This window comes from Cervus elaphus, chromosome 24, assembly GCF_910594005.1.
Source record: "Cervus elaphus chromosome 24, mCerEla1.1, whole genome shotgun sequence".
Classification (NCBI taxonomy): domain Eukaryota; kingdom Metazoa; phylum Chordata; class Mammalia; order Artiodactyla; family Cervidae; genus Cervus; species Cervus elaphus.
Genome location: NC_057838.1, coordinates 25903432 through 25975520, shown reverse-complemented (window position 1 = coordinate 25975520; position 72089 = coordinate 25903432). Strand labels below are relative to the sequence as shown.

Here is a 72089-nt window from a genome sequence, read left to right as displayed (position 1 = left end):
GAGGGAGAGGCACTTCCCGAATGGACTCCTCATCTTTCCCGAGCTTCCTGGTAGGAGATCTGGTTCCTGAGCAATAGGAACTTGTCGTCCAGCTGCTTCTGCGCACACAAGTGTTCACCCAGGTGGCATCCACATGGTCAACAACCGCTTGTTCCTCCAAGGCAACAGCCAGCTCTCGGGGGCTAAAGAACCTCTGGCTGGGTGGCCGCCCTCATTCCTACTTCCCACAGCCATCCAGCCTCCTCCTGGCCTTCCAGCCCTGAGCGCCTGTTTCTTCCCTTCCCAGGCATCACCAGCGGCAGGCTGGCATGGGAGGAGGACAACGTTTGCTTCCAACCACCAGTGGTTGGTCCCGGGGCCCGCCCCGAGCCGTGGATTTTGGGCTCAGCCCTCTCTTCTGAAAGGTGGTGGTTTGACTTGGATGGAGATGTGTAGGCACCTGCCAAGTTCAACACACAGTGGAGACAAACACAGCTCTATCCCTGAGAGCCTCCACCTAAGGCCAGGCACAGACAGGGCAGTTCATCTGGGGAACAAGGCGAGGGGTGGAGGCAGGGTGGGGGGGATGTTGGGGGGGTGCCAGGCTCCAGGGCAGCCAGATGGACAGCGGAGAGGGGAGCTGGAGGGTTGCACCCCCGGGGCTCTGGGGGAGGAGCGGCGGGTTGATCTTTCCACCACTGCCCACCTCCTTCTTCCATCTAGACACTTTTCCTCTGGCTGTAAGATCATCCCATAAGGTCTGACTAATGTCTTTGGTTGTTGTTTTAACCGGTCCTCCTCAGAGAGGGTTTTCAGCCTGTCCAGGAGCTGGTGCAGCCTCAGAGCAAAGCAGGCTCTCCCACACCCACTCCCTTCTTCCCCAAGCCTCGGGGGCCCCCCACCCCACCCCTGGGGTTACAAACCTCCTCCCCCGCACCCGGCTCCAGCCCCTGCTCTGTCACCATTGCACCCAGGGAGAAAATGCACCACGTGTAAAACAGATTCAGACCAAACCAGTGACAGCCCTGGAATGTAGAAGAAAGCCTTGCTAGGATGACCAACAGCTCTGTGTTATGTGTCCTGGGCAGAGAGGAAGGACAGGGCAGACCGCAGACACACCACTTCTGGAAGGTTCCCACCTCCTTCCTATAATCAACTGCTTTGGCCTCCTTGAAAAGTTCTTTAAAAGTCTCCACATTAGCTGATTTGAGTTTTAGTTGTTTTCCAATGGAAATGAATTTTTTAAAAAGGGTAACCACCCACCTGAACAGCAGGCACCCAGATAACAGAGAGAGTCTGTAAGTTTCCAGATTGAGCTGACCCTGATCCGACACACTAAGTGACTTCATAGTTGCAGCTGAACCTCACTCAGTATTACAAAATTACTAGTTACACCAGTCCTCCCACTTCTGATAGCAACTTAGTGGTTGTTTGTTAAACATTCCCCAATTATGCCCCAGGACTGGAAAAGGTCAGTTTTCATTCCAATCCCAAAGAAAGGCAATGCCAAAGAATGCTCAAACTACCACACAATTGCACTCATCTCACACACTAGTAAAGTAATGCTCAAAATTCTCCAAGCCAGGCTTCAGCAACACATGAACTGTGAACTTCCAGATGTTCAAGCTGGTTTTAGAAAAGGCAGAGATCAAATTGCCAACATTCGCTGGATCATCGAAAAAGCAAGAGAGTTCCAGAAAAACATCTATTTCTGCTTTATTGACTATGCCAAAGCCTTTGACTGTGTGGATCACAATAAACTGTGGAAAATTCTGAAAGAGATGGAAATACCAGACCACCTGACCTGCCTCTTGAGAAACCTGTATGCAGGTCAGGAAGCAACAGTTAGAACTGGACATGGAACAACAGACTGGTTCCCATTAGGAAAAGGAGTACATCAAGCCTGTATATTGTCACCCTGCTTATTTAACTTATATGCAGAGTACATCATGAGAAATGCTGGGCTGGAGGAAGCACAAGCTGGAATCAAGATTGCTGGGAGAAATATCAATAACCTCAGATATGCAGATGATACCACCCTTATGGCAGAAGGTGAAGAAGAACTGAAGAGCCTCTTGATGAAAGTGAAAGAGGAGAATGAAAAACTTGGCTTAAAGCTCAACATTCAGAAAACTAAGATCACGGCATCTGGCCCCACCACTTCATGGCAAATAGATGGGGAAATAGTGGAAACAGTGGCAGACTTTAGTTTTGGGGGGCTCCAAAATCACTGCAGATGGTGATTGCAGTCATGAAATTAAAAGACGTTAATTCCTTGGAAGGTAAGTCATGACCAACCTAGACAGCATATTAAAAAGCAGAGACATTACTTTGCCAACAAAGGTCCGTCTAATCAAGGCCACGGTTTTTCCAATGGTCATGTACGGATGTGAGAGTTGGACTATAAAGAAAACTGAGTGCCAAAAAATTGATGCTTTTGAACTGTGGTGTTGGAGCAGACTCTTGAGAGTCCCTTGGACTGCAAGGAGATCCAACCAGTCCATCCTAAAGGAGATCAGTCCTGGGTATTCATTGGAAGGACTGATGTTGAAGCCGAAACTCCAATACTTTGGCCATCTGATGCGAAGAGCTGACTCATTTGAAAAGACCCTGATGCTGGGAAAGATTGAGGGCAGGAGGAGAAGGGGACGACAGAGGATGAGATGGTTGGATAGCATCACCGACTCAATGGATGTGAGTTTGGGTGAACTCCAGGAGTTGGTGATGGACAGGGAGGCCTGGCGTGCTGCAGTTCATGTCTGCACAAAGGGGTCATAAAGAGTCGGACATGACTGAGTGACTGAACTGAACTGAACTGAATTATGGCTGCTTAGCACATCAAAGCACTTGGGAAAATACCCCCCAGATAACCTTGGGAAGAAAGACTGACCCAAGTATAATGGGCTTAACACAGACCTCAGGAAAACAGCAAGAAAGAAGGTGAAAGTCATCCTTTAAAAAAACAAACCATGAATGGAAAAGTGTTAATATACATACGCAGGAGCCTGATGTACAATATTCAACAACTCCCTACCTCTTTTAAGTAATTTAAAATACAGTGATGTGTTCTACACTTGGACTCAGCATGATATAATTCCCACTGTGGTGACATATAGAACTCTCATAGGTACATACTGTATATAAACACAAACCTTGGAACCTCTGGGCAAGTTAAGTGATTCTAATCCCTCATATTCGCCCAGCTTGATGTCCACCTTATGCTGTCTCTAGACTTTCACAGCTGAGTGGGATCCCCCTGTGCTACCAGCAATACCTGCATTGAGATTTTTCTGCACATCAGGCACTTCCCATATTCATTTAATTTAACCCTTAGAACAGCTCTTAGGTTTTGCTATCATTCTCATTTTACACATGAGGCACTGAGGTTCAGAATGACTTATGTTAAAACTAAAAAGTGCAAGCTGAGATATAATCAATGATTAGCAAATTCCAGAACCCCAAGCTTAATCACTATGCCATACTTCCCTCGCTTGATACTAATTCATCAACTGTTACCTTACAGTCTTATTAAAGGGGGTAGGGATCACTGGGGTACCCCTTCTCCCTTGTTCAATAAATCTTTGCCTTTGTATTAATTTCCTATTGCTTCCATAACAAATTGCCACTGACTTAGTGACTTAAGACATCACGTACTGGGTTTCCCTGATGGCTCAGTGGTAAAGTATCCACCTGCCAATGCAGAAGACACGGGTTTGATCCTTGGTCTGGGAAGATTCCCACACACCACAGAACAACTAAGCCCATGTGCCACAACTATTGAACCTGTGCTCTAGAGCCTAGGAGCCACAACTACTGAAGCCGGAGCACCCAAGAGTCCAGGCTCCACAATAAGAGAAACCACCTCAATGAGAAGCCCAAACACGCAACCAGAGAAGAGCCCCCACTCTCTGCAACTAGAGAAATCCCACACAGTACAAAGACCCAGCGCAGCCAAAAATAAATAAATAAGACAAAAACATCATGTACTTATTATCTTGCAGTTCTAGAAATCAGAAATATAAAATAGGTCTCACGGGGCTAAAATCAACGTCACATGGTTATAGTCCTTTGGGAGATACTAGAAGAGAATCCATCTACCTTTCTAACTTTTAGAGGCTGACTGCATTCCTTGGCTTGCAGCCCTATCTGCAAAGCCAGCAAAGGCATCATTCTAATCTCACTTCTGTCATCACAACTCCTCTGACTCTCCTGCCTCCCTCTTCCACTTCCAAGGATCCTGGTGGTTATACTGGGCCCACCTGCATAATCCAGCATAATCTCTCCAGCTCAAGATCCTTAATTCAATCACATCTGCAAAGTCCCTTGTGTCATCTAAGATAAAGCACTCATATTTTCTGGGGATTAGGATGTGGATATCTTGTGGGGAGGGGCATCATTCTGCCCACCACTGCCTCTGATGACTGTGACTCTTCCAAGGACTTCCTTTGGGTTACTGGGGTCACTCTTCCTGCAAGTAGAGAGAGCTGGAAGTGTCTGTTAGTGCTGCCAACTATCCTTGCCCCAGCTGAAGGGTTTCCTGGGAAAGAGACTTCTCATGCTAAAACCAGGATAGTCCTGAATCAACTAGGCTGGTTGGTGGCCTCATCCCAGGACAGACCTTAGCCCATGGGATTATAAAAACCCAACTCTGTTGCCTCAAGTTTGGACAAACTCTGAGGAACCGTTAACCCTCCAGGGTTTGCCTAAAGGAGTAGGCAGAGGCTGTTATTAATTAATTTTGCCTAAAATTATATTCTTGCCTCACTTCTCCCCCCTTCCTGTCCCACTTTTCCCTCTTTTAGTGAATTCTAGGAGGAGCAGTTCTTTAACAAACCATACTTTGAGGTGACAAGCCTAAGAAAGAAAGGTTACGGTAGCTTTGTTTATATCCATTCAACAAACACTGAGTTCCTCTAATGTCTCAGGATGAAAAGCTAACAGAAGCCAGCCCCCGCCCTCAGGAAGCTCACTGGAAAGAGAAGAGACAGCTGCATAGAACCAATGCAGTGTAATAAGCATTGAGAGAGGCATTCAAAGCACCTCTTTCCAGGAACTAAGATCCCACAGGCTGTAGAGCAACTAAGCTCAAGCCCACAGGCCACAGTTAGAGAGTCTGCGTTCTGCAGTGAGAGATCCCACAGGCCACAACTAAGACCCGACACAACCAAATAAATAAATATTTTTGAAAAAAGCAAAAACAAAGACATCATGGAAAAGCAAAGGAAGGGTGCAGACCTTGAGGGAAAAGCTACAGGCAGAGTCGAGCATTAAAGCAGCTCAGAGTATATTTTGAAAGCTACACAACGCCATTAAAGAAGACACACATTTCAACCAATTTGTGTGGGTCAAGGTCAAGTCTCTCTGGAGGTACAACAGGGAAACGTCCTCACCAACACTTGTTAGTTGTTGTTTTGATAACAGCCATTCTAACAGGTGTGACAGGCTATCTCACTGTGGTTTTGATTCAAAGCTTTTTTGATTAAAAAAAATGCAGAATAGTTAAGTGTAGACTTGTATTTTATATTTTCAACTAAACATATATATAGAGTACTTTGATAAAAAATCAAAATCATTTTTTAAAAGATCACTCTGGCAGAATGGGAGATTTGATGAATGAGAGCACACCAGGGGGAAAGACTGCAATAAGAGACTGAGGAAAAGGTTAATACTATAGTGAAGTGACCAGATTTAAGGACCTGGAGTAAGACAGCAATGAGGAGAGAGAAAGAGATGAATTTGAGAGATATTGTCAATGCACCATATGAGAGAGCTAAGCTCAAATTCTTGCTTTGAGAAAGTGAGTGGGTGGAGGTGCCATTAATAGAATGAAGAACACCAAAGGGAAGGCCTTTGAAGGGCAAAGAGACAGGGAGAATTGGGCCTGTGGGATTTTCTTTGGGAGATGTTTAAGAGGCATTCAAAAACATTTGGTTAATACCGATTTTTACATACAAGTGACAAGGTCCCTAGGGGGAAGGAGCAGGGAGGACAAAGCAGGGACAGGATTTAAGCACCCAGCTTTCCCTGTTTTTTCTCTTCTTCTCAATCAAGTTTTGTCCTGGAGGAGGCGGAGGCGGGTGGTGACCAAGTCCTCAAGTTGGTACACTAAGTTCCCATCCCCCAAACCTGGGAGGCAGCTAACACAGCTGCAGATGCCCCTGGGTGTCCTCTCATAAGAAAAGGAAATCACCTCCCAGAAAAGCCAATTCTAGGTTCAGTTAATAGCTAAAGTGTTCACAGACGACTCCCTTTGATAAGAGAAGCTGAAAATAATTCACTTTCTCCTATCTCCACAGATCAAACTGGGGAAATTGTCAGCAACTACTCCACAAAAAAAGTGACAGTTTTAAACTGTTTCAGGAATAAGTTGTTTCAAAATCAAACCTCATATGCTATTTGGAGCGGGGTGGGGGTGGGCAGGGGGTGGGGACCTTGCCTTATGGCTCAGCAGGTCAAGGATCCACGTGCAGTACAGGAGACACAAACACCCAGATTCGATCCCTGGGCTGGGAAGGTTCCCTGGAGAAGGGAATGGCAACCCACCCCAGTATTCTTGCCTGGAGAATCCCGTGGACAGAGGAGCCTGGCAGACTACCGTCCATGGGGTGACAAAGAGTCAGATACCACTGAGCAACTGAGCACACACATAGCACGTGCTATTTAGGACACTCCAGAGAAAAAGGAAAGGAAGAAAATGTCTTCATTCTGTTAAAGACACTGACATTGTGCTCATAGCAGAATTCGTCCATGATATTTTTTTTTTAAAAAATCACTCCAATATTTATAAATAAATATATATATATATATATATACACACACATACATGAAAAGTCAGAATATAATAGCAATAGACTCTTAGGATATTTTAGAAATTAACTCAAGTGGGATTTATTCCAGGAAGGTAAGCACAATACAAAATTAGGAAATCTAATATTGTATCTCTTCATATTAATGAATCACAGGAAATCATGTGATAATCCTGAGAGGTTTCCAAAAAGCACAACATCCAAATTTTTTTAGAAGTTCAATAGAATTAATGACATATATATACACAAAGCCAATAACTTATATCCTGCTTAATAGTGAAATAAGTATCTGATAAAAGGTCTTGAACAGATAAACATACTAAACAATAAAAAAAAAGCATTAATATTCTAAATGAGAAAGCACCTTTCCCACTATTTGTATAATTGTCACTGCATTCCTCAAAAAACACAAAAAAATCAATTGAAAAACTTTTGGAAATAACAAGCAAATCCAATAAAGCGATTGACTATAAAATATGTGCAGAAAATCAGTGAGCTTCTTTTTCACCAAGAAAAAAATTCACTTAGAAATCACAAATATAAAAACAGATCCCATCACATTAATGTAAAGTACATATGAGTAAATCCCAAAAACCAGTACATGACCTATCAGATTAAAACTATAAAATTGTATTAAAGGATCTTAAAAAAAAAACATAGAAATATGGAGAGGGATGTTATGTTCTTCTATAGGAAGATTAAAAGATTTTAAATGTTACTTCTCCACATCTATAATTGAACTACTGCTCAATGAAAATTCCTAAATAACTTTTCTAGACACTTGATTAAAATGATTATAAAGTTCATCTGGAAAAACAAAGGTGTCAGGATAGCCAGAATATTCCCAAAATGATAATAATGAAGGGGATTAATTCCATCATATTAAATGTGATATATAAATCTACAGTTATTAAAACAATGATGAATGGAAACAAAGCATTAGTTATATATTTAAAGGATGGAATTTCAAATCAGTGAGGCACTGAGGAAAATAAATATATATAATTGCATCTCTTCTTACATAAAAACAATCTTTCCTAAGTCTGCTCCCTAATAAATCATTTCACATAAATCCTCAACCCAGAGTCTGCTACTGGAGAATTCAATCGAACCTGCATCACCTTATTTAATTCTCAAATACAAACATATGAAGCAGGTTTTATTCTATTTTACAAATAAAGAAAACTTAAACTTAGAATGTTAAGAAACATGGCCAAGTTAAGTAGAAGACCTAGGAATAAAAGCCAGGTCAGGGAAGTTCCAAAGCTTATTTCTTCAGCCATTTTAAAGGCCCATTCCCATCCCAGTCTCTCACCAGCCCCACAAGGTCAAGGTCTGGAATACCCCTTCTGAAGGCTGACCCCAGTGAGTAAGGCTGGTGTGTCATGGACAAAGACAAGTCATTGCCTAACCATTGCTCCAAGAGTCACAAAGAGTATAAAAATACCTGAAATATTCACAAGTTCTGCTCACTATAAGGCAGTCTATCACCACATCACACCATTTTCAAAGAGCACCACCTATAAAATTCTCTCTGATTACACATTCTACACCTGAGAATGTCAGGTGTATTCAACTGAAAATATTTCTATTTGTCCTCTCTGCCTACCCCCACTCACCCAGTGACTCACCACTGAGCAAATGGGACAAGTTCAGAGTTCTTGATTCCACCCAAGAGCCCCAGCAGATGAGTTACCTTCCAAGAAATCTTTAAAGATTATACCACCAAGCCCTATCATATGTACACACCCCGTAACAGTGTACTAGTCACCCTAATGTCTAAGGGTCTTTCTCCCTGTTTACGTATGGACTTTCTGAAAACAGAAACTCATTCATATCCTTAAAACCTACAAAGGTGCCTGACATTTAGTACATATTTAATGTTCATTTCATGAATGAATGATGGATGCATGATGAATGATGATTGACAGGTGGATAAAGGCATTCCCCTTCAGACTAGATCAGAACAAATCTCAGAGAGGACACTGATGGTCTGACTGTGTGTGTGGCCACTTGTCTAAGGTACTTTTTTGTTCATAGAGGAGTTCTGGGGATCTTGATTAAACTGATTGAAAAGGGGGCTGCCATGGTGGATCTGGCCCAGGTAACATGTTGTTTAGTCGCTAAGTCATGTTTGACTCTTTGCAACCCTATGTACTGCAGCCTGCCAAGCCCCAGTATCCATGGGATTTCTCAAGCAAGAATACTCCTGGAGTGGGTTGCCATTTTTTCCTCCAGGGGATCTTCCCAACCCAGGAATCAAACCTGCGTCTCCTGCATTAGTAGGTGGGCTCTTTACTCAGAACATACTCAAAATATAATTTGTGTCCCATTGGTCATTGCAGTCAACAAAGGAAATAATGCTGTGCTGAAAGGAAAAACAAATTAAAAGGAAACAAAGCTTAAGCATGCAACCTAGCTGCAAGCCAAGAATACTTCCTTCTTAAACAGGAAGCTGGAGCAATAGGCATGACCCCAAACTTCGGAGGCTGCAGATGCTATATCAGAGTGGCCATCTGGAAGGAGAGTTCTTCATTTCAAACTCAGCTGTCAGTCAGAGGAGGCCAGAGAGTTCAACCAGAAGCTGGGAGACAATTATTATTGAGCCTCTAGGAGAAATTCAACATTGTAATTATAGTAACTATTGCTATTATTTAATCTTAAGAGGTCTAACACTGTCCTAGGTCATTTTTAGTCCTTTGAGAAACACAGTCTTCCTTTGTTAATAATAACCTAAGACATTTGTGGAATTTATATGTAGTTATATTCTATTCACATTTTTCTTTATCTGCATAAAATTCCCCAAGAAATTCATTAACCAGAATTTTTTATTATAACAAACTAACCCATATTTTAAAAAAAATAAACCCAAGGAAAGGTTACCCCTAGACTTTTCTCTGTAACCTGGGAAGCAGGTAACAACTTAAGACAGTCTCAAGAAATCCTTGTTCATAAATAATTTAAATCCCTTGTATCAGATAGAAAGTCCTTTGGAACAAATTCAACCCCAAACTACCAGAGTCCACTCACTTCATCTGCAGTAGTAATGAAGATGAGTCTGCACCCAAATCAGTGTCAACATGACTTGATATGTATAAGGCTATTTGTGTGAATAAACACACACAGACACACTTTTTCTATCACCATAATATTATCAATTTGCTCTAAAGGTTTTTTCTTCTAATACCTACTACTACTGGATCTTTTAACATTTTATAGGTATTTTTCAATTCACTGATCAGCATAAATCTCCCCTAAACCAATAACAAGTTCTCCTTAAACCTATAACTACAAAACCTGACACTGAATAATACCCAAACCATTTGCTACGGCAACAAATACAAAGGGAGAGGCAAGATCACTGGATATTTACCAACTCAGGATTTTTATCAATACTTTGAAAACATGTTAAATATTTACTCATACCGACCATCAGCTCTAAGTGTCTCCTCCCCAGGGCATGAGATATCACCATAAATGAAATCGTGTCTTAATTTCTTGTCTAATATGAGCGCTGACTCTTTTTCCCTACTAGTACTTTCACTGAACAATTTGGGATCCATCTTTCTTCGCCAAGATATATAAAAATGAGTAAGATGTTGACTTTGCACTACAGAAGTCAAAGAGGGAGAAGTAAAGTGAAGTGAAAGTCACTCAGTCATGTCCGACTCATTGCAACCCCGTCGACTATACAGTCCATGGACTTCTCCAGGCCAGAATACTAGAGTGGGTAGCCTTTCTCTGCTCCAGAGGATCTTCCCAACCCAGGGATCGAACCCAGGTCTCCCGCATTGCAGGCGGATTCTTTACCAGCTGAGCTACAAGGTAAGCCCCAAAGGAGGGGGAGAACTGACACGCAAATAAAGATTAAATGCTGTAGGATGAGAAGCAACAATTACCATCAGTATTTACCATATGCTGGTCATGAAGCTAAACGTATCTCCTACAGTCTTCTGCCACAGTCCTACAATGCAGACCCTAGGATTATTCCCACCTCACAGATGAGGGGCTGAGGCTCAGAGACACCAATCACATACTCAGAGCCCTGCAACTACACAGTGGGAAGACAGAAGAGAAGAGGCAGCTCAGGCTTGGCAATGCACATCAGACTTCAAGGAGCAGGAAGTCCCCAGGTTGAGTCTTTTATGTTTTGTCCTACCTCCTTTCGAAGACGATGGGCTGCTTTTCTGGGCACCTGATGTCCTCAGGTAGCGATCAGAAGTTGTTTTGTGACGTTTGCTCAGCGTTCAGATGTTCTTTCGATGGATTTGTAGGGGAGAAAGTGGTCTCCCCGTCCTATTCCTCCACCATCTTAGCTCCCCCCACCCCCAGGTTGAGTCTTGAAGAATGAGTGGAAGGAAGGATGAGAGGGAGGAAGGAAGAGAAAAAGAAAGGGAAAGAGGGATAGAGAAAGAGGAAGGAAGAAACACATATGTATATATAAAGTTCACTCTGCTGTACACCTAGAACTAACACAACATTGTAAATCAACTGTGGTGGTGGTTCAGTGGCTCGGTTGTGTCCAGCTCTTGCGACCCCAAGGTCTGCAGTCCACCAGGCTCCTTTGTCCATGGGATTCTCCAGGTAAGAACACTGGAGTGGGTTGCCATGTCCTTCTCCAGGGGATCTCCCCAATCCAGGGATCGAACCTGGGTCTTCTGCACTGCAGACAGATTCTTTACCAACTGAGCTACCAGGGCAATTTGCCTTGTAGCAAATCAACTATATTTATACTTTTAAAAAATGAGGAGGAGGCTTCTGGGTCAACAATTGCCTGGCTAGGGATTTAAAATAGACAATGTTGTAGGAGGTCAAATTTCTAAAAGGGCTTATAGAGTCAGCAACTGAAATTTCTTTTTGGTTTCTTTTCCCGTTTAACCAAACAAAGCAACAAGGTCACTAAAAAACTGAATGATGTGAAATGGGGTATACACAGAAGATCCTCTTCTAACTCCCTCTACCCAACTTGATCTTCCTCTCTTCCTAAGACATTAAGATCAGAGATTCCTTCTTTTGGGTTAAGGTGTCTTGTCTGTTCTCTAGCAGTTCCCTATTAAATGCACAGATTAGACACATGCTACTTACTACCCATTAACACTCTAGCATGAACCAGTATATCAGATCAATGCTAGCCCTGGGATGTGATTGCCAGTTACTGACTGCCTAGGTGACCTTGGGCAACTCTCTGAAATATGAGGATGATTTATCTACCAAATAGGGTTGTTGCAAGGATAGGAGATGATACATGCAAAGCACTTAATACAGTGCTTAGTATACTGTAAGCACTCAATAAATGTTAGCTCACCTAATAATTAACAAGACCTCAAGGAAGGGTGGATTAAAGGGGGTAGTCTCTAGATGAGGGGAAGACCAGTTAGGGCAGATTTGGAAGAGAACATTGGGTCTCCAGAGGGTTAGCTCCACAGAGATATAGAGGAACAAGAAGCCAGAGACTGGGCAAGGGGACTCAGAGACTCAAGGGTCCCCTCCACAGTAAGGAACTGGTTAAGTCTCACATGGTTACACACTGGGTTCCCCAGGAAACTTATCAATCTTATTCATCACTGTATCCTCAGCACCCAGTACCTCCCAAATGCTCAACAAGTGTTGAATGACTAAATGACTGAATGAGGAATTATCTTTTGTATTATAAAAAGACACAGAACGTGCACAGAACAAAGGTAGGAGGGACACACTCTAAAATGTTCATTGTAGTTACATTCACAAAATTACAGATGACTATCTTTTCCTTTGTACTTCTCCCTTTTGTTTCAAATTTTCTGCATCCATCTTTAGTTTTCTAATTTGGAGGGGGGCAGAAATACCAACTGTCCTCAGTTTTCGGCACTATTCAAGGTTAGATTGCCCATACTTTTCCCTCATAAAGGGGAGGACTTGATGAAACAGAGCTTTTCAAGCTCTTATGTGTGTTAGTCGCTCAGTTGTGTCCAACTCTTGCAATCCGATGGACTGTGGCCCAGCCAGGCTCCTCTGCCCATGGGAATCTCCAGGCAAGAATACTGGGGTGGTGGCCGTTTCCTCCTCCAGGGGATCTTCCCCACCCTGGGATTGAACCCAGGTCTCCCACATTGCAGGCAGATTCTCTACCATCTGAGCCACCAGGGAGGCCCTCTCAAGCTCTAATGTGCTTACAAATCGTCTGGAATCTGGTTAAAATGTAGATTCAAATTCAGCAGGTGTTGGGCTGCGCCTGAGAGTCTGCATTTCTAACAGCTTTTAGGGGATGCTGCTAATGTTGGTCTGTTGACCACAGTGAGACAAGACAGGTTAGAGTCTCATGTAAAACAAACCCCTCCCCAAGCATATTCACAAAGAAAACAAAAGCAGAAGAGAAGATGCGTCCACAGCAGATGGCATCTCCTCCTGAAACCATGGCGACTTCAGGATGTTTTTCTCTTAGATTGTGCCTTCTTCAGGATTCTGTTTTGCTCACTTGGTCTGTTTGGAGGCAGTATTGTTCAAAAGAAGGGATTAGAGTCTATGAAAGCCCTGGGGATACTCATATTTTCTCAACAAAAGGGAGTGCTGTGGCAGGCCTGGCTCATTTGTTCACTCTGTCTTCCATTAAACACCACCACTGTTGCTGTCAGTCGAGTTCTCTTTAGATTAATGTCTCAGAAATTAATTTTGTGTTCAATAAACCTCCATAAATATGTTTGTTCAGCAGACCAAATTGGACCCGTTGATTTAACTAAGGCTGAGAGCACAGCCACACAACACTTCTCCCATTCACATGCCATCGGCCCTGTTCTTTCATTAGTCACCGTCACCAGTGGTATTCACTGGTCCCTGCTAAGCTCCTCCACATAATCAAATATTGCTTCTATTGAAATATAATCCTCCCTGAGCACAGAGAGGCATTTCCTAAATTGGCTGAAGAGGATTACAAAGCATTGGAGAAGAAAATAAGGAAAAGTGGAAGCAACCCTTAATTTAAAATTCCCTGACAGCAGTGAATCTTCACTTTCCTTTTAATCCTCATTTTCTCATAGAAATCTTAATACACTCCCCTCCAACCCACCTTGTCCCATTCCATTGCCACAGTCTGCTCCCACCCTTCTAAATCCTAATATTATAGACTCTGGAGTTGGTTCAAACTCCTCAGTGTACAGATGAGGAGTCTGAAGCCCAGAGAGGCTGGACAACTTTCCCAAACTCTCCAGTTTTTAATCCCAGACACCAGGGCTTCCTCCAGGACATCTGCTGTGGTCCTGACTTTAATTGCTTAAGACCATAGACTCGGGAGTGAACAAACCAGGTTTGTTGTTGTTTTGCCAGCAGGGTATTCCTGGTAAACAACTTCAAAAGTCAAGTGGTGGGACTTCCCTGGTGGTCCAATGGCTGAGACTCTGTGCTCCCCACGCAGGAGGCCAGGTTCAATTCCTAGTCAGGGAACTAGATCTCATATGCCACAGCTTAAAAAAAAAAAACCTGACTCCTGCAACTAAAGATTCCATATGCCAAAGATTCCACAAGCCTAAGACTCAGTGCAGTCAAACAAATAAATAAACATATATATGTATGTATGTATGAGTGCTCAGCCACTTCAGTAATGTCCAACTCTTTGTGACCCCACAGACCATTCCACCAGGCTCCTCTGTCCATGAGATTTTCCAGGCAAGAATACTGGAGTGGGTTGCCATGTCCTCCGCCAGGGTATCTTCCCAACCCAGGATGCAAACCTCGGCCTCCTGCATTGGAGGCAGGTTCTTCACGTGCTGAGCCATCAGGGAAGCCACATGTACGTCTGTGTATGTGTATATAAAATTCAAGTGGTGCTTCCCTCTGTGTTTTTCAATCTTCTCACTTTATTGAGGCTTTCAATGTCTAAGTCAAAGATTTCTCTTGGTAAATGTCACATTGCACTTGAAAATACGTGGGTTATTTTCAAATATCTTTTGATACTAGTTTTTTTTTTTTTTTTTTATTAGTTGGAGGCTAATTACTTCACAACATTTCAGTGGGTTTTGTCATACATTGATATGAATCAGCCATAGATTTACACGTATTCCCCATCCCGATCCCCCCTCCCACCTCCCTCTCCACCCGATTCCTCTGGGTCTTCCCAGTTCACCAGGCCCGAGCACTTGTCTCATGCATCCCACCTGGGCTGGTGATCTGTTTCACCATAGATAATATACATGCTGTTCTTTCGCAACATCCCACCCTCACCTTCTCCCACAGAGTTCAAAAGTCTGTTCTGTACTTCTGTGTCTCTTTTTCTGTTTTGCATACAGGGTTATCGTTACCATCTTTCTAAATTCCATATATATGTGTTAGTATGCTGTAATGTTCTTTATCTTTCTGGCTTACTTCACTCTGTATAAGGGGCTCCAGTTTGATCCATCTCATTAGGACTGGTTCAAATGAATTCTTTTTAACAGCTGAGTAATATTCCATGGTGTATATGTACCACAGCTTCCTTATCCATTCATCTGCTGATGGGCATCTAGGTTGCTTCCATGTCCTGGCTATTATAAACAGTGCTGTGGTGAACACTGGGGTGCACATGTCTCTTTCAGATCTGGTTTCCTCAGTGTGTATGCCCAGAAGTGGGATTGCTGGGTCATATGGCAGGTCTATTTCCAGTTTTTTAAGAAATCTCCACACTGTTTTCCATAGCGGCTGTACTAGTTTGCATTCCCACCAACAGTGTAAGAGGGTTCCCTTTTCTCCACACCCTCTCCAGCATTTATTGCTTGTAGACTTTTGGATAGCAGCCATCCTGGCTGGCGTGTAATGGTACCTCATTGTGGTTTTGATTTGCATTTCTCTAATAATGAGTGATGTTGAGCATCTTTTCATGTGTTTGTTAGCCATCTGTATGTCTTCCTTGGAGAAATGTCTGTTTAGTTCTTTGGCCCATTTTTTGAATGGGTCATTTATTTTTCTGGAATTGAGCTGCAGGAGTTGCTTGTATATTTTTGAGATTAATCCTTTGTCTGTTTCTTCATTTGCTATTGTTTTCTCCCAATCTGAGGGCTGTCTTTTCACCTTACTTATAGTTTCCTTTGTAGTGCAAAAGCTTTTAAGTTTCATTAGGTCCCATTTGTTTATTTTTGCTTTTATTTCCAATATTCTGGGAGGTGGGTCATAGAGGATCTTGCTGTGATTTATGTCGGAGAGTGTTTTGCCTATGTTCTCCTCTAGGAGTTTTATAGTTTCTGGTCTTACATTTAGATCTTTAATCCATTTTGAGTTTATTTTTGTGTATGGTGTTAGAAAGTGTTCTAGTTTCATTCTTTTACAAGTGGTTGACCAGTTTTCCCAGCACCACTTGTTAAAGAGGTTGTCTTTTTCCATTGTATATCCTTGCCTCCTTTGTCAAAGATAAGGTGTCCATAGGTTCGTGGATTTATCTCTGGGCTTTCTATTCTGTTCCATTGATCTATATTTCTGTCTTTGTGCCAGTACCATACTGTCTTGATGACTGTGGCTTTGTAGTAGAGTCTGAAGTCAGGCAGGTTGATATTAGTTTCTAACATAATTATACTGAAGGAGGAAACAGAACAGGCTCTATCTTGAAAGCGGGACTCCATCTTGGGCCGGACTGTGGACTTTGAGCTAGGCCCAGTATCTATGGAAACGACATTCCAACTGTAAAACCAGGCCCCCGGAAGGGAGAGCCCCAGGGCTCTCCAACGCCTAAAAGAGTACCGTAATTATCTGTGTAACCGAAAAGAATCATACATTCTATCATGCTTATTGGGGTATGACCACAGGCCTATTGATAATTGTTCACTGTTAACTACCGAGGCTTAAGGCATATGATCATGGATTAACTTCGATTGTACCTTTCTTTTTCCTTTGTTCAGACTAGTTTCAGGGAACCTAATACTTAGGGTATATAAGGTTTTCACAAAAACTGGTCGGGGTCCTTGGCTAAGAGGAGACTCTGCCTTGGGCCTGCTGGTGTAATAAACTGCACTCCACTATCTGCATTGTCCTGAGTGAGTTTGTTTCCCAGAATGCATGGCTACAACAGGACAATAAGAGAACAGATTTTGTAAGATTTCAGTTCCTTTAGACCATGAAATTTTTGCACCTTGCTTTATGCCCTGGATATGTTCCAGTGTCTCCTAGTTTACAGTCTAAAGGAACTTGAATAGAATTTGTATCCTACTGTTGTGGGAAAATTGTATAAATCTTAATTATGCTGAATTGGTTCATAGCGGTTTTCAGATCTACTATATCCTTTTACTTTTCTGTATACTCATTCTATTAAGTTTTGAGAGTTTGATATTGAAACTTCAACTAAAAATCTTAATTTATTGACATAAAAATAATTGCAATATATAATGTAACTATATGTAACTTCGTTTTATATTTTCCAAGTCTCCTGTAAATGTGTTATCATACTTTCATAATTTAAAAAATAAAAAGAAAAAATAGTCAAGTGGTGCTTTAATAATAATAGTAATTTAAAGTGACCCTTGGTTTTATAATTTTTGATTAGAGAAATTTTCAAACATATACAAAAATAGAATGGTATGATGAATCTCCAAGTACTTGTTATATAGTTTCAAGGATTATTGACATTTGGCCATTCTTATTTCATCTATCTCCCATTGTATCATTTATATATTTATTTCTGTTTAAGCAATCATCTTTAACATCTTGGGTTATTTTTTACTGCTATGCCTCCAAATGATACACATTTGCTGTTCTCTCCAGATTTATCAATTTTAGATATCATCTACTGATTTCCTGTTAAGGCAAACCAAGACACAGCTGTCTTTCCCAGCCCCTCATCTTATCCCCTGACTCAGTTTCTCCAAAGATTAAATTCTAGGTCCCTTGCAGAAATGGGATGAGAATCAAATACCTAACTGCTTCTTACATCAACTTTCAAATGACCACTGTTTCCAGTGTCCCAACTCACCCAGCATTTTGGGGGGATGGGGGGACCACACGACACTGCTTGAGGGATCCCTGTTCAATCAGGGATTGAACCTAAGCAGTGGAAATTCGGAGTCTGACCTACTGGACCGCCAGGGAAGTCCCCTCATGGAGCATTCTGAGGCTCTTGTGCATCCATATCTGAGTCTTTCCTGTATTCTGCATGACAAAAGCAAGAAGCAGAGCTATGTGCAGACTTGAATGCACACTCATCCAAATGCTCACACACACCTTGCAGCCACTTAGTTTTGAGCTTCATCCTCTTGGCAAAGCCATGAATCATTTTTCTGGGTTCTAAATGCTTCATAATTCCCTATTTCTTGTTCTCTCTGTTGATGGTAATTGGAGAAACTGGATAATATTTGGAGAAAAGTACCAGGAAACACCTTCACTCCATCATCCTGCAGAAGTCTACTGACCAATTTTTGAAGCTGGCTCCATCACTTATTAGCTATTGTATTTTGAGAGAGTTTTTGAATCTCAGTTTTCTCAGCTTTCCCAATAATCTTCTCTTCCTGGGATGTAGGGATAGAATGAGCATGATGCCTGGGACACACAGGAGTCTTGTTACATCAAGAGATGGATAATGGGAAATTCCTTGTGGTGGTCCAGTGGTTAAGACTCCAGGCTGCCACTGCAGAGGGCATGATTCAATCCCTGGTCAGAGAACTAAGATCTCTTAAGGTGCATGGCATGGCCGAGAGAGAGAGACGGATAGTGGTTGGTAAAAAAAAGTGCTAGAACTTCAATGGGGCTGGAGAGGAGAGCAGGTCCCATCCCCATGGCGGAGCATCCCACTACCCTGAGGAAGAACCTAGAGATCAAAATTCACGGTCGTCCTCCCAAAATTGAAATTCTGCTTTCCATTTCAGTGTTTAATCCGTGCATCTACAAAAATTATGATTTGGCCCAGCAATCGCACTTCTACAAATTTATCCCAGAGACACACTGGCAAAAATAAGGAAAGATATGTTCATATGACCATTTGCTGCCGTGTTATCTGTAACAGTAGAAAACTAGAAAAAATTTAAATGCCCGTGAATAGAAAATGATTGAATAAAGAATGGTATATCCACACATTGGAGTGCTGTGCATCTGTCAAAATAAGTATTGTGTCAGGAAGTAGTCGCCAGGAAAAACAGCTAAGTAAAGATTTCGATGTGAAGTTTGTATACAGTTCTTAAAAGGGGTAGATATGAAGATATGCATGTATATGCAAATACATATTTTAAAACAGAAGAACGAACCATACAATTTTTTAATAGCTACCTATAAACAGAGGGAAATAGAATAAAATCCAGGCTTCTCTGAATATACCCAGTTTTGATGACTTTACCTGAAATGATGCAAATAATTTACATAAATTCAAAATGAAATTAAATTTTTAAAATGCAATCCCTAAAATCAAAAACTTAAGCAAGTGAACATAAATGTATACACCCTTTGGCAGCCTAGTCCCAAGGCAAAGTATTCTAAGAGATTCGAAAATAATTATCTGTACATCCCTAGAAAGACACATGTTGAAGATGGAAATTCAAAATTCTTGTTTCAATAATCACACTGACAGGAATGTTGGTATTAACATCCAAGAGTTTGTTAGATGTGTACTATTTTTTTAAAATGTGCACTTGTGATGGTGTCACTGAGAATAAGGTTACTCGGTGTGAGGAAAAAGACACAGATGTCAGACCAATGAGGTTTGCTCTGTAATCCTAAATTTGAATCAACTGCATCAATACGTATAAGGTTTTTTAACTTCTTTTTGTTTTTATCATTCTTTTAACTTTTTATTTTGAAATAATTAAAAATTTGCAGGAACTTGCAGAAATAGAGAGATCTTGTGAATCCTTCCAGTTTCCCCCAATAGCTACTTGCCATTTGTAACTATAGTGCAATATTAAAGCCAGGAAGTTGACATTGATACAATGTGTGTGGATAGCTCTATGTCATTTTATCACATGTATGAATGTTTGTAATCACCACTACACTCAAAATACAAAATTATTGTCATTACAAAAATCTCCCTCATGCTAATCCTTCATGATTGTTCTGACCTCCTCCCACTCATCCCTAATTCCTGGCAAACACTAATCCATTTTCCATTATCTATAATTTTGGCATGTCAAAAATGTTACATAAATGGAATCAGGCAGTATGTGACCTTTTGAGATTGGCTTTTTTCATTCAGCACAATGCCTCTGAGATTCACTCATTATATCGTTTGTTCCTTTCTATTGATCCGTAGTAATGCAGGAGACCCAGGTCGGATCCCTGGGTCTCAAAGATCCCCTGGAGAAGGCAGTGGCGACCTACTCCAGTATTCTTGCCTGGAGAATCCCATGGACAGAGAAACCTGGCGGGTTACAGTCCATGAGGTCACAAAGAGTCAGACACAGTTGAGTGACTAAACACTCATTCCACGGTATGGATGTACCCCAGTTTGTTTAGTCATTCACCCACTTGAAAAATACTTCGGTTCCTATTTTGGGCTATTACAAAAAAAGCTGCCCTAAACATTCACATTATGGTTTCTGTATGGACATAAGATTCAGTTCTCTGGGGCAAATGGTCAGGAGTATGGTTGCTGGGTTGTCATATAAGTGTATGTTTCATTTGTAAGACACTGCCAAACCACTTCCTGGAGTGGGAATTTTAAATTCCCGCCAGTAATTTATGAAAGAACCAGATTCTCTGCATCCCTGTCAGTGTTTGGTATAGTCACTATTTTTTATTTTAGCTATTCGACAATAAGACAGTGATATATCTTCGTGGTCTTAATTTGCATTTCCCTAGCAGCTAGTGATATTGAATGTCTTTTCAGGTGCCTATTTTCCATTTGTATATATCTTTTAGTAAATTATCTCTTCATGTTTTTGCCCATTTTCTAATTGGATTGTGATTTTGCCATTGAGTGTTGAGAATTCTTTTATATCCTCGATTCATATCCTTTGTCATATATATTATTTGCAAAACTTTTCTCCAAGTATACAACTTGTCTTTTCATCCTCTTAACAGGAAATTGTGATGAAGTCAAATTTATCAGCTTTTTTCTTTTGTGAATCACATATTGGGTACTTTGTCTAAGAACTTTTCACCCAGCTACAAGTCCCAAATATTTTCTCCTATGCTGTTCAGTCTCCAAATCATGTCCAACACTTCGCAATCCCAAGGACTGCAGTGTGTCAGGCTTCCCTGTCCCTCACCATCTCCCGGAGTTTGCCTAAGTTCATGTCCATTGAATCTGTGATGCCATCCAACCATCTCATCTTCTATCACCCGCTTCTCCTTCTGCCTTCACTCTTCCCCAGCATCAGGGTCTTTTCCAATGAGTTAGCTGTTCACAACACATGGCCAAAGTATTGGAGCTCCAGCTTCAGCTTTGGTCCTTCCAAAGAGTACTCAGGGTTGGTTTCCTTTAAGATTGACTGGTTTGATCTTCTTGCTCTCCAAGAGACTCCCAAGAGTGTTCTCCCACACCACAGTTCAAAAGCATCCATTCTTCAGCACTCTGCCTTCTTTACTGTCCAGCTCTCATAGTACAGAAGAGGTGGCAAGAATACACAGAAGAACTGTACAAAAAAGGTCTTCACGACCCAGATAATCATGATGGTGTGATCACTCACCTAGAGCCAGATATCCTGGAATGTGAAGTAAAGTGGGCCTTAGAAAGCATCATTACGAACAAAGCTAGTGGAGGTAATGGAATTCCAGTTGAGCTATTTCAAATCCTGAAAGATTATGCTGTGAAAGTGCTACACTCAATATGCCAGCAAATTTGGAAAACTCAGCAGTGGCCACAGGACTGGAAAAGGTCAGTTTTCATCCCAATTCCAAAGAAAGGCAATGCCAAATAATGCTCAAACTACCACACTTGCACTCATCTCACATGCTAAAAAAGCAATGCTCAAAATTCTCCAAGCCAGACTTCAGCAATACGTGAACCATGAACTTCCAGATGTTCAAGCTGGTTTTAGAAAAGGCAGAAGAACCAGAGATCAAGTTGCCAACATTTGCTGGATCACCGAAAACAGCAAGAGAGTTCCAGAAAAACATCTATTTCTGCTTTATTGACTATGCCAAAGCCTTTGACTGTGTGGATCACAATAAACTGTGGAAAATTCTGAAAGAGATGGAAATACCAGACCACCTGACCTGCCTCTTGAGAAACCTGTATGCAGGTCAGGAAGCAACAGTTAGAACTGGACATGGAACAACAGACTGGTTCCAAATAGGAAAAGGAGTACATCAAGGCTGTATATTGTCACCCTGCTTATTTAACTTATATGCAGAGTACATCATGAGAAACGGTGGGCTGGAAGAAGCACAAAATGGAATCAAGATTGCCGGGACAAATATCAATAACCTCAGATATGCAGATGACACCACCCTTATGGCAGAAAGTGAAGAGAAACTAAAAAGCCTCTTGATGAAAAAGGAGAGTGAAAAAGCTGACTTGAAACTCAACATTCAGAAAACTAAGATCATGGCATCTGGTCCTATCACTTCATTGGAAATAGATGGGGAAACAGTGGAAACAGTGTCAGACTTTATTTTTTGCGGCTCCAAAATCACTGCAGATGGTGATTGCAACCATGAAATTAAAAGATATTTACTCCTTGGAAGGAAAGTTATGACCAACCTAGATAGCATATTAAAAAGCAGAGACACTACTTTGCCAACAAAGGTCCATCTAGTCAAGGCTATGGTTTTTCCAGTAGTCTTGTATGGATGTGAGAGTTGGACAGTGAAGAAAGCTGAGCACTGAAGAATTGATGCTTTTGAACTGTGGTGTTGGAGAAGACTCTTGAGAGTCCCTTGGACTGCAAGGAGATCCAACCAGTCCATCCTAAAGGAGATCAGTCCTGGGTGTTCATTGGAAGGACGGATGCTGAGGCTGAAACTCCAATATTTTGGCCACCTGATGCAAAGAGTTGACTCATTTGAAAAGACCCTGATACTGGGAAAGATTGAGGGCAGGAGGAAAAGGGGACGACAGAGGATGAGGTGGCTGGATGGCATCACTGACTCGATGCACATGAGCTTGGGTGAACTCCGGGAGTTGGTGATGCACAGGGAGGCCTGGTGTGCTGTGATTCATGGGATCGCAGAGTCGGACATGACTGAGCGACTGAGCGACTGAACTGACTGAACTGACTGAACAGACCACAACCTTGACTACAAGGACATTTGTCAACAAAGTGATGTCTTTGCTTTTTAACACACTGTCTAGGTTTGTCATAACTTCCCACTTGCTGTTCAGAGCCCTTGGGACTCACCAACCCTCTCTGTCTCACCAGGTCAGTGAAAAAATGATCAGAGTAGTGGTATTTCAATGGTGGCCTGCAAGGCCGGGGGACCCCACTGCACCCCCTCACAGTGGGCGGGGGGGGGGCATTGGGAGACTGCCGAGGTTTCTCCTTTATCTTCTTCTAAAAATGTTATAGTTTAGCCATATTGTGTCTTAAAATCAGGTGGATTGATTCCTCTCAGTTTTTTTTAAAGATTTCTTTAGCTATTCTTATTTCACTATCTTTCCATAAAAATTTTAGAATAAACTTGTCTATTTCTACAAAAAAATCTTGCTGGGATTTAAATAGGAATCATGTTGACTTACACATAGATAAATTTGGGGAGAAATTAATTTTCTGTTTAGTCTTTCAATCCATGAACATGGTATATATATCTCTCCACTTACTTACATCTTCAATTTCTTTCATTAAAATTTTTCAGTTTTCAGCATACGATTTCTGTACAAGTTCTGCTGGATTTATAACTAAATATTTTTAAGTGATCATAAATGGTATGTTTATTATTTCAGTTTCCATGCATACATTGCTACTGTATAGAAATACAATTTTCTTTTCCATGTTGATCTTTTATCCTGCAAATTTATTCAGCTCACATATTAGTTCTAGAAGTTTTTTGGTAGATTTATGGGGATTTTCTATATGGGTTATCATGTCCTCTATGAATACTTTTATTCTTTTCTAATCTGTATACCTTTTCTTTTCTTGCCTATTGCACTATAACCTTCAACTACTATGCTGAATAAGACTGGTGAGAGTACTAGGTGAGTTACTCTGAGTGGGGTCTCAGCTCCCCACTCAGCCATTGCTGATGGGGATAAGGAAAATGTATGTCTAGTTTAACTGGATGAGATAATAATCTGTAATAATCATCAAATCATTTTTCTATCCTTCTAAGCTGTAACTTTCATGGTCCTTTGGCTAAAGAGAGGCTTTTCTTGCCCTATTTTTGCCTTTACCCATCAACATCTTCTGGAAAGGTGGACAGGGTTGTATCCAGTCTGGGATATAAGGAGGCAAAAAGAAAGACCAGGGAACTAACAACTGTGCGGTTCCTCAAGCTCTGAAGTTTCTGGCTGATCCACTTCTTCATATCTTCCAGAATCTTCTGTTTATAATGTCCAGTTTTTCTATTAAGTAGGAAGAGTAAGAAGAAATGCATCTACTCCACCTCATTTGAAACTGGAAGAACATGATATTTTCAAGTAGATACAAATATTTCCAATTTTCCTTCTTTGAAAAACTCATAGAAAGGTTTTCTGAATATGTTCCTTAATTGATATGTCAATTGGTAGTCTTCAGCTGCAGTCCAGGGGGTCGCAAAGAGTTGGACATGACTGAATGACTGAACTGAACTGAGTCTTCAGCTAAAAACAAAGAAAGGAAAAGTCTCAGACCTACAAACAGGTGTTCCATCAAATAGAATTCTTCTCCCTGACAGAAAGAGTGCTCTGGCATATCTTCATAGGCTTTCAGAAATCCAATATCACTCTTTAGAAAGTCACTAACACAAAGGAAACACTTGTACTAGAGACATCTAATATAGGCAGCTGGTGAATAAGTGCTGGAGCATACTATTCTCCTTCAGGTCTCTGGAATTCCCTCAATCCAACCCATGGCCATTGAATCACTCTGGGATTTTATGCTGAAATCCTCAATAAGATCCAGAAAGATGGTCTGTAAGATTAAAATGCAAACCCCAATCTTCATTCTAAACCCTTCCCACATAGTAGTTTTATTCTCTTCTATATACAGATCTCAGAGGTCTTTCAGTCCTCAGAGAACTACAAAGGTAGAAAGAGGGAGAGGAAAATCAAAAGTCAATCTCCTGGGACCTGGGCTTTAACTCCTTTGCCCGATTGATGTCTCCTCATGTATCCTGAAGACTCGTGGCAATTGTCTCCTCTATAGGAAGAATAATGATAAAACAGAGGAGCCCAACTGCACAAAAGAAATAAAAATGGACCCAAAGCCCACCAAGTTTCTCCAGAAAAAGGAGAGGGGTGTCCATCATCTAACGCACACTGCTGCCTCGGGCAGTGGGCACTGAGATGCGTGATGTATTCTGTACACATTCCAGGATGGGTGCTGTGTTCCAGAGTTCTACAGATGTGCACTGTACTCCACAAGGGGATGGGGCAGTCACAGAGGGCCCACCCCTGCCACTCAGCCGAAGAGGCTCACCACTCCTGGGCCTCTAGATCCCTCTCTTCTCTGGGACTTTCTATGTCAGCCCAGTCCTCTCATCATATCACCTCTATACCTTGGTGTGATTTTCTACTTATTCTACCTATAATCCAGACAAACTGGAAAGCTCCTTACCCCTTGGAGATTTGGCTTGGACACTGCCAATTCCATAACCTCTGAAAGTCTGGAGTTTTCCCAGGAATTTTACTAATTTATAGGTACTAATAAAAAGAAGACACCATTCTAAGGGTGTGGCACAGATGGAGAAAATGCACACAGCTTCAGCACACAGCTCCATGAGCTTCTGCAATCTGAACATATCTATGAAATCAGCACCCAGGTCAAGAAATAAGTTATTCCCACTGCTAGTGATTAGCAGAGCTGAGACTCAACACAGCTATCTGGCTCCAAAGCCACAGTCCAGAACCACTAAACTGTGCTGCCAAAAACATGAGGATTGGAAAAAGAGTCTAAATCAAAGTTCTGAAGAATCACTTCCACGTGGCTCTTTGTATGTAACTTCCATGTGCTCTTTTGTTCACGTCTTCCTACTTGCTGCTCAGAGCCCAGAGACAGGGTGTGAGGCATAGAGCCACAGGAGCTAGGCCCAAAGGCCACAGTTGGAAGGGCAGAGTTGGATTTGAGTCCAGACTAAATCGACGTCTTCTCACTTCACATGGGGGAAACTGAGGCCTGGAAAGATTGAGTTACCTTGCCCCTTCCTTCAGTAAACCCTACAGGATTTTGCTCATGGGTGGGTTTGGTTTGTCTTTAGAGTCCATGTCTAGATTGAATGACAAGGTCACTTGACCCTTCAGACTCCCTGGTAGAGCCTGGAACCTTGGCTGCGCTTGTGCAAGTGACAGGAGGTCACTAGATACTTAGGCATAAGCTGTAGGTGGAAGACAGGAAGATAAGAAGATTTGTGCAACACAGGGTGAGCAGGGCAGAGGCCTCTGCACATTAGGGGCCCAGCAGGGATGACCTGTGGGCTTGACAAACAGGGAGAGCCCGTAACAGCCTTGGCACTTACCGTACTTTCCCATCATATATTTATCACACATCATTGTGGGTGCAAAAAGCTTGAACAAAGACACAGTGATGGCCATCATCTGTTCCTCCTCTGAGCCTTCAGTGCAGCCTTTAGCAGCAGTGGATAAACTATGTCCTTCCACAAGTGGTAAGTGGCTGAGTGTCCCAGAGGCAATTCCTTGCTAGATCTACCATAAGAGGTGCCGTGAGCACTGAATTCCCTCAGGAACAAAGACACAGTCACTAGGACTTGAGCAGAGAGATTTTTCTCCAAATGAAATATGATTTTAATTTGCACAATATGCACATTTATAATAATAATAACTTTATGGGAAGTGCAATAATAAGTCCCTAATGCTAACCTGGGGCAAAAATCTAATACAAACTAAACTGGCTCTGTTCCTAGGAATTTTAGTATATTGCATGGTGATTTTTTAGCCAAAATTGTATAGAGTGTAGCTGATTAATATTCTAATTAAAATCAGAATGGGACAATACCAAGTTGCTGGTATTTCCCCAGTAATGAACAAACAAATGCCTTCCCAATAAAAGTAGGCTTCCAACAGACATTGAATGGACAATGCTCTGTCTTCTGCAGAACCAGGGAGTAGGCCTACCCAGAAGGCTGTGAAGCCTTGAAATGCTGATGTCTCCAAAATCTACCCCATGAATGCCCTTTTGACTACAGAAGCATTTTTGGCCTTTGAAGGAAACCTAGGTAAGTGTAATCATTTTCTTCTCTATTATATCACAACATTGAGAAACTCTCCCACTCACAGTCCTGAACAGGCCGCCAAGTATAAGATTGTGCCTTTGGTCATAGATGGTCGAAACAGATATGGATACCTGTACCAAAATGGGTCAATCCCAAGGGGACACGAACCTAGGGAGCTGAGCTAGGAGGACAAGTGGCCCCTGGGTCTGAGGGAACGTGAGGGCAGCCATGATGCTCACTGAACCTTGGTGGACGAGCAGAACTGCAAGCTTGCAGGGCTGGCAACTGTAACAGGCACCACAGCAGAAGTCAGAAACCGTGAGGACCCAAATGGCAGACAGAAATCAAAGCACCCAAATGCCAAAATAAACCCTCCATTTTGTAATCTAGTTCGAGCCATTTTCTATCCTTTGCTATCCAACAACTCCAAGAGAAAAGGAGGTAGCAGCATCGGCCATGTGATTTCTCGCCAAGATTCTTACCTTCACTCCCAGTTAAGAACTGTACCGACGCCTCAGATGAAGACAGGAGTGAGTGACAGCCGGAGGGAAACTGTGGAGAATGTGAAGGTGACAGGATCAAGAAGAAGAATCAGTAGCCAAATAACTGGAAATACAACAAATCTAATAGGAAAACGATCAATATGGGTGAAGGTAAAGACCCATGCTTGGACTGGAGAAAAGGAAAAGAGCTAAGCAGACAGTCCAGAATGAGTTGTAGAAGTGGACAACTGATGTAAGAGTAATGCGCATTGAAATTAACTGAGGGGGTTTAGTCAAAAAACATGTCTAACATGTTCAGGCTCATGAATTCAGCAACCACTATACGCACCTACTGTATTAGGTGCTATACAGCCATACATCAAAATTTTATTATGGCCTTCCTAATATCTAGTAAACAGAGAAGCCCTCCTTTTCAGCCAAGTGCGCCACAATTGTGCTCTTTGGGCTTGGTGTAAGGATCAAAAGAGGGGCTGATTCTTTTATAGCAAGCAGAAGATGGCAGAATCTGGAGTCTAAGAGAAAGGAAGAGGATAGACAGTGCACTGTACAAAGGTCTTGCCACCATGTGGACGGAGAAACATGTCTGGCAGAATCCTAAGGTGTATCTATTCTCTAAACGCGCACCAGGGGATTTCCCTGGTGGTCCAGTGGCTAAGACTCCACACATTCCCAATGCAGGGTGCCCAGGTTTGATCCCTGACCAGGGAACTAGATCCCGCATCCCACAACTAAGAGTTTGCCTGTCCCAACTAAAGATCCCATGTGCCAAACTAAGACCTGGAGCAGGCAAATCAACATTTTTTAAGTAAAATAAAACATGCACACAAGTGTCCCAGGGTCTGACCATCTAAAACTCCCCTCACAGCAGCAAATTCTAAGAAGACCATTCATTTTCTATGACCCAGTTAGTCAACAGGGCCCTGAGATGTTGAAAAAGTTGGATGAAAGTGAAATTCTTTCTTTCTTCATAAAGCCCTTGACTTAGTTCTCTTTCACAGTTGAAAACAGAGAATTATGACAAATTTATTCACAATAAGGGAAGTACATGGTTTTATAGGAGAGGCAAGGGGCTTTCCAGGAGGATCAGTGGTAAAGAATCCTTCTGCCAATGTAGAAGCCACAGGAGGTGAGGTTCAATCCCTGAGTCAGGAAGATTCCCCTGGGAAAGGAAATGGAAACTCACTCCAGCATTCTTGCCTGGGAAATCCCATGAAGACAGGAGCCTGGAGGCCACAGTCGATGGGGTCACAAGAGTCAAACACAACTGAGCACATGTACATAAGACCTAACAAGAAGCTCAGAACTAGATGGAAAATCAGAGATGAACTAGTGCACCCCCTTTATTAAACCCTAAGCCGTCCAGACTCAAAGTATACAGCCTAGAATTGTTGAGCTGGCTCCAGGATAATCTAGACTATGTCTCCTGCTTATCACTTTTCATCCCCCAACCCCCTACCTTCTCCTTCACCATGTCTACCCCATACAACATACCTTCCATTAGTCACAGAGAAACCTAGAACAAGGGTATGAAACTCTAATGGCCGAGGGGCCAGGCAGAGGATATCCATGAATAAAGGGGACCAAACTGGGGCTATGGGGTTCCAGGGAAGGGTCCCCCTACATGGGAGAAGGTACCACTCAAGCAATTCTACCACATAGGTGTGCAGTCTACTGTGGCCAGATGTTCTTCAAGAGACACCCTTTTTATGCGAAATGTCCTGGCTTGTAAATGAAGCAAATTAACTTGGATTCTTTTTAAACACCACATACAAAGCAAAGCCAAATCTGGCCCACAGCCTGAGTCTCTGCCTTGAGTGACAGACCCCATGAAGGAATGATAAGACCCCCTATCACTCACCACTGGATGGTCTGATGAGTCAGTGTCTCTGAGCCTTGGCTTCTTCATTTATAAAAAGGCTCTTGTAAGAACTAAGTTCATATTAAGTATATAGCACAGTGGCTGGCCCAGGCAATTCTCAGTGAGAGACAGCTGCTCACTTCCCTACGCCATGGAGACACCTGCATGTGGGTGTTGGGAGAATTCTGTAACGCCTTCCACCTGCCCCTGTCCCTACTGTTATGAAAAAGTGCCCACTGCTCAAGGCAGTGGCGGCAGGGGGGTGTCTTTAATTGGACATCTTTATCCTAAATCAGGATTTTTGTAAATAAAACATGTTGGTTTTATGTGTTTCTTGGCCTAAGGACAATAAAAATAAACAAATACATGATAAAAATAAACAAATAAAATTCTATCCTTACAAGTAGCATTTAAACAGAAAACATCATAGCTTTGGACAATGAAGGCAAAGTGCTCACTTCAGACCACAGCTGCAGAAGGTCATGCTAGAACACATGTGCTCAGATCCAATTTACCACGTCCTGCTGGGTGGCCGAGGGCAGAAAGCAGCTGGAAGCTGAGAACACACTCATGTCTCCTATGCAAAGGTGAGTGGGTCACTGCCTTCAAAAGGATTGAGTGGGGCTGCATTTAGCTGTTGAAAACGTAATAGCAGGAAGTGGGGCTAGGGCTTAGGGTGAGGTCAGAGGCCACTGGAACTGGGTGAGTTCTTGGAGCATCAGGCTTGTTCACAGGCGCCCTGCCTGTCCCCGCCCCAGTCGTTATGTGGGGTGTTTGACAGCCGTGGGATGCTTGAGGTCAGATTCAGGCCCAGCTTATTATTGCTCAAATTTTGTGTTTCATTCTCATTTATATTTGGTGACGATTTTCATACCTGAATCATAATAGACAGAAGATACCCAAAGCTACATTTTCTAAAGTTAGTAAGAGTTCTGGTACAAAGTCATTAGAGTCAAACAACTGGGGACATCTCAATTCGTGCCAGGTGAAAACACTGTCTAATTTAAAATTTAATAAATGACACAGAGAACTGATGACCCTTATAGGCCCACAAGCCCGAAGCACTAGGTCTTCACACAGCAAGCTCTCTCTCCATAGTGGTTACTGAATAAAATTCTTGACCAGAGAAAATAATGACCCATGAAATATTAATAGAACCAAAAGTAGAATGAAAATTGAAACTCTTCAAAAGCATGAATTTACTCCCATATTCTATTTCTTATTCATCAACGGTCTTTCTCCATTGGCTCATTCACTCATTCATTTACTCAGTAAATGTTTACCTTGAATACTATCCTTCAAGCACACTGCTAATGCCTTAGTAAAAAAAAGATGACCTTCTACCTGCACCCCAACATTCACTGCCAAACAATTCACAGTTGCCAAGACAAGGAAGTCACCAAAATGTCCATCAACAGATGAAGGATAAAGAAGATGCAGTATAGATACACAATGGAATACCATTCAGCCTTAAAAAAGAATGAAATAATGCCATTTGCAGCAACATGGATGGAACCTAGGGATGACCATATTAAGTAAGTCAGAGAGAGAAAGATAAATATCATTTGGTATCATATAGATGTGGAACCTAAAAAGATGATACAAATAAACTTATTTACAAAACAGAAATGGATTCACAGACAGAGAACAAATTTATGGTTACCCAAGAGAACAGTAGGTTTGGGAGAGAGAAATTAGGAGTTTGAGATTAACAGATACACACTACTATATATAAAATAGATGAATGACAAGTATCTAGTGTATAGCACAAGGAACTATATTCAGAATACTGCAATAACCTATAATGGAAAAGAATCTGAAAAACAATATATAGAGAGATCCATATATAAGCATAACTGAATCACTTTGCTGAACACCTGAAACTAACAAAACACTGTAAATTAGCTATACTTCAATTTTCAAAATAGTTTAAAAAATGTTGATTGGGAGAAAGAAAAGATGATCCTCAATTACATCATTATAGCTACTATGTGAAAACGACGAGGCATCAGAATGTAATGGCAGCCAGATCATCCACCGTGGACATCAATCCATAAAGTCCATCTGTTTAAAGCAGCAGGTGAGAAACTGTCCTGCTCTCAGTTTTCCTCTGCACTGACACAGCAGAAACATCACTTGGTATGGCCAAACTGAAAAATAGCTTATAAGAGGGAGGGAGCATTTGTTTAAGAATTTATCATTCTTTTGGATTACGAGTTTATTTCAAATCTGAGCTGATAACTCTTGAACCAAAAGTCTTCACGTGAAATACACCAATATTGTCCCAGATCAGTTTGTCGTCATGAAGAATGAATCAGAGGAGCAAATGTGACAAACACGAGGAACTTTCAGGTGTACCATAAATATCACTGAACCACAGCTTGCATAAAGAGAGTTACAGTTAGAAGAACCAATAACGCTTGCTGACTCATACAGATCAATGAACACTTACATTTACCTGGAGCACGTTGTGCCATTCACTGTGATAAATGTTTTCTTTATATTATCTTTTATAATCCCCATAACAACTTTTTCATTACCTCTCCCATTTTATAGCTGAGGAAACTAAGGTCTTTCCAAGGGACTAAACACCTGCCCAGGGTCACAAAGTTAAGAAAAGATGAAGCCAGAAATCCAAGCCCAAATGGTCTCAGTCTAGAGCCCCAGTTCTGAAGCACACAGTTTCTGAAGCTCCGCCATATACATCACTTCCCTTGAGAGTCACTACCCATCCACGTCAGTCAGAAAGCCTCTATTCCCACAGGGAATGACAACGCAGATCTCACAGCTCTCATGCATACTGCATTACAAGAGAACAGAGCACAGACACACCACGTTTGGCTGGCAGAGACGTGAGGACTCTGGAAAGACCATCGCTCCTACCTTGAGGAGTTCTAAGACACTGCAACCAAGACTGAGTTCTGGTCACAGGCTCTCTGTTTAACCAAGTGCTTTGCCTGGTGGTGGCAACCTCTGGAAAAATTAAACACCAGGCACTAACTTGAATGTGCACTGGACCTTCCCAGGAACCAGACTCAAATATCTGCAGGAGCAGATATTCATGAAAATTATAAATGCATTTTACATCCTGACCAAATAATCCCATTTTTAGACATGTGTCCTACTGATATTCCTGCACTCAAGAAAAGATTACTCTTTGTTCACTGTCTGTAACAACAAGGGTGGAAACAATTCAAGCATCCATCAAGAAGGAAAAGGTTAAATTATGACAAAGTCATTTGATGGAATACTACATAGCTCTGAAAAAAATGAAGAAGTCATGCATTGATATGAAAAGGTGTCTTAGGTTTATTGTTAAAGAATATAAAATGAAGCAATCTGCATATGCATGCTTATACTTATATACTAAATATACTTATTTGTATAAATATAAATAAAATTTATGTTTATATAAACTCTAGAAGAATACAAAATAAGCTAACAAAAGTAGTGACCCCTTGGTGTGTTAAACGAGGCACAGATACAGGATAGAGAGGGCAAAGCTGAGATGCAGCGCTCTGTGTCTTTCCATAACATTTTACTTTTTGAACCATGTGGCTGGATTACCTACTCAAAAAGGATGAGCACATTGAGCCCAACGAAAGACTATTTAGATGGTTTTGGAGATTCAGCTGCTGAGTCTGGTCACGAACAACAGTGTGCCAGAATCTATGCACACAGATTCGGGAGCATCTTTGACCATCTGCTCTGCCTTGCCACTGCTCTGGCTCAGACTGGGAGTATTCTGTTTCTCGGTGTAAACCCAGCGGCTGTGATAAAGAGATCCATACGTGTAATGTTCTGACACAGTAAAAGTTTGTCTTGCGCACGAACCCAGAAAGGCGTTCGAAGTCTGCCGGTGGCTCGCCTCTCCGCGGTCATTCAGACACCAGGAACTTTTCCACGCGCCGCATTCCCTGAGGCCTCAGCATCACACATATCCAACTGGCAGAAGGAGATCAGGGTGGAGGGGACACACGTGCGCCCAGGCTTCTTTTATTAAAAGCCTTGGCCCGGCAGCAACAAATATCACTTCCTCTCATATTCTATTGGTGAGAGCAAGTCACATGACTACAAATGAGTACAAGGTGGGCTGGGAAATACTCTCTATCTGGGCAACCTCTTTCCAACTCAGCATCTTCCCATGGAAGTGGAGAGTAGACGATAACACATCTTGGACACTATCTCTTTCTCCATTACGGAAGGGATTCTGAGAGAGTTCCTAGATGTCATTCACCCTGCAAAACTTTCCCAGGAACCCCTGCTTCAGTCCTGCTGATAAAAAGATAACTTTGACGGGGCTTGTGGAGATGAAGAAGCTTATCTCCAGTCAGAATGGTAAAGATAGCCACAAGAAGTAGTTGGAGACCCCGCTTACCCTGAGCCTCTACATGGCACGGTACAGAAATCAGAGTCACTGTCTTTTCCCACCCTGCATCCCTGATTCTCTCATCAATGTCTTCTTGCTCCCCTCGGACTTCTGCTTAGTTTTTCACCTACTCGATGGCAGGAGGATCCTTCAATGACCAACTGTGTGTTATTTTTCTTGATCCACCTGACTCATTTCCAGCAGAGTGGCTTCTTTGTTTTCCAGGAGATGCCCCTCCCAGCCCTGTCTGCCCGGTGCCTGACACATGCCTACAAGCATGTGCACACACGTGCATGCATTGAGGCTGGAAGACAGCTGTTACTGTGCCCAGCCCCAAGGAAGCAAAAGCAAGACGGCCCCGGGGATAACACCACCCACAGCCTGTAGAAAGGAACAGAGAGAGAGACATATTGACAGGCATTTAATGGATTTTGAGCTGAAACACCTCTGCCAAGAACCTAAAGTAACACAGGTGTGATCCAGTCCATGGAATTCAGCAGGTGGAAGCAACAGATGCAGACTGTGAAGGCTGCTGCATTAAAACCAGAGCAAATGAAAGCAAAATTCAACCAGATCGTGCATCTCTAGGAGTTACTCAGCTTTTCACCACCAAGGGCCCATTTAATTATTTCTCTACATCACATGAGCTCATGTTTGCAAAGATTTTTTTCCTCCCAGAGAAATTACATTTATTAGAGAAAGAGGTCTTCCTTTCCCCTGTGTCTTATTAAGCAAAGACATATGCAACTACTGAGCAGGGTTTCTGATCATTCATTTGTTCATTCAACAAATATTTACTAAAACTTCACCGGATGCCAGGCACTGGGGATACAGTGGAGAACACAGCAGACAAGGTCCCTGCCTTCCAATTCTTACCGCAGGGGCAAATGTTCATCAAATAATCATACACAAGTAAGTACAAATTAGAAAGGAGAATAAAGGAGGCCAGGAGAGAGCGTGAGGTGAGATTTGCATGAAGTGGGGCTTCAGAGAAGGCATCTCTGCCTAAGGGACACGGGAGTTGGGACCAAGAGGTGTGATTACCCTAAATTCAGTAATTCCCTCTAAAAGAGATGAAAACACAACATCAAAAGGAAGCTGATACTACATATCTACACACGGTCTACATATCTCCTCTGTGCCAGACACTGGGCTGGGCCATTTCTCAGCACTATTTCATCTCCTCCTCTGCCGAGTGTGTCTAAATAGGTGAACTGCTCCCTAATTTTTACAGATTAAGAACCAAGACTCCAAAATTTCAGTATCCTGACTGCATCTCCTGGTTAGTAGGATGCCAATCAGAGAGGCCAATCTGGATCCAAAGTTCTGAGGAAGCAGTGAGGAGGGATATTTAAGGGGAGTCCGCTCCAGTACTGGAAGGAAAGACATAAAGAGGCACCTGCATCTCCTATGAGGAAGGGTGGAAGCTCTCAGGTAACACTCAAGTGTTTAAATCCCTAGAGGGGGCATGTCAAGAAACCATAACCACACAGGCTCTTGGTACCACCACATCTCATTCCCAGGCTGTGCAAACGGGTCCCCCGTGAGAACAGCCCTGCCGATAAGACAGGGTCGTCCTTTTGTACACATTTCTACAAATGAAATCCGTGATTTGACAGCATTTGACCTCTCAAGCTGAGTCTTTTACAGGGTCCCATCATCGTTCCTGGCAGGACTCCCAATCTCCCATAAAAAGGAACGTGTGACCTATTTTCAAACTCCTCCAGGGAAAGAGTCAGCATGTTGCCTTGGCAACTGAGGCGGACTCCTGGAACCCTCCAGGAGTCCTGCGTGGTTCTTCCTCCAGTCTAACCTACTTCCGCCCTGATGTAATTCAAAGCCCACTCACCCTGTGCTGGACTCACAGAGAGGGAGGAGCAGACAAAAGGATTCCCACCAAAACAACGTCCCCACCTCTGCCCTGCTCTAGGAGAGTTTTGGGGGGGGGACAGAGAAAAAAGAAGTATGGAAAGGAGGGGGACTGGAGGACCACAGGAGGGCCCTCTCACGCAGAAATGGAGGCTCTCTGAGTTTTGCTAACCCTGTCCTTCTGCCTTCCCCTCCACAGACCATTCTCAGCCCCGGACCCAACAGCGTTAAGAAGCCTGCCTCTCTACCAGCCGCTCTACCCTTCATGAGCTCCTACAACCCTGACTGTCTATGTCTCCCCGCAGGGCCTGTCTTCAGCTTTACCTGTACATGCATCTGTCGCCCTTTCCCAAAACCAAAGTTCCTGGAAGAGAGGTTCAAGAGGGAGGGGACATATATACACCTATGGCTAATTCATGTTGATATGTGGCAGAAATCAAGCCAATATTATAAAGCAAATATCCTTCAATTAAAAATAAATAATTTTTTTAAAAACCCAAAGTTTCTGGAGTCAACAGCCCATATCTGAGGTCTCTCTGCAGTCACCACATCCTGGCATGTATTAGTAACACACATTTCTAGTGATTTCAAAGACAGTTCCAAGACTTCTTTCCCCTGGTCCAGGCTCCCGAGCACACAGCCAACTCCCCTTCACACACTGTCCACATGGAGAAGGTATCAGGTATATAGGTATCAGGACCTTAGTGGGACTCCCCATGAGGCAAAGTCCTCTGTCCTGGCTCTATTTAGAAGGTGGGAAGTAGATCTTTGGTGGAAGGAATAAGGAACTGGCACAATTGCTTTCCAGGACTACTTTGGCTGCCGATAACAAAAGCCCAAGTCAAAGTGGGTAAAGCAAAAACAAAGGAGGAGAGAAGAAACAGACTCACTTCATTGAAAAGGCTGGATCCAGGAGCTCAGCAATGTGATCTCCATCTCTTAACTTCATCCTCTCTATTTGGGCTGCATGCCCAGTGGGTCTTCCCCACATGATGACTACAAGGACCACCAAGGGAACCGGGTGTCTACCCTACTAGGCTTGTGATTTCAGCAGAAAGAAATGCCACCTTGCCAGATTTTCAACCAAGTCCCAGGACTGATGCTCCCAAGGTTATGTTGCGGTACTGAACTATCCCCCCAGGCCAAGCCTGAGTCCTGTGTCTGCACCCTGCAACTGGGTGGAATCACCCTCACAAGCCTTGTCACCTTGAGCAGGGGAGTGGTGGTATCCCAATGCAAAATCAAAGTGCTGTTAGCAGAAGAAGGGGACATGGAGGCGGGACTGACTAGCATAGCAGAAGTCCACTGCCATATGTACATTCTTTTTTCATCTTTTGTCACATTCAGAATAGTACTAGACATGGAGTTGAAGTATCTACCCCTAAAGTAACATCTTTGGTTCTGAAGGAGTGGACAGAGCCAGAGAAGAGCAGAACTGAGGGGCGGGGGGGTGGGGGGGGGAGTGAGTCACCTAAAATTGGCACTGACCCTAAGTTTACAGAGAGAGGAGTGAATGGGCATCTCATTTGTTCATTTTCTCATTGAAATCCCCAGTTCTGCTCCACCTGGAGACCCGTCTCACTGGCTGTTTGCTGCCAGCTGGACTTCACAGCCATCAGAATGTTTTTCTTAATTATATGTCTGTATTTAAAGAATAAATCATGGTGCTTATCATGCTGCCTGCACACGGGGACCTGGATGAGTCGGCTGACACAAAGCAGTTTCTAAGCAACTTGTAGAGCTGGTGCCTAATGCAACAGCCACAAGATTCAGAGGAAAAAGAAAATAAAGCCCAAGGAAACTCAACGTGGAACCAACTGTGACTGGTTCTTCAAGGCTGCACAAGGTCCTAGGAGAGGTTAATTCCATCTCAGGCGGATGGAAAGGGGTTTGTTTCCACAGACCTGGGACCTCTCTGGTGTGGGATGCTTGATAAGCAGGCTTCTGGAAGATTCCAATAAGCACTCTGTCCCAGTGAGACCTGATGCTAATAATGTGTGCTGATGTTCAGAACTATGAAAGGCTCTGGGCATTGTAGGCAACTCCAGGGAAGAGGCGAGGAAAGGGAGGGGGGTCAGGTCAAGGCTTCCAGTGCCTCTGCTGCCCTTCTCCTCGTGTGGCATCACTGCCCCAAAGAGGGGATGTGCATTCCGACTGAAAGAAGTAAAGGTTCCCACCTACTGAACTGACCTCACAGCATACAGAGTGGACAATCGCAAGCAAACTGGTGTCTTGAAAAAGATCATGAGCTTTCACATCAATGAGGTCAACATCTGCAAATGGCTACAACACTCACCATCTGTATGACTCTGGAAGAGTCATTTAACTCCTCTTTGTCTAACCTGTCTCGCTTTTCCAATGGGAATCCTAAGAGGATCACCATGAGGATCAAATGAAATAATGAAGACAAAGCTCCCTGTTCCCTGGAGGCACTTAGCAGTTCCCTTTGGGTCTTTCCCAGTTACAGACTCACTCCGTGTGTCCTCCATCTGCCTCTTCTCTATAGAAAAACTTTAACCTCCCAGGCCTTCCTCGAGTTCCAAAGAGTAAATTTAATCAGAAGAGAGACAATGCACAATGCAAGGAAAACAGTCAAGCAATACAAAATAATAATAGTTTAGCCATTAAATAAAGTCAAGGACCTTTAGGTCCTCCTCAAGGACTTTAGATAATATTCTGAGCCATGTCCTTTGAGCCATTTTGCAGACACTGAAACCCCCACCTGATGGAAGAAGTGAACTGTGTGCTGCCCACACGCACATAGAACCCAACTGGTTGGAACCAGAAGGTTAATGGTGGGTGACTCCCAATTACCTCACCACCAACCAATCAGAAGAACGTCCATGAGCTGATCACACACCCTGCAACCCTCCTCCCTCGCCCTGTCTTTAAAAGCCTTTCCCTGAAAGCCTTCAGGGAGCTTGGTCTTTTGAACACTAGCTGCCTGGACTCCTTGCTTGGCACCCTGCAATAAATGTTGCACCTTCCTTCACTGCAACTCAGTGTCAGTAGATTGCTTTACTGCATGTGAGCAAGCAGACTCAAGTGTAGTTTGGTAAGAGTAGATGCTTAGCAGACACCCATTTCTTCCCTTTCCCTCAAAATCTTCTCTTACCTGCTCCTGATGCTTTTCTTCCCATCATTTAAATCCATGTGTCCATTCTATAGGCAGCACTTGAGGGCCAGTAGCACACCAGGTGCCGGGGCTGTGCATACAGAAGCCACATGGGCCTTCCTGGCCTAGAGGTGCTCAGAGCAGCTGGAGTGACCCAGAGACCAGATGAAGTGGTCAGAGGATCAGAGGTTGATGGATGAGAACCAGACAGGCCAGTGCAGCAGGGAACAGTGTCAGGCATGTGAGGGCGGTGAAGGGGCGAATGGGGGCAACAGGAGCATCAGGTTTGAAACTTGCAGGGCTGGGGGGCACTTGTGAGCCACCAACCTGGAGAGCTGGGGCACCCCGGAGCCTTGCTAAGAGGCTGGTGCTTTATCTTACGTATAGAAAAGTGAATGGATCAGATTTTCATTTTACAAAGGTCACTCTGGCTGTTGGGAGGAAAATAAGCTAGAGGAATGGGGTGGGTCAGATTGGACAAAAGGCCACAGTAGAAATGGTTGGAGATATCAGTGCACTCACTGAAAAACCTGGAGCACCCACTGGCCTGTCTCTCCACTGCCAAGGCTGGCCTCTCTTTGCCAGAGGACCTTCCTTGTCCTGGTTTTGCCCCTACTTTGCAAACTCCACAGTACGTCAAAAGTGATGACTGGCTGGAGTTAGGTTATGGACACTTTGGCTTTCTCACCCTGTGGGTAGGATAAGCTCTGAGATGTGTCTACTGTGGCTTCTTCAACGGGGTGAAGAGCCAGGTTCCCACAGCAGTAGCTGGAGTGTGGCACACTCTATGTTGGCCTCCTCCCTTTCTTTGACTCACTTTCCCTCTTGCCCATCTCACCTTCCAAATAAAATAGCTTATATATGAATCCTCATCTCAGAGTCAGCTGCTGGAGAAACCCAAACCAAGGTTACCAACAGCAAAACCTTTCCTAAGAAGTGATTTTGACGTTGGGAAAGAGAAAAAAGGCACTGGCATTCACAGGAGAACAGGCTTGGGGGATAGAGTGTGCCTGTACCTCCTGTTTCACTCCATTCCGCTAGAGTAATACGAAGGACCAAGTGGGAATTGAGAGGTTAAGTCTTGGACACCACACACATCATCATTTAGCTCTACATGGAATCCCAAAGCCCTGGGATTGTGGGGAGGGTCTTTGGCTCTTCCTTACGCATCCCCTGGCATTCTCCTCCAGCTGATGTAACAGAAGAATACTTAATGCCTATTTTACCAACACCCAAGACCCTGCCATGGAACCATCTGCAGAAGCAGAAACCAAGTTCTGGAAGGAATTCAGTGTCAGGGAAAAAAAAAAAAAAAAAGCTCCAGCATTTGGCAATCATTCATTTGTTAATTAGAAATTCAGTAAATATTTATTAAGCACTTCTTGTGTGCCAGCCCTTATGGTAGGTTCTATGGATATGACCTTGAACAAAGATAGTTTCCTTTGTTCTCCTTGTGACCAGATGGATTGTCAATGGTTACTTTCCTGTCTGAGCGCTCTGAGTTATATGCTCAGTTGAGGGCAGTAAAGACAGATTCCCTCTTCTTCTCAACATGAATGTAATCTATTCCAACAACTCAAAGTAATGGAAAAACACCAATGACCCAATAGCATATAAAAATGCACAAATGACAGGACAGTTCACCAAAACAAAGTCCATAATTCTTAAACACATGAAAAGACTCACAATGTACTCACAATCGAAAAGTTATCAGCTGTCAACGATCAAAACATTGATTATCATATTATATTGGTAACAATGTCGAACAACAGGCATTTCATATATTGCTGACAGAGGCATAAACTATAAAATCTCTGTGAAGGAAAGTTGGAAACCTCCTGCAATAATACAAATGCATAATGCTATTTCATTCTAATTCATTTTTCCTTAAGGCAAACTCACACTTTTGTGAGCAATGGCATATGTATAAGGACGGGATCATTGCAGCATCTGACAAAATGGTAATCAACTTAAATTAATTATAATATGTCCATCAATGTAATAGTACACAGTTGGGGGAAAAAGCTGTTTGTGTACTATAAGGAAAGTTCTCCAAAATTCAGTGTTAAACTTTTTTAAGTAAGGAAACAATATGCAAAATATGCTACCATTTGCAAAATACATATGTATATATGTATATACTAGACATCTGGAATATATATGCACTTATTTGCCCATGCACAAAATAGTTCTGAAGGAAACATAGGAACTATGTAACACTGCCTTGAAAGAAAAGATTCAATGGCTAGATAATAGATGAAAAGAAGTTTTTTTTTTTCATTCCAAATCTTATTATATCTTTTTAATTTTTGAAGCATGTAGATATAGTATCTAATTTTAATTTATATTGTAGTATTTACAATAAATAATATAATGAATCTCTTGAAAATAAATTTCATCAGAGCACTAAAGCATTTACTGTACCTTGTCTCTGACTAGGTATTAGTCAGGGCAAACAATGCCAGCTGCTGTAACAAACAATTCCAAACCTCAGTAGCTTCAAAAAACATAAAATGACTTACATCAAAGTTGGATTCCGCTGAGGCATCCTGTTCAAAGCAGTCTGATTCCATCTCACGGTCTTTGATGACGCCCTGGTTTCATCCAGCTGGCAAATGAAGTAAAGAAAGACTCTGAGGAAAGTACACTGAACACCCAACGGCTCCAGTGCAGAAACGACACTCATTACTTCTGCTCACGTTACATTTGGAAGGAGACTGGGAGATTTAGTACTCCTGTATGGCCAGGAAGAAAATGAAATGGTTTACAGAGCACAAAGCATTCTCTCTGCCACAAAGGGTCATACTGAGCCTCCATGGCAACTACACTAGATTCTGGAGATTCTACTGGTCATTTCCCTAATCACCTCTTTTTATCTGTTAATTTAAAAAAAATAAAAGACTTTTCTTTTAGGGCGGTTATACACTTACACCAAAAGTGAGAGAAAGGTACAGCGATTTCCCATATACTCCCTGCCCCTACGCATGCACAGACTCTCCCATTATTAACCTCCACCAAAGTGATAGTCATTGCAACTGGCGAACCTACAGCAACAAGTCACAATCACCCAAAGTGCATGTTTTCTAGCAGTGTTTACTCCTGGCTTTGTACAGTCTACAGATTTTATCTGTTGACTTTTGCTATGTAATGAATCATCAAAAATGTAACAACTTAAAACACCCATGATTCTTTCTTTTAAGGATTTGAACTGGTCTCAGATGATGGTTCTTCTGGTCTCACCTCATCCACACCTCTGCAGACAGCTGCTAGGTCAGCTGGGAACTGACTGACAGAACAGCCTCAGCTAAGACGGCCTGTCTCCATCCAACATGACTGTCACTCTCTAGCTTGCTAGCCTGTGTTGTCACATGATGGCTGATCATGCACAAAACAGGCGCTGTGTCCCTGCCACCACTTTGCAGTGGTCAAATTAAGTTACAGAGCCATCTCAGACCGAGAGTGTAAGTAAATGAACTCCACATCGTGACGAGAGGAGTTGCAAAGTCACATTGTAAATATGGGAAGGAGAGTAACCATGGCCATGTTTGCCATCTACCACAGTTCTGTTCAGAGCTTCCCTGGAGGCTCAGATGATAAAGAATCTGCCCGCAACATGGGAAAGCCAGGTTTGTTCAATCCCTGGGTCAAGAAGACCCCCTGGAGAAGGGAATGGCAACCCACTCCAGTGTTCTTGCCTGGAAAATTCCACGGACAGAGAAGCCTCGCAGGCTCCAGTCCAAGAGGTTGCAAACAGTCAGACACGACTGAGCGACTAACACTTTCACCTTCACTTTTATAGTTCTGTACAAAGGCCTTTGAGAAAAAAAAAAAAGAAAAAAACAGTTGGTTCACATCCATGCCAAGGCCTTCCTGGGAATAGTTCTTGCTGAAGTTGTCAACCAAGGACAGTCTTCTGCTAGAAAAGGGCATGGAACTGCCCTTACATAACCCCTGACATCAAAACCTACACAGGTATCTACAGAGTTAAACCATAGGAGCTAAAGTAAATCAAGGAGACCTCAGAGATGACAAAAACACAGGATAATTTATGGAGAAATTTGGTACTAACACAAATCATTCACTCAGAGTTAGAACTGGCCTTAGAGATCATTTATCCTATTGTTTTTTAAATGTATGACATGAAACCAAGGGAGTTCCAAAAAGGTGATTCACAAGTTCACTAAGGAGAAAATCAAATACCAAATAGGACTGGAAAGGAACTCTGGGTCTTTGCACCCCTGCTTTTACAAGGGTGACCACGATTTTTATAATGAAGAAGCCATTAGCATCCTTATTGCAAAGATCCTTCTACTCACTATACAGATGTTCACCTAGAATTGCCCTGAGGTTATTTGGATTCATTTGATTTTTACTACACAACATCTTTTGAGGAGCCAATATATGTTGAAGGCCTACTACACACAAAGCATTGTGTTAGATCCAATATCAAGTTCAATATCGAGTCTGTTTCTCTCTGCCCTAAGACTTAAACAGTCTTTCAAATGCCTTCTCTATGTCTGTTTTTATTCTAGACAGATGCTTGTCAATTCACCTTCCAGGTCAAGCCTTTATTCCAAGCCAAGCTTCCAGTCTCCCTCACTGTCCCATCCAAGGGCCCTTTCCTGCTAGAGTGAACATCAGCCTGATTTTTTATATAAAAATGCTATTTATTTCTGTTTTGGCTGTGCTGGGTCTTTGTTGCTACAAGTGGGCTTTCTCCAGTTGTGGTGGAGGGGGCTGCTCTCCAGGTGCAGTGTGGGCTTCTCAATGCGGTGGCTGCTCTTGCTGCAGAGTATGGGCTCTAGAGCTACAGGCTCAGTAACTGCAGCACACAGGGGCCCAAGGGATCTTCCTCGACCAGGGATCAAACCCATGTCCTGCACTAGCAGGAGATTCTCAACCACTGGGCCACCACGGAAGTCTTCAACCTGCTTGTTATATCCAAGCACCACCCAGTTTGATGCTGCCTTTAGTCAGCTCTAGCCCACCCACATCTCCAACTGCTCTCTCAGTCTGAGTAGGAGCAGGTCCTCACTAGTGCCCCACACTCCCACTTTCCATCTATAGCCATGGCCCTTCTTTGAAAACACCTGCTTCATGTCAATCTGGTATTGAAATCATATAGCAAACTAGGAATCATTTTTCCACTTCTCTTCAAGCCTGGTCCTCTTCGACTCACATGATATCATCTCATTTCTGCAAACTCCACTGCTACATGATAAATAATAAAAAGATTAATAGGAAATGACTGAAATCTTGATTGTGAAATAAGAATCCTACACTGCAACAAGAGGTCAGTTGCTATGAGACAAATCTCTGACATCTGATCACGTAAAAATTCTATTCTTGGCCCTGCCATCTATTCTTGGCCCAGCCAGGAGAATTAATTGAGTCACTCTATCTCTCTGAGCCTTTTTTTCCTTCTCTCCTTCCTGTTGGTGAGAGGGCCACTGACTGCCTACCATATCCCTAAATTTCCAGCTCCCAGAACAGCTGGTTGGAAGTGCTGGTGAACAAGGATGCTAAGAGTTAATGGGAATGTCCCCATCCCAAGAAAATTCTGGGACTGCTTGGCTAACTACATCTGTTGAGGCTCTATAAATGTCAGAAGTTAGCAGGGAAGCTGTGTCCAGCTGGTCCATGAATTGGGATTTCCTGTGTGCATCAGGAGTACACCATTTAGGAGGCAGATTAAGAATATCTACCTCCGGGCTTCCCTGGAGCCTCAGCTGATAAAGAATCTGCCTGCAATGTGGGAGACCTGGGTTCAATTCCTAGGTTGGGAAGATCCCCTCGAGAAGGGAACGGCTACCCACTACAGTATTCTGGCCTGGAGAATTCCATGGACTATATAGTCCATAGGGTCCCAAAGAGGTAGACATGACTGAGCGACTTTTTCACTTTCCTAAATGGTACAACCACCATGGAAAATAATATGAAAGTGTGACTGAATGCAAGTCTATGTGTCCAAAGCACACGGAGATCAAACAATAGTGAAATGTCACAGTTTGAAGCAGAGAAAGGTTTGTTGTGGGGCCATGCAAGGAGATGGGGGACTCATGCCTTAAAATCTCTGAACTCTGAAGGCTTTCAGTAAAGCCCTTTTATAGGTGAGGGAGGGATGTGGTTAGTTGTGGCAAACTTCTTTGTGTGGAAACTTTTGTTCACAATGTTCCTGTAAACTTCAACTTACATCAAAACAAATGTTATTCTCTGTTCTGCAACTTTTTATCTAAAGTTGTAATATTCTTAAAGGTCACAGCCTTGAGAATTATACAAATAAGGAAAACCGAGGCACTGAATTCTATCTCCGTTCCCCCTTGTGACTTATAACACTTAACAAATCTGTAAGCAAAGCAACATCATTACCTCTCATTTCACTTGTTCAAGGTCCCAAGACTCAACTTTCACCCGCCCAGGCCCAGGCCCAGGCCCTGGCTAAGAGGAGGGGTCCCCATGCAGGCCAGTCACCCTGCCCAGGAGTGCTGGTGCAGCCCCTAGCCTGGGTCCTTCTGCCAGTGCCCAGACCAGCTGAGGAGGCAGATCTCAGCCCAAGACGCCCTTAGAACCAGGCCCCCAGACCCCATCTGGCCATCATCACTGAGGGAGCCAGGTACCCAGCACCCAGCAGACCTTAAGCTCCTCGGGCTGAGCAAATGGGTCACAGCAATGCTGACCACTGGTGAAGTGGTATCCACCAGGTGTTAATGGGCCTGTGCCCACCCCACCCCTACTACAGAAGTTCCTCAAAAAACTTAGCACTACCACACATAATCCAACAATCCCTCTTCTGTGTATTTATCGAAGAGAACTGAAATCAGGATCTCAAAAAGATATTTGGACTTCTATGTTTACTGTGGCCCTATTCACAATAACCAAAAGATGGAAACTACCTAAATGGTCCATCAGTAGAATGAATAAAGAAAATGTGGCATATACATACAATGGAAAATTATTCAACCATAAAAAATAATCCAGTCACAGAAGGACAAACGCATGAATCCGATTAGAGGAACTATCTAAAGTAGCCAAACTCATAGAAACACAAAGTAGCACCTGCTTGACAGACTGTGGGGAGAGGGACATGGGGACTGCTCAATGGGTATAGAGTGAAAAGCTCTAGAGAAATTCTACACAACATTGAGTCCACAGCTGATAATATTACACTGTGTACTTAAACTCTGTGAGGAGGGTATACTTATGTTATATGGTCTTTACCACAGTAAAAAAATGATAATAGTAATATCTATCCCCTACCTTCCTATTGGTCGGCGATAGAAAAATTAAAAATGGTCAGAAGTGGGTAAGAGCTATACAAATGTAAGAGATCATTGCTTTGGTTATTACCCAATCTTCTTCTTTTTTTCTATTTCAGAACGCAAGATTATTCTCTAATTAAGTCTAAATTGGTGTTTTACGCCCGATCCACCAGGAGTCCTCTGGTGCCAAAGACCAGACAGGGCAGCAACACAAACGAGCTGAAGCCAGCAAGACTCCTTAACCACAGACAGAGTGGAGCTGACAGTGTGGAGCTGAGAAAACACTGCCTTACCGAGCCTTCCTCAGCTCCCGCGTATACCCAAAGGCAGAGCCGTGCTCTTCAGCCAGGAAAGCAAGGGTGTTTTTCATACCCTGGTCAGAGATGTTTCAGAGTCCTGGAGAGTCAGAGGCAGGGTCATACAAATAAAAATGCCACTGCATCCCCAGCTTAGAAGGAAAAAAATACCAATTTCTCTCCAGAAGCTAGCTGAGAGCATAGTATTCATCAGTCTAAGTACACAGAAAATATTGGTTGTATGGGGGATGGATGGATGAATGGATGGATAGAAGAGGGGAGCGGGAATCAACAAACAAGTAAAACAATGTTTTCAAGTTGGGCTTCTATCTTTAGGAAGAGATGTCTCTCTGCCAAAATGATCTTAAACTGCTATTTCAACAAATACTCAGGCAGGCTTTGCTCATGAAAAGCTTTTCATGACATGATGTTCACCACAATGCCTCTGTAGACTTAAATGGTGACTTTTTATAAAATTATAAAAAGTATTCCTTCTTATCATACACCATGACCAAGGGGATATATTCCAGAGAGGCAAGGATGGCTCATATTCTGCAAATCAGTGTGATACACCACATGAACAAAAGGAAGGATAAAAATCATATGATCATCTCAATAGATGCAGAAAAGTACAAAATGCACTTGACAAAATTCAACATTCATTTATGATTAAAAACTCTCAACAGAGTGATATAGAGGAAACATACTGCAACATAATGAAGGCCATATATGACAAACCAATAACTAAAATCATTCTCCAAAATAACTAAATCATTCTCCAATAGCAAAATAACTAAAATCATTCTCCAAAAGCTTTCAGCTTTTCCTCTCAGGTCAAAAACAAGACAAGGATGCCCACTTTCGCCATTCTCCTTCAACATAGTATTGGAAGTCCTGAGACAGGAGATAGATGGGCTCCAGGGTGAGCAGCTGAAGTCTGTTTATGGACCCATACTCCAAGATGAAGATTATAGGAGAATAACAGGAGAGGCTGAACCTGCCCAGATAAGAGATAAAAGACCACATATTCCCCACTCCCAAAGTCAAGAAGACCTTCCTGACTAATAAGACCCTTGGAGGTCAAGAGTGGAATGGTATCAACCTTCCTATAGGCCTCTTCACTAGAATCCAACTTGGCTGAGAGATGTGCATGCACATATTGGAGGACCCCAATATATACCAAACACAGATTCATAACCAGCTAAATCAAAATGATTGGCCAAAGGAAACCCACAAGATACACTGTGTTAAACTATTTAATATACAAAAGTGCAACTCTCCGAGTCCACCCCTGTGTCTATCCACATACTGTACTCTTTCCTTCCAAGAAACACTTTGTTTAACTACTTTCTGTCTTTGTGGGAATTCTTCTCTGCAAAGCTGAAGGGCCAGGGCCTTGTCACTGACCAATGGTCTAGAAGCAAGGACTCAGCACTCTCTGCTGTGGTCCAACCTTAATCTCTGGCCAGGAACTGAAACCCTGCTTCAAGCTGAGGCCACCCGAGATCAGTCCCAACCATGATAATTAGGCAAGAAAAAGAAATATTAATACAAGGCACCCAAATTGAAAAAGAAGAAGTAAACCTATCACTGTTTACAGATACTATGATGCTCTGTAGAGAAAACCCTGACTAGACCAAGAAATTAAGAACTAATCACTGAATTCAGTCAAGTTACAGGACACAAAATCATATAGTACGTTCTCCTTTTTGTCTGGCTTCTTTAACTAACATAATGTGTTTGAAATTAGTCTGTTATTGTGAACAGCAGAAGCTCATTCCTTTGGGCACTGAGGAAGATATTCCAATGGCCAGATTACATAGGGAAAAGTGTTCAAAGTCACTGACTGTCAACGGAAGGAAAATCAGAACCACAATGCAAGACGTCTACAGACTCACTAGAACGGCTACCAACAAATGCGGACAACACCAGTATCAGTGAGGATAAGTGGGAAATGGAACTCCTTGACACCATGGCGAAGGACTGTCAACTAGGAAAGTCACTGGGGAAGACCGCTTGGCTTTTTAGTGAAACTGAAACACTCACCTCTTCCATGAACTAGCGATCTCACCCCCTTGATATTTATTTACTCAAGAGAAATGAAAACATAAATCCACAAGACCTGTACAAGAATATTCATAGCAGCTTTATTTATAAAAGTCCCAAGTGGAAACAGCTTTGTGTGTGAGTTGCTCAGTGGTGCCTGACTCTTTGAGACCTCATGAACTGACACCCTCCAGACTCCTCTGTCCATGGGATTCTCCAGGCGAGAATACTGGAATGGGCTGCCATTCCCTTCTCCAAGGAATCTTCCTGACCCAGGGATAGAACCTGGGTCTCCCACATTGTGGGCAGATTCTTTGCCATCTGAGCCACCAGGGAAGACCATCCAGGGGAACAGCTTTAATATCCACCAATAAGAAAGTGGATAAATAAACTGCAGCATATCTATACAATAGGCATAATGCTCTGGGGCTTCAGTTTATAGAAAGAATAAAGTTTATCCCTCTAAGAATTTTGTGTATGGCATAATGTGGACACTGGCTTACAAATATAGGATTTTTGTTTTTGCTGTTCCATAAATAAGAAACATTATTAAAAAGCAGAGACATTACTTTGTCAACAAAGGTCCATCTAGCCGAGGCTATGGTTTTTCCAGTGGTCATGTATGGATGTGAGAGTTGGACTGTGAAGAAAGCTGAGTGCCAAAGAATTGATGCTTTTGATCTGTGGTGTTGGAGAAGACTCTTGAGAGTCCCTTGGACTGCAAGGAGATCCAACCAGTCCATCCTAAAGGAGATCAGTCCTGGGTGTTCATTGGAAGGACTGATGCTGAAGCTGAAACTCCAATACTTTGGCCACCTGATGGGAAGAACTGACTCATTTGAAAAGACCCTGATGCTGGGAAGGCTTGAGGGCGGGAGGAGAAGGGGACAACAGAGGATGAGATGGTTGGATGGCATCACCGACTCGATGGGCATGAGTTTGGGTGGACTCCGGGAGTTGGTGATGGACAGGGAGGCCTGGCGTGCTGCGATTCATGGGGTCGCAAAGAGTCAGACACGACTGAGCGACTGAACTAAGAAACAAACAAAAGTAGATGAGAAAAGACACAAATCAACATGCTGACTACCAACTCCTAAGCCTACTTAAATTTCTCATCTCCCTGGATCTAGTTGCCATTACTCTGACTTACTACAAGTGGGAAGTAGTCAGGAAACAAAACCATTTTTGGAAAAAAAAAAAAAAAAGGTAACCATAAAGCTTTGTTTTAGAGCCTTAACTTTCAAGAAAGAGCCAAATTTCCTGCACCTTTAATCTGTTCAACTCAGACATCTTAAAGTACCTACTTCCGCATCCTTTCCATAATCTTTATTCCATTTTATTAGCAAATGATTCATTTCCTATTCTGTTTTCATCTTCAAACCACCTCAAAACTCTTTGGAAAGAATCAGGAAAATAATCACATGCACTCATAAAGAAACACAGATGCTTATACACACACATGCACTCAAATATGGACATGCACACATGTTGCCTTCACCTACGTACCTAGGGAAGTCTTCATGTTTTCTACACGGATGTACAGTAAGCATCATATCAAACAATGAGCCACTTTATAGCAAATATGCCAGATCATACATCTGAGTGAGGTTCCCTGAAGGGCAGACTCTCTATCCTGATGCTGACAATGCTATTCTTGCTCAAAACATTTTTGGATTTTTGGAAGCTACACAATATAGTGAAGAAATGCAAAAATATTATAGCAGAGCCTGAAGGACAAAACCTACCCTCATATATCTGAAGAGCCACTGTTCAAAAGAAGAATTACATTTATCATCTCCAATTTACAGATAAGGAAACTGAAGCTACATCACTTGTTCAAGGTCACTTGCCAATAAGGGGTGATGTCCAGTCTGTCCGTGATCTACTTTATCACTGGCCCCCTTAGAACAGAATGAGACAGACTAGTCATGAAGAATGATAAAGAACCCCAGATGCTTCACACTCTGGTGGGAGATTACTGGTGTACAGTGGGTGCTTCAAGGGGAAAATGTTCAATCAAGCCCAGGGTGGGGGATGGGGGAGTGGTAGAGATCAGGAAGGACTTCACAGAAGAGCTACTACTCACAGGAAGGGGCTTTAAAAAGCTGATTCAGCTCTTTGCATACTAATGGGTTTTTATTTTCTCACCTTTTTCCAAGGTCATTTCAGAAAAAAGCCAGGAGGGACTTGGAACACCCTTAATACAATTGTCTGGTCCTCAGAGGGCGTCTGACCCCTCTTGTGTGGACAGGACAATGAGACAGCCTTGGAAAATGGGACCACTATGGGGATTTAGGGCTTCCCTGGTGGCTCAGAGGGTAAAGAATCTGCTTGCAACGCAAGAGACTTGGGTTCAATCCCTGGGTCAGGAAGATCTCCTGGAAGAGGTCATGGCAACCCACTCCAGTATTCTTGCCTAGAGAATCCCATGGACAAAGGAGTCTGGCAGGCTACAGTCCATGAGGTCGCAAAGACTAGGACACGACTGAGCAACTAATACTTTCACAGGGATTTAAGCGGGCTCCCGATGGCCTTCTCCCCTCTGCCTCTCTGACTCCAGAAATCCATGCTCAGACCTTCTTTAGTAGTCATGTGGTAGTCCAAGAAGTGTAGGTGCACGTGTGTATGCTGGGCGGGCGGGAGAAAGGGGCCAAGGCCAGGGGCTGTCTCTTCCTCAGCTCAGAGCATCCAGTTCCCGCACACAAGAAGCTGAAGCTGCCTGGCCCTTTGATCGGGACCCCATGCTGTGCCTGGTTCAGGGAATTTTCAAATTCTCTTTCATTTTATTGAGCGGCTTCCCTCCCCACCTCCCATCCCCGAGCCAGGTCTCAAGATTATTGGGTCCTTCTTCTCATTGATTTGTTTTTCTGACCTTTGTAGTAGATACAGAAATATACGGATGGAAGAAGAAAGGAAGGAAGAAAGAGAAGGGGAGGAAGCCAAGGCAGCCTCCAAAAGGGAGGGCGCGTGGCAAGGGCCTTGCATCTCCCCACATTTCACAGAAAAGAGGCAAGCAGGATGGCAGTGCCTGGTGCCGGGGAAGGGGGAGCCCTGGCTCGTGGGGGCAGCCACTGAAGACCAGGCAAGGCCACCACTCCGCGTCCCCCACAACGCCAGAGACTGACACTGACCTCTGTTTCTCTGTATACCTGCTTCCTATTGAAAAGGCTCCTGAGCCTGCTCCGTGAGCACCCACTCCATGCAAAACTGCACTAGGAGCAGGAATGCACCCGTTCTTTCCTTTCCCTCCCTCCGAGTCCCGTTTTTGCATTAAACCCACGTCCTCTGGCCAACCACATTGGTGCATGTCCCATCCCTGACACTGAGGAGGAGGAAAGTGAGGATTTGTGGAGTATAAGTTGCGTCGGCACTGAGAAAGGGGTTTTATTTATATGATCAGGTGCTGGACAAGACTGTTCCTCCAGAAACAGAAGCTGGGGCCCACGGTGCAGCCACAACTGGAAGGCCATGCTGGATATGAGTGTGACTCTTCCCCCTGACCCCTCCTCAAAGCCAAGGAAGAAGGCTTCAAGATAGGGATCCGGGATTCCTACAAGAGGGTTCCTACAAGTCTGGCCCCTCAAGTCCCAGGCACGAGCTGTGCCCACGTTAGCAGGGACACGCCTAGAGAGGTGGCACGTGACAGGAGCGGAGCGCCTGGGACAGCCTGTCTGCTGAGGACGGTGCTGGTAAGTCCCCCACAGATCAAGCAGACATCACAGACGGGACTGGACTCGTCTTTCTGGGCTGTATGCCAGGCAGGGGAGGGCAGGCAGCAGGAGGCTGAGAGGTAGGCTCCACGGTGAAAGCTGAGTGGGGTGTGGGAGCAGTCAGTCTTCATCAGGGAATGACCACAGGGCCCTTCCAGACCTAAATCCCTCACAAGCAAGCCTAGCCTTTGGACTCGGGTCACAGAGAGCATCAATAACCGGTCAGAGTCAGCCCAAGAAACACCATCACTGGGACTTATCTGGTGGTCCAGAGGCTAAGACTTTCTGCTCCAATGCTGGGGGCCCGGGTTCTATCCCTGGTCAAGGAACTAGATCCCACATGCTGCAATCAAGACCTGGCACAACAAAATAAGTAAATAAAAATAAATTTCTTTTTTAAAAAAAAGAAAGACCAATGCCCATCAAAGGGAGCACCCAAGAGGAGACTATTATGGAAAAAGATGCTTGACTTCTCTCCCTTTTACCAGGGACAACATCCTGCAGGAACCAGGCTCTAAAAAGAAAGTAAGGGGCTCCAAGCTTGCCTGGGGGAATGGAAGTAATAGATACGAGATTTGAATTGAGTTTGAGAGTTAGTAGGCTCTGGGAACCCCCCCGACTCCTACCTCCTCACCTCTACCTTTGGGTACACACAGGCTTGACTTCCAACTGCCAGAACCTGCATCTCTATACCTGCAGGCTTCCTCTGCCCTAAACACCTCTCTGCCCCCAGGGGGTGAATCAACACCCCTGGGAAGCAGCCCGCATCCACTGACAGATGGGCATCTCTCATTTGGGCAGAACAGACTCTGAGTCACTTGTTCTACACTGTATTCATTATCTTTGAGTGCATAAGAACTTACTCCCAAAACCTAGCAGCTTGAGATTGGCCAGTCTGGCTCCAGGTTACTCATGAGCTTGTAACCAAGATGTCGGCTGGGGCTGCGGTCAGTCCGAGGCTTGACTGGGACTGCATGACCTGCTTCCAAGCTGGCTCATCCACATATCTGGCCATTGGCAGGAGGCCTCAGTCCATCACCACACACACTTGCCCATATGGCTTCTTGAGTGTCCTCACAATCTGCGGCTAGCTTTCCCCGGGGCTGTAATCCAAGAGAGACCAACGTATAAACAGTAAAGTCTGTTATGACCTTGCCTCAAAAATCAGACGCTGTGTTAATTATCTACAGCTGCATAACTAATGACCCCAAGATTTATCAGCTTAAAAATGTATTAAGTCACAGTTTCTATGGGTCAGGAATCTGGGACAGCTTAGTGAAGGGAAGGGGGTACCTTTTGGTGCCTCTGACTCGGAGTCTCTCTCAAGGCTGCAGCCAGGGCTGAAGTCATCACAAGGCTCGACTGGGGAAGGATCCCCTTCCAGGTTCCCTTGCAGGGCTAGTGGCGGATCACAGGGCCTTGGAGGCTGTTTTCTGGAGACACTAGTTCCTCACCATGTGGGTCTCTCCATAGGGCAGCTCACAGCATGGGGGCTGGTTTGTTCTCAGAGTCAGTGGAGAAAAGAGCAAGGTGAAAGCCAGAGTCTTTCTGGGACCTAATCTTCGGAAGTGAGAACTGCCGCCTTTGTTACAGTCTTTTGGTTAGAACAGAGTTACTTCTTCCTGGTTACAAGTGGCCCTCCTCCAGGAAAAGGACTTCCACAGGGCATGGCCTCAGGAAGGGGAGATAACTGAGGCCATCTCGGAGGCTGCCCATCGTGAATGGCATCACTCCTTTCTGCCATGTCTTTCTGGACACATGGGCCACATGCATAGCTCACTGTGGGAGGGAGTTACACAGGGGACATGAACTTGCGGGGCCAGGATCACTGGGGGCCAATTTTAAGATGGCTCCCACAAAAACTGTTGCCAGAGAGCCTCAATCAAACTAAGCATCTCTTGATAATACATTCTCAAACGTCTTTCTTCCTTTCCCTGGTCACTTCCCCACTCCCCTGCTAGTCTTTCCTGGCATCATCTCCCAAATAAACCACCTGCACATGAACCCTTATCTTGAGGTCCACTTTTGGGGGAACCCAGGTTAAGACAGAGTGAAACTTTAAACTCATATAAAACTGTTTGTGTGTGTGTGTGTTAGGAACTGATGCAAAATTGATTTCTTACTATGGAACACAGCAAACATTTTGAAAGCCATTGCAGTAAGTACAAGATTTCTGAGCATGAGAAGCTTCATTTAATCCTCATGAAATCTAGAGAACTAGGCCTTAGAGAAGATTCAAAGCTGATAGACAGAAGGCGAAGAAGTACGAGAAGTCGGAAAGTACACTGAATATTCAGAAACAGTAACATGTGAAACGGGACTATTCCCTCTCGCGCTCATCTCCCCTTGTGCTTTGGAGTTATAGCCTCATGTCTCCCTGCTCATCACCTTCCTTCAACAGGGGCCTTGTGTCAAGGTGTCCATATTCTGCTTGGGCTCCAGTCAAGCCTTGTGCCCAGCAAATATTTCACACATTCATGAGGGAGACTTGCTCGGTAACCAAAAGATGTAAGGATGAAATGCAAAACACTTCAGAGCATGTTGGGGGATGGGTGTGTGGGGGGCGGGGGGGGGGGGGGGAGTTTCCCAGGAGTCAGCTAAGTCACTTGAAACCACTGTACGTTTTCATACATTTTTCAAAACTCACTTTGAGACTGACTGTAGATAGACAGGTATCAAATGACTCTTGACCTCTAAGTACCCAAAAAGTGCCCAGGAGAAATCAAGGCCTTCCGAAGCACTCAGTCGTGGTTCTATCAAGGGCTGGCTGGAGGAGCTTAAATCCAAATTAATTACCCAGACGTCTCTAGTTCAGAAGTTGGGCCACAGACAAACTCATCAGCATGCAACGGCAGCACCATTCCCACGGTGAGAAGAAAAGGGAGCAGGATAATGAGGGCAGCAGATGAAAGGCAGGCCATGGAGGAGGATCTTAATTGTATCTTAATTGAGTCACACACTTTCTCCTTCAGGCAGATCTCAGCCCTCAAGTCAAAGAAAGAGAGTGGCCTTTCTGCTGGGGTGCTTCCTGTGTCCCAGCCACATCCGGTGTCCAAGGTCAACATACTGTGGCATTCCATCAGGAGACGAGTGAATCCGTGAACTGTTGCTGCAGTTAATGCTAGCCAGAAAACCACCTCAAGTCTTAGCAATGATCACGCATTTCCCCTCACACGCCAGTGGGTCCCCAGGTCATCTGGGGGTTGGCAGATCCAGGCTGGGTTTGGCTGAGTGTTTCTGCCTCAAGCTTTGGCCCTCCTTGAGGTTTGGCTCATCTCTGCTCCACATGTGTTCATTCCAGGGCCCACACTCAGTGGGATGCAGATACTGAGAAGGTCTTCTCTGAGCATAAGAGAAAGATCTGACGTGTCTGACACCTCTCCAGGCCTGGGCTTAGAAGTGGTACCCACTCGTTTCTGTCAATAGACCACCGACCCAAGGAAGTCATATGGCCAAGCCCAAATTCAAGGGGTGGAGACAACATCCCACCCACGATGGGTAAGGGTGAGGGTATCAAGCAGTTTGAGGATGCAGACTGATAATGCCATCTGCCAAAGCCTGAGTCTTCCTCTGCACTGGAGTTCCAATCATCCTGTGGTGTTTCTGGTAATCAGGAAGTTTGAAGGTGAGCATGGCATGCGCACATACGTGGCCCCCACAAATCCTGGAGGACACCCCCTCTTCACTTGCACTGCACGACTGGTTAGGGTAGACCATGGCACTCGGGAGACTGGACTGTCAGAACCTGATATCACTGTTGTCCAGAGAGTATGACGTGGCCTCTGACTTTGGAATGTGAGGGTAATTGCGGGTTATGCGGTCGTTCCCAGGGAAAGAAGAAGAAGGCCTTTCTTCAAAGACAGATGGGCTACTCTACAATTATGAATGTTCTGCAACTATATCGTCCCTTTTACACTGGGTTTGGCCTATGTGGTTGGTTGGCAAGGCTATTTCTGGGAAAGAAAAGGCTTCATTTATTTTCTGAAGGTAGGGTCAAAAAAGGGGAAAAAAAAACACACTTTTTTTGGCGTGGATTGACAACTACAGAAAACTACCCCCAGACTGCACCACCCTGCACAGCTTGAACTCAGTTGTGACAACAGTGCTTCCTCAGGTCCTGTGAGCCACCCCCGGGTATGCCCAGGGTCACAAGGCACAGACCTGCAGGCTGACCTGGCTCTAGGGTGCCTGCCCAGGGAGTGAGTGGGGACTGGATTCCAGCCCATCCTCCCCTTGGCAAGCCAACCCCCCAGACGAGGGCTGTACCATCCCGCAGGCAGGAGTACCTTTGATTGTCCATCTGCCCACAAGGGGCATCTTCTGGTAATTCACAGAAAGACAACTCACCACCAAAGGGGCATGAATCTCCTTGGAAGTCAGATGTTCGGCAGATGGCCCCGGGCTGCCTGGCACAAGGTGGTAAACTGGACTACTGCTTCCTACCCTTCAGCACCCCCACCACGGCATTATGCACCCACATCCTTTGCCACATGACTCTGCAGGGCCCCCCACTAGACAAGGAGGGCTGCACACCTCTATCCACTTGCTTTGCTTTGTTGAATGTCAGTGGAGGTGTTGTGAGCATTGGCTTTCAATGCACTTGCTTCATCAAACTTGGCCCCCTGAGCCTCTGCCACCTGCCATGGGAAGGGCATGCTCCCAAGAGCCACTGGTACTAGGTGAAGGAGCCCCGTGGAGACCCACAGCCTGAGGCAGAGCCACCTTCAAGGTCCCACAGGTCAATAAGCAAAAGCAATAAATGTGTGCTCTTTGTTATGCTGCCCTATTGCAACAGAAACTGACTAATACACACGGTGATTCACCCAGTGAGATAAACTCCCTCAGGGCAAGAAGCCTGGGTAGTGCAGCTAAGAGAAAGCATCCAGGGGTGAAAAGAAAACAGAAAAACCAAGTTGATATTCTGCCAAAGGACTGAGCAGGGAGGCCGACTCCAGCTGGAATGGAAACTGAGGACATCAGATGAAAGCTAATGAATTCAAAAGAGGAGCTGGCAGGGCGTCACTTCCAGCTCCAGCAACTGAACTCCTGGGACCTCACAGAAGCACTGAGGCTTCCACTGTGGCTGAGGAGGGGCTACCAAGAGTTCTGAGTGTGCTCAGATATCTATAACGTTAATCAAGGTGGCCCCAAAGTGAGTGCCACCCATGGGAGCAAAGGCTCACCATGCTGGGCACCATGGGGGGTGGGGGGACAAGGATGCCCAGAACACCCTGCTTTCAGCACAAGGGCTACACCGCACTCCCAGGGCAGCCCTTCTGAGGACGGCAGACATTGTGTCTGCAAGAGTCTTTCCACTGAGTCAGCCAGTTTTTAACGAGGGCCGAACACCAGGCGGTGCAGCCACCTCACTGCCCATTTTTTCCGCCCTGATCACCGCTCCATCCAGCTGCAGTCGATTTGGCTTCTGCTGATACAGATGCATGTCTCACCACTTGCAGCAGCGAACTACGGAACATTCAGGCTTTATTGGCTTGTGGGGAGAGATGCTGGAAAGGAGAAAGGAAGGGAATTCCTCTGCTGCAATGGCTTCCAAGCCAAAAACAAATACCCAAGTCAAATGCTTAATACCCAAAGGTCATCCGGGAAAACAAGCCTGAGTGTAACATGCGTCATACTTGGACAGAAAGGACACAGTGGCCACCCTCCAAGTGTCCTGCTTCCCTGGTACGACTGTGCCAGACTCCAGGGCCATGAGGACAATGACACTGTGGTTCACTCCTTACACTGTTTACAACAGTCCCCGGCAACAACAGTTTTGCTAAGAACTTTTTCAATAACAAGGAGATTCTAGTAGACAAACAGCAAGTAAAGGAGATTTAATAAAATGTAAAACTGCAAACTACTTTCATGTAAAACTAAGCTTTAGTAAAATGATACCTATTGAAAACCAATCACTGGGGCTTTCATATGAGCCACTGTTAATCCCCTCAAAACCTCCAAGCTAAGTGTCATCATGCCCGTTTTGACACACGCAGGAATGAAGGTTAGAACACGACCAACCGACGGTTACCCAGCCACTAGTGATAGGACCTGAATTTGAATCCACTGATGATCTGACTCTAAAAGTTATTTTCTATCCATTATACTAGACTGACATTAACCCTATATTTCACATAAAAGCAGATATAAATAAAATATCAGTCTACTAACACACATGTCTAACAGATGTAATTTTCTAGAGTTTTCTAGTACCCAACTTAATGTCTCTCTCCAGTTCATTCCACCAGGGCAATGGTAACCCAAACTCAGGCAACTGCTGGCCCCTGTCCTCCCCAGGCTGCATAGCGGGCACTCAGGATGCTCCACACCACGTCTCCCCAGACGCGTGGCTTTAGCCCAGTGGCGGATGATAGGTCCACAAGGGTCCACATATGCTGCCAGAGCCCAAGCCGAGCAGAAGCCACCATACCTCCCTGTTCTGCTGCTTCAGTGGGGAGGCGCCCTGGCCTCCAGGTCATTGAGGAAGACCATGTTGAGACCCAGCCATCCCAGGGTCCCCAGAGAAACAGAGCCCCAGCTCCTGCAGGGCTAACCTGCTCATTGCTGCCCCTTCCACTGGCTTCTCCTCCTCCCCTGGCTCACTCCCCCCACCCCCTCACTTCCACTTCCTGGAATCTCCTCCCAGACAAACTACTTACTTTCCCTGATGGCTCAGGCAGTAAAGAATCCACCTGCAATGCAGGAGCCACGAGAGACGCGAGTTCCATCCCTGGGTCGGGAAGATCCCCTAGAAGAGGTCATGGCAACCCACTCCAATATCCTTGCCTGGAGAATCCCATGGACAGAGGAGCCTGGCAGGCTGCAGTCCATAGGGTCGCACAGAGTCAGACACAACTGAAGCGACTTAGCACGCATGCACAGGTGAATCCTCGTCTCGGGATCTGTTTCCAGAGAAACTCACAGTAACGTGGTTTAAGTCCAGGTTCCTGGGGATTTCTGCAGGCTAAAGGCATAGCAAGGACAGATGGATGGAGATGCTGTAACTGGTGGGCCCGTCACTTGCCCCCTGAGGTGTCAGCAGGGACATCCCCAGCCCAACATCCCAGCCACCAGGCTACAGAGCTGTGGCTGAGCCGCCCCGTGTTCCTGTCCTCTGGCTCCCTCAGGCCCTCTCTCTATTTCTGTGCCAGGCCACACGGGGGTTACAGAATCCTCGGAAACATTCCATATTCCCACTTCCCCAGGGATCCACCCAGGGAAGAACACAGAAGCCTCCTCTCAGGTCTCATCGACCAGTGCTGGCTTTGGCTGCTTCCCCAATGCTACACCGAGAAACCAGAGCTGGGGCCCCTCTCTCTAAGACCACCAGAGCCCATCCTTCATCACTTTCCTTCTGGCTCCCTTTACCCCCACCCAGGGAGAAGCCATCTCCCCTCAAACATCCCCCTTCCTCATGCCATGTCCCCTAGCATTTTGTCTATGCCCAAGTGCCCTCCATCCCCTGAGGGCCCCGAATTGTGGAGCTCAAAGTCAGGAAGAAACTGGCAGGCTACGTTCTGCTTTCTGCTTGTCACTTCTGTCCCTGAAACAATTATTTCAGGCTGGTCGCCTAGACCCTTGGAAGGTTTGGGGGTAGAGGGGAGACCACTGTGGTAAAAGTGAGGGAACTAAAAATACAAATATCCATTTCTATTGTTTTAATATCATCCTTCCACCTTTATGGGCTTCCCAGGTAGCTCAGATGGTAACTGCAACTCAGGAGACCCGAGTTCGATCCCTGGGTCAGGAAGATCCCCTGGAGAAGGGAATGGCAACCCACTCCAGTACTTTTGCCTGGAGAATTCCATGGACAGAGGAGCCTGGCATGGGGTCACAATGTATCGGACACAACTGAGTGACTAACACTTTCTTCACTTCTTTTCTTTTCCACCTTTATGAGACACTTTAAAAATAATCCCTAGTACAAAGCAGTGCTAGTGCGAAATCCCACTGTTTCTTCCCCAAGTGACTGGAGGAGACTCCTTCATTTCCTCCCGATCTTTCCTGTGTCCCTGCCTTCCAGACTGGCTTCCTCGTTTCCTGACACCAGGGTTTCTGCACTTTGAGAAAGGCTGCCCAGTCCCTCCGCTCACACTCTGAGTCCAGGTTTGACTACAGTTCGGGAGACACTGGCTCTCCTTCTCATCAGCCTTTCTGTAGGATGGCTGCTGTAACTGGCGGTTGCCCAAGACCGCTCCTGATTTTCTGTCCCACCCCCTAGGGTGGCGTTGTGCTGGGAAAGGCACTTTCTGTTCCTGTGGCATCTGACCCCACACCCACCAAGTCCCTGCCTCATCCAGGTCCAGTGAGGGCATGGCTGTCCCAAGTTTGTGTCTAAACCCAGGAGACAACCATGCCATCAGCTCTCAGGAGAAAATGCGGTACAGTTCCTGACAGAAATGGTTTCTGACACTCACAGAATCACCACAAGGCCCATGTTTTTGACTGTTTCAGAAAGGAGAATCCCCTGGTCAGAAGGGAACAACCCTCTGCCCTTCCCCAAGTGGCCTGACCTTTCCGCCCAATGGGGGGCTCAGTAGGGGGCTTGTGGATGCCACTTTGAAATATCAGCTCAAACTCTCTTTAAGAACCATTTCTAACTCTGGTTTTGAGACAAGAAATATCACTAAAACCCATAAAACTTACTACATTCCATACAAAATGTACTGGGCCACCATTTTTTTTTTAATTTTTTTTTCTTTTTTTCATTTTTTTAAATGAGGAAGATCTCAATATGTTGATATGAAACCATAGCCAAGATACATCTCATGGGGAAGCAAGCAAGTGACAGAACAATGTATTACGGATTTTAAAGTAGTTTATATAAATAGTTACTGCTTCCCTGCTGGATCAGTGGTAAAGAATCCTCCTATCAATGCAGGAGACATGGGTTCGATCCCTAGGTTGGGATGATCCCCTGGAGGAGGGCATGGTAACCACTCCAGTATTTTTGCCTGGTAAATCCCACAGACAGAGGAGCTGGTGGGTACAGTTCATGAGGTCGCAGAGAGTCAGACACGACTTATTGACTAAACAACAATAATAATGTAACAATATGTAAAGAATGTCTCTTAAAAGATGTATTTTTAAAAACCAAAAATGTTAGGAGTTCCTGAGGAGGGAGGCTGGCAACTCAGGATTAATTCTCCTTTTCATTGAACCAGCTTCACCATCTCGCTATATTACTTTTAAAAGGAGGGAAAGAAAAAGGAAACGCACTGTTAAACAGAGGCTCATAAAAAACAATCTATGGGCGTCATATTTACTCAAGGAACTTGTTGAAAATGGCAAATCCAGTTGGTCAGGGAACTCTAGGATCTGCATTTCTAATCAGACCCTGGGTGAGCCTCACAACATCGGTGGACTGTGCTCTGAAAAAACCTGCCACAAAATGCTAGCCTCTCAGGGCTGGAGGGCAGGCTGCTGAAGGCTCTGGAAGAACTGGTGGACAGGAGACAGGCAGTGCTGAGGGCACCTGGGCATCCCGAAGGCTGTCCCTGGGAGGGCAGCAACTCTGCTCACCATGACCTGACAGCGAGTAAAGTAAGGACAAGCCGCTCCCTTTCTGCACTCACCTCTTAGATGCATGACAACCATCTCACCGGACGGTGTACTTGGCAGCAGCTTACTTTTTTGGCTTGCTCCTTTTTCTTTGTGGGAAATGCTCCCCTAACCTACATGGTAAGCAAAATTAAAAGCAGCATAATTATACAAGAAAAGGGAAGCTGAGATTCACAAGTAGCATGAAATCTAAACTTGAACCCAACAGACCTTTGTAACAATCTACCAAAAAAAAAACAAAAAAACAAAAAACAAAACCAGAGACAAAGAAAGCAAAGGCAAACAATTCCAAAATGATTTAAAATTAACTGACACCTGGTTATAAAGGAAAGAGTCATCAGGCACCCAAACTTGAGGTGATGGTGGACTTCTAATGAGTCTTAAAAATTTACAAAATTGCAGTGACCACTGGGAAGTAAAGAAGTCCCCTCTAAATGGTGGTGGAGTGATACAAAAAGCACTAGCTGGTCCTTTAGGTTGGTTTCCTAGGGCTGTGAAGGCAAGAGAAACAGGTGCAGAAGAAAAGCAGAGCAATCAGTTGTTTGCACGCCAATCTGGAATTTTAATTCACGCAGGCTCCAGGTGCCTGGGCCAACACAGTTCTCAGCTGCTCTTAAGTGCTTCACAAACTACAGCAGGCACTGGTGATGGGATGAGCCCTGCCTAGTCCCCGCGTCCTGCATCTGTCCCGGAGAAGAGCAGAGAAGAAGGACAGGGTAATCAAACAAAAGATGCGTGCTGGAACTCCATGATCCAGCATGGAGCCGAACCTGGGGACCCCACTGGACCCCAGCCCCCCACCCCAGAAAAAAGGAGAGAAAAGCCTATTTTGCCTCAACCTGATAATGAGGCAGCTTCATTATAAGATTAGCTGCTGGGATGAACAACACTCTCTTAATAATGCACACATCGCTATGACAACCATCCAATTCGGTACCTAAAGATAACTTCATGGTATGGCCATGCTTCTTAGACAGGAAGGAAGGGGGCAGGGCACAACCATTAAAAGTATGACACAACCATTAAAGACCAGATACAACAGAAATCGGTTAGGACCTACTAGGCCCAAGACGGCAGAAGACTTGACTTCCGGGAGACTTTGAGCCTTATTATGTGCTCACTGTATACTAGCATACACTGAACGGCACATCCCTGGGCGCCATGACAGATCCAAGGCCCACCATAAAAGGCCCAAAAGAGGGCTGCGGCCCAACTCCTAGAATCCCCTCTGCTTCTCCAAAAGAGCTAGAACATTCCTCCCATTCCTTAGCCTATGAAATTATCCAGCCCCTAAAAATTAGCCACCCCCACACCTCAGGGCCTCTTCTCACCTTTGAGACAGTGTGAACTCTGTCTGTGGAGCGTGTATCTCCCAGGGCCGCTCTCGCCTTCTGAGAGGGCCCACACTCCGCCAGTGTCTCTCTAAACAAACATGTTTCACTTTACTAACACTTGCTCTTGAACGCTTTCCTGCCCAAAGCCAAGGACCCTGCCTTGGCGACTGTCTAGGCACTCAAGGAAACCTGAGACTTGACCATCCTCTTGAGCCCCATTTTTTCCCTACAATACGGCCTGCTTTGAGAAGAAACGCGGTTTCTCGTGGGCTCCATCAATCTGCTCCTCACAGGTGGCTCCCGCTCCGTGCAGAGCCTGTGCCTGGAAGTGCCGTACAAGCCGGCGCGCGTGCACGCGTGTGCGTGCACGCGTGTGCCTGCGCCAAGGGGTAAGCACGGACCTCAGGCCTTCGCGGGGGTCCTGGGCGCAGGGATACCGTCCAGTGCTCAAAGTTGGTCGCATTTCTGTTGGGCCCAGACATCCGAGCGCGTTGACACAATTATTCAGGAAGACAAGCTTGGCCAGGATTAATACTGTGATTAATTACGGCGGGAGCCCCAACAAGCGAGGGCGTGCAAGGGAGGGACGTGACAGCCCCCGGCGAGCTAGCGAGCTCGCCGACAGGACGGCCGAGGAGAGTGTTGAGTGGGGAGCCGCATGGGCCTGACTGTAATGAGAAATGAGAAAAGTGCTGAAAAATTGATGGCGCCTGCAGATCGCACAGGCTGGCGCGCAGCGGGGTCCCTGCAGCCCGCGCCGGGCTCCGTATGCTAATGCGGGCGCCCGGGCCGCAGACGGGGAGGAAGAAAAGCCGCACAAAAGAGAGAAATGCAAATGACAGACGCGGAGATCAGTGCCGAGAATCCGGGATTAACTGCGTGGAGCTGGTGCTCGCCTGAGTTTAACTCTTTCTGGACTGTGTTGGGGCTTCAGAGGGTGGGGTGGTGCTGCTGGGAGCTCGGGTGTGGACCTAGGTCCAGGCCGAAGTGGAGATGCAGGAAAATGGAGATGGAAAGAACTAAGAAGCCGGCTGGGTCTTTGAGGGTGGTGACTTCTTTGGAGAAGGTCGGGGGTGGGGGTGGGGGTGATGAGGGAGTGACCCCTGGGGTAAGAAATGCACTGGCCCAGCTATGCGCTGCCTGGTACTGTTGGCCCCACAGGCAGCCAGAAGAGATTCTCCGAAGTAGGAAGTGGGAAAAGAGGCCAAGAGGAGACAACACCCAGGAGGCTGCTATGACTAGCGCCTCCACCTGGGCAGTGGATATACCGATGGTTCCAATATCAGTTTTGTGTTATTGTAAATATCAGATGTGTGCACTTTCCTGCATCTCTGTTATACTCCAATCAAAAATGAAACGAGGAAGAAAAAAAAACGAGGCCTGAGCAGAAGAGCAGAGATCTGGTTTAAAGCTTTGCAGACTTGCCTTCTTTGGGAGAGGACAGCAGAGGAAATATTTCATGGATAGTGGGAGGCTCAAAACACAAGTCAGGGCTGTAGCGATGTGGGTGCCCTCCTAATGTGGGATATGGCAACCCACTCCAGTATTCTTGCCTGGAAAAATCCCATGGACAGAGGAGCCTGGAGGGCTACAGCCCATGGGGTTGCAAAGAGTCAGACACGACTTAGCAAGTAAATAACACCTCTATCACTGTGGTCAGTACTCATGGAGAGGAAAACATGCTACCACAGAGACAGACTCATTCCAGCCCTCCTTCCTGGGAAAATTTGTTAGGATGAGAAGTTAGCAAGAATGCCCCTAGCAGTCCAAAGGTGTGTGACATCAGGTCCTTAGACCAGCTAGGAGGGAAAAGGGGGTCCAGAATTCCAGACAACAAAATTCCTTGTAAATAACAGGCAGACCTGGAAAGATGCTGGTGACGCAGGGTCACACAGACATCAATATATATGTTTAATGAGAGAACAGAATCAGAGATTACATATATGTAATAGAATTTAAGTTACATTTCTATATTTTTCATGTTTTTAGGTCTGTACGACTATATATCCATCTATTAATAGTATTTCCCTCCATGGGATAGAAGGACTTGGACTTTCTCTGTAGTGTTTGAATTTTTCATACTCTTTTAGTATTGGGAGGAAATGCATAAATATAGTTTCATTTTGAAAGGAAAAAATGGCAAAGCCAGTGGGAATCGGGGGAGTAATAAGCTCCGCCTTTCCGGTGGCCTCATTCCCTGAGCTAGGCTTCTGGGTGAAGTCTTCCCTAGATTCTTCCCATTCATGAGCAGCACAGCTGAAGTCCCTGCCTGTGAGTCTAGGGAATTCCCATCTGCTTCCCCAGGAAGCACTGCCCTTGATCCCCACCATTTTACAGATGGAGGCAAGGAGCTGCAGGCCCAGAGGAGACTTGGGGGAGTGCCACTGTGGGAGGTGGGGGTGAGTTTACCGCCTGCCTATTGGATGCCCACACTGCACAGGACACTGTCACACAGGACTTCTGCCAAGTGCACCCTGTCGTTTTCCCGATGAGAAAACCCTTTGTGAGCAATTTGCCTTGCCTCAAGAAAGTCTCTCGGGGAAGAGTGTGCAAACGACTGTCCACCCCTAGATGTGGCCACACTCTTTGTGTCTAGCCCAGGGTCTGGAACAGCAGAGGGCCCACAGCTGTGTTGAGAGAGAAATGAAATCTACAGCCAAGGAGAGGTAGGCGAATGTATACACACACCAGGAAAGGAGACCACTTTGGATGTTGGTTATATTTTTTTCCCCTGGGACAATCAAAATAAGGCCAATTGTCTGTGCCAGAGTTCCTTTGAACCAGAAATTACAATCTTTGCTTGAAGAGACAAGAGGATTCCAAAGCAGTTTAAATGTCCTCCTTTTTCTCCTTTTACTGCAAAGCTCCAATGAACTCCAAGCCCAGGGGTATTCACTGCAACACGACAAATTAACCAAATAGGACTGGAGAACCACTAGGGATCTTTTTTTCCTTTAATTCAAGCCCCCATGTGAGGACAGGGCTGGGGAGGGGAGGGGAGTTTGGGGAGGACACCTTTGCTAAGGCAGACACGGCTTTGCTGGGCAGAGCAATTATTCTAAAAACATCTGGAGCATGAAATTTTAAAATGCCCAAATGACAGTGGGTTGAGCTGGTGCTAAGGGAATTCTTTCTGAGATGCTACCGGAGGGGGCGGGAAGCTTTCCCAGGAGGTGAGACCTGTTCCCTTTCTCTACCTGTCCTGAAGCAGAGGCTTGGGATTTGAATCTGTCAGTGCAGGACTCTCCATGTCCTTCTGGTTCTCAAATAGGAAGGAATCCAGACATCACAGTGGATTGCTTATGCATGAGCCACATGGAAGGGTAGCCAGGTGTCTTTTTGCTTTATGTTTCTTTCATGGTGGCTCTGATGGTAAAGAATCTGCCTGCAATGCAGAAGACATGGGTTCAATCCCTGGGTCAGGCAGGTCCCCTGGAGAAGAGAATAGCTACCCACTCCAGTATTCTTACCTGGAGAATCCCATGGACAGAGGAGCCTGGTAAGCTACAGTCCATAGGGTCACAAAAGAGTGGACATGACTGAGTAATTGACACTTTCACTTTCACAAATATAATGCATTCTACTGACATTTAAAAACAAAACAGCCGGAAAAAGACCTGACCTGTGATTCTTTCACCAACTCCTTATTCTGAAAGTTGTTAGAAGAATTAAGCAACCGTCTGCTTTTCAGGAGTAGCAGTTTACACCTAATGATGATTTTTTTTTAATCTTCTTTACAGAAGAATGCCAGCTAAAATAACCAGTTTGCAGCCCTGAATGAAATGATTCAGACAATGATTAATCAATGAGAGTTAAAGCCATTAGGAGTTAGAATAGAATGAAGAGTCATTTTTAGTTATGTGAAAGTGAGAAAATTTACTTCCCATCTGTTCTTTCTTAGGAATTCACTAAGATGTGAGTCCCCCAAATAAGGGAGTGGACATGGCCCCCACAAAACATAGAGCAGAAAGGGTGAGGGGAAGTCAGAGAGATGGGCAAGCAGCTGAGACAGCAACAGAGGTTGGAAGGCTGGAGTCTGAAGGTGAGATTTAAAGAAACCGTTTACCACCCAGAATTTGGACCAGAGGCAAGTAATTTAAAAACAAAAGGAAAGATCTTTTAAACTCTAGGAAAATATAAAAGCAGCCTGTTCAAGGAAGGTGCCGTGATCACAACACGCTAGTTGTCTCTGCAAGGAACAGTTTTTATGTAGTCACAACAGTGCAATCACTGTTTAATGATTTTCCACTTAAAAAAATTACCTAGAGTCAAGCAAGAAGACTCAGGACGAAAGAATACAACATACACATCTTCCACCTTGACGATGTGGACATTTAAGTACAGATAATGAAGTGGAAACGGGGTAGGAGATCTGTAGGGATGTTAACACCTTCATCTCACCAAATGAGGAGGCAGAAGACGCTATTACTGGCCTAACAAGAAACAGTTTTGGGAGTTCCCTGGTGGTCTAGTGGTTAGTCCTTTCGATGCTGATTGTCCCAGTTTCAATCCATGGTCAGGGAACTGAGATCCCACAGCTGAGTGATGCAGCCGAAAAAAAAGTGTAAGCCTATTTCCGAAAGTGATAAATGTAACCCATAGAAACCATAAAGAGTGATATAATTATATTAGGCCATTGAAGAGAGATGCAGAGGTAGTGGAAGGGAACCAAGTCCCCATGTGCAGGAGGTCAACAATGAATGTCCAAAACTGATCAGTATCTACTTTAAAATATGAAGTAACTGTCAAAAGAAATAGCTAAACATATTAATAAGATTCATCTCGGAAGAGTGGGGGTTGGTGGGAAGGATGAAGTAAGAAACAGTTTACAAACCTTTCTGTACAATTTGATTTTTTAATCAAGAACACATATTAACTCTCTTATAAGATCCATATTAAAAATATTGGGAATCCCGTGGTGGTCCGGTGGTTAGGACTCAGCACTTTGACTGCCATGGGCCTAGGTTCGGTCCCTGGTCAGGGAAATAAGATCCCACAAGGTACACAGTGTGGCCAAAGGGGAAAATACATATATATATATATATATATATATACAGAAAATACATATATATATATATTTAAAAGAGGTGTACGAAACCACTAATTTGGAAATTACTGTCATCCCATGCATAAGTATTATATCAATTAAAAAAACATACTGACATAGAATTAACAGAATTGCAACTCAGCAATTATTATGGAAATTACTGACATCCATAATTATTGGGTCTTCCCACTCTTAAGTTGGTATGCCTCTTAAATTATTCATGCTTTTATGTCTCTGAGTAAAACTTTTGTCCTCTGTTTATATATTGTTTCTGTGTTTTTCTTGGTTGACTTTATCCCTAAGATTTTTCTATTTGTATTCCTATTTTGAATGGGATTTTTAAGGTAAAATCTATAAGTGATTATTGCCGACATAGAAAAATAATCAATTCTGCTATTTTAAAATATGACCCTCATACTGTAATCTTATATTATCCTAAATGATTTTTCAGTTGAGTCTGTTTGGTTTTTCTTTTAATAGGTGGTAATAATATCTGTAATGATGAGCTCAGCCTTAATTCTGTTTATTCCTTTGCTCTATTTCCTCTATTTTGTAAGTTGTTAAGTAACAGTACAATGTTGAGCATCCTTGTTTCCTCCCTGATGGTAATGGGAGCCCATCTAATCGTTCTACCCAAGCAAGTTTTGAGCTGGCTGCAATGGGAAGGTAACAGTTCATAGTAGTCAAGGGGATGGGATTTCAGATCAGACTACCTGGGTCCTGGGTCAGATTGGATCCAATGTTTACTTAGTATTGGCTCAGTTCTGTCCCTCAGTCGTGTCCGACTCTTTGCAACCCCATGAACCACAGCACGCCAGGCCTCCCTGTCTATCACCAACTCCCAGAGTTTACCCAAACTCATGTCCATTGAGTCGGTGATGCCATCCAACCATCTCATCCTCTGTCATCCCCTTCTCCTCCTGCCTCCAATCTTTCCCAACATCAGGGTCTTTTCAAATGAGTCAGCTCTTCTTAGTGGTGTGACCTTAATCAATTACTTACCCTCTCTACACCTGGGTTGTTTTTTGGTTTTTTGACTATAAATGGTATAACAGTGTCTACTTCATTGGATGTGTGCATGCATGCTCAGACATTAAGTCATGTCCAACTTTTTGCGACCCCATGGATTGCAGCCTACCAGGCTCCTCTGTCCGTGGTATTTTCCAGGTAAGAACACTGGAGTGGGTTGCCATTTCCTCCACCAGAGGATCTTCACAACCCAGGGATCTAACCTGAGTCTCCAGCATTGGCAGGCAGATTCTTCACCACTGAACCACCTGGGAAGCCCCTCATTGGGTAGCAGTGCTCATCAAATGAGATTTTATGTGTAAAGTGCCTATACAATGCATGAGCTGGTCTAGTCCATGGTACTTGCAAGAATCTAATATATGACACTTGTGCTATATCATCTTGTTAGATCTGGCCTTTTATTAGTACTTTGAGGTTATTTGGGGCCCAACTCTGCCCTTAGTTTTCATGGTTTCCATTGGTTCAGCAGTTTGAATCTTGCTTATCATTCCCTGGGAATATAGTGGAACTTTGAAGTGCTGTATCCATTTTACACAAGGAATCCTCATTGACACTCCAGTTGCCTGTGGATCTTGTCCTCTCTTCTTTTCATCTGATTGAGAAAAGAGCATGGGCTTTAATATATGACAGCCCTGTGGGGAGATCACAGCTCTGGACTCACTGTGGGGTCCTAGACAGGGTCTTAGCATCTGTCGATTTCCAGATCCTTGTCTCTAAGTGGAATGAAAGTCTCCCTCAAGGGGCTATTTTGAAAATTAAAAAGCAAAAGCTCACACCTAGCATGGCGCGTGGACCAACACACCCTCTTCGTGGCTTTCCATTTCTCCACCCACAACCTCTCTGTCCACAATTGGAAGTAGTGAGTGGCCTGGGAAGGTGGGAGGAAACGGAGCTCCCAGGGATGATGCCCAGCTCCATCTCAGGTGGATGCATCAACAGTTCGGTCTTTCCCGGCTCAGCTCTGGCTGAGAGGCCATGAGAGGCCTCTCCCTTCACCAGCAGCAGCTCTGAAACCCTCCGCCAAAGGACTTGGTGTGCAGCACAGAGACACAGCTTCTTCCCCGGCAAAGATCGGTTCTCCCTCAGCCAGAGCCTGCTCAAAGCCCTTAGACCTTCCAGAAAGGCTCCCAGCAGCTCGATGCAAAATATTTGTTAATATTGGGACAAGACAAAGGAATGCATTACCATGCAGCCGCATCAGCAAGCAGCAAAGAGACATTCGAATCGCTCTGAGTCACCCCAAGCAAATGCCACAAAACGCAAAGGCCCTCCTGCTGCCTGTCTCAGTTGACAGAATACCAATTATCAGCATCTGTGGGCTCGTCCACCTGGCACCCGTGTGAGCCTCTGCCGTGTCCTGTTTGCCAAGCCATCTTCACCAAGGATGCAGAGAGGAGCACAGAGATTCTGAGCGACGGTGACGCTTCAGCCTCAAATCCGGATTTTCATGGAAGCCACCCTTGGGAGGTTTTCCTGAGTGGCATCTGGATCCATCAGACCCCTGCCATGTGTTCAGCATCATAGAGTTGGTTCTTCCTCCTGCCTTTCCTGTCTCTCTGGCTCCAGGCACTCACCCAAACCAGAGACCTGGTGACACCCTGGAGTCCCTCTCTGTCACCCCATTATCCAGTTGGTCACCAAGCCCTGTTGATTTGATTTCCTAAATCAAACCCAAATATCTCCATCTCTCTTCCCCTTCCCCATGACTGTTGGCTGAATTACCGCACGGCCTTCTCCTTGGTCTCAGGGCTCCAGTCTCTCCCTTTTCAGTCCACTTTCCATAAAGCAGCTAAGTCGATTGTGGGTTTCCTTGCCACCACTAAGGGCTTGCTGTTGGATAAGTCCCAAGCCCTTAGCATGGCATACAAGGCCTTGTGGGGCCTGCCACCACCCACCTCTCCCTGCCCTCCAGTACGCCCGGGGCCACACCCCAGCCAGGGTGAACATTGTCTGGTTCTGTGACGCTCATCATCTCCTCCCTGACTGTCCTCACTGCCTCTGCCCACCTCCTCCTGGCTAGCTCCCTTTCCCCCTCAGACTCAGCGCCAATGTCCTGGCCTCGGGATACCTTTCTTGGTCCCACTCACACTGATCTTGCTGCCCTCCACCAAGCTCCACAGAGTGCTGGGCTGGCATACCTAATAATACTTATTGTACGTCCTTGGTCACATCTCATTGCCCCCTGGTTAGACAGTGATATCCACACTGACCCCTAACAGTGGGTTCTGCAATAGTGGATGCTCAATGAACATTTCCTGATAATATTAATTCATTCTTCAAAGCAAGGCACTGGTGAAGCACCCGGCTCCTCCCACCCATTTGAAGAGTACGTTACTGTTGACAGAGCACATCCACTGCCTTTTTTCACGTGAGGCACAAAATGACCAACCAGGGGCCAGAAGAGGGAAGATGGTACAGTTTCCATTTTGCAGGTAAGAGCAGCCATACTCCTTGATTCAAAAATTGAAACTCATGGAAATTGTCCAAGGCCATTGATGAACACACCAGTGTGGAAGTAACGATGGTGGTAATGGCGTCAAAGGTGGCCTCTGTTTATTCAGCAACAACTACATGCCAGGCTCTGGCTAAGTCCCTCACAGGTAGAATTTTGTTTATTCTTTTGAACTGCAGTCCAGTGTTCTTACTACAAATGTACTGAGTTTGTTTCAGTCATCCAGAAACATCTTTTGGAATGATGAACATCATAAGGATCTTTTTCTGAATATAATTCACCCACTGCTACAGTGTCAAGTGTCTACCCATAGTTCCATTTCAAGTTAAAAACATAGAATTTCCATGTTAAGATAGAATAGTAGCTCACAGATCCATTTCGCCCACGGTAGCATAGCACACACCGGGCCAGCCACTTGGTTAGCTTTAGTTGGTAGCCTGTTAGACCCCAAAAGACAAGGACAAAGGAGTTGGTGGTGAGCCACAGCAGTGCTGCTAGGGTGAGGGGAGAGGCCCAGTCTGGAGACATGATGGTCATGACAGATTTGATCATCTTTAAGGTCAACTGAGCCCATAAATAAGAGGTGAGAGGACACCAGAAACTGTGCACATCACAGCCTTCCTCACTCTAAACAGTAGTTCGTTCCTTCTCCTCCTCTGGAATACAGAAGCAAAGCCTGGAGCAATTGCAACTATA

At 44.5% G+C, this 72089-nt stretch overlaps 1 long non-coding RNA gene across 1 annotated transcript; it reads right to left on the bottom strand.

Moving 5' to 3' along the window:
- Nucleotides 1-41160: 41160 nt before the first annotated feature.
- On the bottom strand, nucleotides 41161-62964 carry LOC122682478. The gene is made up of 3 exons (XR_006337391.1): nucleotides 62863-62964; nucleotides 61546-61644; nucleotides 41161-41267 (listed from the first exon to the last, which is right to left on the bottom strand). It is a non-coding gene; the product is annotated as an uncharacterized LOC122682478 (long non-coding RNA).
- Nucleotides 62965-72089: the final 9125 nt, after the last annotated feature.